This window comes from Tenrec ecaudatus, chromosome 13 (assembly GCF_050624435.1).
Source record: "Tenrec ecaudatus isolate mTenEca1 chromosome 13, mTenEca1.hap1, whole genome shotgun sequence".
NCBI classification, from domain to species: domain Eukaryota; kingdom Metazoa; phylum Chordata; class Mammalia; order Afrosoricida; family Tenrecidae; genus Tenrec; species Tenrec ecaudatus.
The window spans coordinates 39,273,076-39,345,164 of record NC_134542.1 but is presented as its reverse complement, the minus strand read 5'-3'; the positions used below and the strand labels follow the sequence as shown (position 1 = coordinate 39,345,164).

Below are 72,089 nucleotides of genomic sequence, written 5' to 3'. Positions count from 1 at the left end.
CTACTAGTATAAAGAAGAAAACTTAGAAGTTTCAGTATGAGGGGATGAGAGGCAATCAGTAAATATAATGTATAGCGGTTGTTGTGTTGTTAGATGAAGTCAGCTCTGACTCATCATGTGACTCTGTGGACAAGAGAGCAAACAGGGCCCATCCTGCTCCATGCTCTTACCTGCTGCTCTGTTTTGAGTCCATTGTTGCAGCCACTGTGTCAACTCATCTCTCTGAGCACCTTTCTCTTTTTCACGGATCCTCCACTCTGTCAATCATGATGTCTTTCTTCGGGGATTGGTCCCTTCTGATAACCTGTCCAAGCTGGTGAGCGGATGAGAGCAAGTCCTCGTATTCTCACTTCTGTGGAACATGCCAGCGGTGCTTCCTCCAAGGCAGAGCTGTCCATTCCTGTGGCCGTCGGTGGCATATTCAGTATTCTTCGCCAACAACACAGTTCAAATCCGTCGATTCTTCTTTGGTGTTCTTATTCGTTGGCCAGCTTGCGCCTGCCTATGAAGTGATTTAAAACTCCGTGGCTCCGATCAGGAGTGCCTTCGTCTTCAAAATGCGATCTTTGCTCTTCGATAAGTTAAGAGGTCTTTTTAAATACATTCGCAGCACAATGTTTTGCAAAATATTGTTTGGATTTCTCGACCACCGCTGGGTGTTGATCAGGAATCCAAGTACAATTGAATCTTTGACAGCTTCCATCTTTTCTCCATTCACGATGACGCTGCTTGTCAGTTCAGTTGTGAGGAGGCTGTTTTATGTGGAGGTGCGACCCACACTGTCATCTTTGATTTGCAGCACAAAGCGCTTTCCTTACTGCAAGCGACTTGCGTCAATGGGGTTCTGCAGAGTGCTAATGAGCCTTCCTCCACTCTTGATGCTACATTCCTCTTCATGTAGTCCAGCTTCTGGGATTATTTTCTCAGCAAAGAGATTGAATAAGTATAGTGAAAAAAATGCAGCCCTGACGCAATTAAAAATGAGCAAAGGACACGCACAGACAGTCCACCAAAGGTGACACCCAAATGGGCGACAAATGTATGAAGAAATGTTCATGATCACTGTCATCCAGGAGATGCAAATCAAAATAACAATGAGATGGCACCTTACATCGACAACGACAGCCAAGTACCAAAATTAAAAACAAACAGAAAATAAACCATTCTGGAGCGGTATGGGGAGATTGGATGTCCTATATACTGTTGATAGGACTATAAATATGTACAGTTACTGTGCAAAGCAGCATGGCATCCCTTCAAACAACTGGGAATAGAAGCTCTGTGCACTCTAGCAATCCCTCTGCTGGGTACACATCCTAAAGAAGTAAAAGTCATAACACGAACAGATATATACAGACCCACGTTCATTGGGGCACCGTCGCCAATAGCAAGAAGATAAAGACAAGTTCAATGTCATCAGGAGAATAATGGATAAAGAAACTCAGGTACAGAACACAGTGTGATCACCAAGAAACCAATGATAAAACCACAAAGCCCCTCAAGGCATGGCCACAGACCTGGAGAACATTATGCTGAGTGAAATGAGCCAATTATAAAGGGGAAATACATGAGACCACTGATATAACAAGGGGGGAAAGATAATGACTTTCACACCAGAGGGCACAGACTTTGGAGATTGCTGGGGATGCGGGGGGGTTGGGGGGTGAGATAGAGCAATGAGCCAAATGACTGTGAACTAGGGTGCAACGGAAGTCCATGAGAGAGAAATCAAGGAGCAGGTGAAGGGTGAACTATTGGAGGGCCCGATTAGTAGTCAAAGCCAGTGGATACAAAATTGTTTATCTGAAATGCAAACCACAACCTAATTTACAAAATTAAAAAATAGTTAAAATAAAACACTGCAGCCTTGGAAACATCAAGAGGTAGTTCTAATCTGTCCTACAGAGTTGCTATGATTCAGGACAGGCTCAGTGGCACCAATCTCTTTTTTTTTTTTTTCCCTTTAGATTCTCACTGTACTGTCAAATGTCATTTTTTAAAAATTTTCTTCATGGATTTACTGGTGGATTCGGGGAGCATGCCCATAAACACAATGCTCTTTAAATGCTTCTGGAATCAACCAAGGGTCAGACTAGAGTCCAGGCTAGCCACTAGACCTTGGGAAAATGATGAAATGAGACTTTTCCGCTCTCTGCACGGACCTAAATTCCTTCTTCCTACAATAGAGAGTCTTTGGTCTAATACCACACTTGTGTATATGCAATGAACTTCTCCAATTACCTGCAAGTACCTCTATGTCCAAAATTCTTTTGTTGTTATTTATTCATTTATTAAATCATTTTATTGGGGGCTCATACAGTTCTGATCATAACCCATATATACATCGTGTCAAACACATGTGTACATTTGTTGTCATCATCATTCTCAAAACATTTTCTTTCTACTTAAGCTCTTGATATCAGCTTATTTTTCCCCTCCCTCCTCAACCCTCCCTTCCTCATGAACCCTTGATAATGTATAAATTATTATTTTTTCATGTCATTACACTGATCGATGTCTCCTTTCACCCACTTTTCTGTTGTCTGTCCCCCTGGGAGAGGATTATATGCAGATCATTGTGATTGGTTCCCCCTTTCTCCCCAACCTTCTCCTTCCCCTCCTAGTATCGCTATTCTCATTATTGGTCCTAAGGGGGGGGGGTATCTGTCCTAGATTCCCTGTGTTTCCAGCTCTTATCTGTACCCATGTACATGCTCTAGTCTAGCCGGATTTGTGTGGTAGAATTGGGGCCGTGATGGTGGGGGGAGCATGAAAGAACTAGAGGAAAGTTGTGTGTTCCATCAGTGCTACACTGCACCCTGACAGGCTTGTTTCTTCCTTGTGACCCTTCTGTAAGGGGATGTCCAATTGTCTACATGATGTGATGCTTGAAGACAGAAATAATACACATGGTTAAAAAAAGTAAGTAGGTGATATGTGAACGAAAGACAAATCACCTAAAATTAAGTAGGTGACATGTGAGAAAAGGACAAATCATCTAGAATATAATTCTTTTCTGTTAAGACTTCATTTGACATTCAGTTCTGAACCAAACCCTATGAAATTAGTACAAATTTCCTGGAAACAGACTGGGACGATAATGAATTTACAAGAGAAGCAACTGAAAGAAACATAAAACATCTGTAGATGCTCCTCCCCAGTTACAAAACAAAACAAAAGTCACTCTACACAAAGCAGGGCCAGAGGTAGTAAGTATTCCCAAGTTCCCTGCAGGACTCTGGCCAACAGGCCATCCCCATGCAGCTCTCTTCAAATCCAATCCTGATTTCACCATAATGACAATTAAGTCTCCAAGGCAACTTTTGACATAGAAAAACTCATAGAAAAAGAAAAGGGTTCAGTAGTAAAATAAATGGGTGTCACATACTTATTTTGAAAGGAGACTCCAAATGGCTATTAGATTGATACACCCCCACCCCACACATATGGCAATGACATCAAAAACTCACAATCACTTAGGCCCAGTCCTAAGACCAGTTGTAATGTGAATCTGCTAGAGAAGTCGGGGGGGGGGGGGGGGAAGCCTGCACTGCATTAAACTTTTATTTCTTTCTAGAGACATTATTTTAGCAGATACTCATTATACGTTACTTCACTTCATTATGGTGTGTTTTTTTTTTCCTTCTCCCTGCAGGGATAGTTCAAAGTTGAGTGCCAAAGCTTTACAGAAAGAAGCCAGATGATGCGGCCCAACGCCACAATCCACACCTGCAATCAGCCGGTGGGAGATCACTTCTCCACGCCCGGACGGACGCTCGAAGGAGTCAGCAGCCTGGTGCACTCAGGCAACTCAGGTGGAAATACTGTAGACATTTCATTGACAGTAAAGGTTCCCTGAAAACGTTATGAATGATAAGCAAACAAACAATAACCATGGAAGACAAGCACGTTGCCTTCAGTTCTGATTTATGCACTCCGTAGGGTTTCCAAAGCTAAGACTTTCACAAGCAAATCACACCTTTCTTCAGAGGGCTCTCTCGCTCTCTCTCTCTCTCTCTCTCTCTCTCTCTCTCTCTCTCTCTCTCTCTCTCTCTCTCTCTCCCTCTCTTTCGCTCTCTCTCGCTCTCTCTCGCTCTCGCGCGCGCGCACACACACACACACACACACACACACACACACACACAGCCATAGAGTCGATGCTGACTCATAGGGACCCTAAAGGACAGAGTAGAGCTGCTCCTGTACATTCCCCACACTGTAATTCTTTACAAAAGTAGAAAGCCCCATCTTTCGCTTGCTGACCTTGTGGGTCCCAGCCCAACACAAAACCACTATGCCACCAGATCTCCAGTAGAGGAGGCTCTAGGTAAGTTCAAACATGCAAACTTTCATTTAATCTGAGCTTTTCAACTGCTGGTGCCACCCAGGGACTGCAAATGAGAACAGCGGGATTCCCCATAGTGCATGCTGTGAGTGCTGAGAGTGCTGACGGGAAGCGCTGGAGTGCTGACCACAAGGTTAGTGGTTTAAAACCAGCTGTCCCACGAGAGACAGCAGAGTCTATCTGCTCCTGGAAAGAATTACAGCCTCAGGAACCCTCTAGGAGCTTGTTATAAGCAGGCGCTGATTGGATGGCGGTGAGTTTTGATCTGAGTGCATGTTATTAGAAATTTTTGAGACCTGGCAATTTTTTATGTATTTAAAAGAACTAGGTAACTGCTCTTCTTCATGTATTTAAAAGTACTACTACTTTATGTATTTAAAAGAACTAGGTAATGAGTAACTACTCTTCGCAATAGCAGGCTGGAGATATATATATATATATATATATATATATATATATATATATATATATATATATATATATATATATATATATATATATATATATATAGTGTGTGTGTGTACGCACGCGCGCCTTGGGGCCAGAGCAATTATTTCTGTGGCTCAATGGCCCCAAAGGTCTCAATTTCCTGCCGCATTTACCTTTCCATTGTAGGAACTCCTAGCTGCCTATGTGAATTCAACCAGAGGGTGGCAGGCATTTCCTACGCTGACTTTTCCCAGCAGACAATCTAGCCTTTGTCAGTTAATAGTACTAATATTTGTGCAATAGTGGGTTTTCGTGTTGGCATGCTAACCACAGAGTCAGCAGTTTGAACCCACCAGCCACTTCATGGAAGAAAGGTGAGGCTTTCTGCTCCAGTCAAAATTTACTGTCTCAGAATCCATATTGTCGCAGTCCAGTCATGCTGCATTTTACCCTCTTAAAAAACATCAGCATGTAAGAACTGTGGAATCTGACTGACATAACAGCTCACATTCTGGCGTCACCACTTACAGTCATGTGGGTCTGTGGGTGTAATTTAACATCAGTTATGGCTCAACCTATTGATTAGGGATAAGAAAATATCACATTTTTGACCTGTACTGGTACAAGATGCTCAATCTAATATGTTATATACAAAGCACTCAATACAAATTTTTCTATCGTGGTATTTACCAAAGAATAACGGATCCTTTGACCTGACTGATCCCAAAAGATATCTGTCACACACTTATTAAGCATATCAGACACAACAGCGGGCCAGGCACGACGTGAATAGAGATAAGGGGTTTGCCTTGTCTTTCCTTCCACACACCAAGTGCATGTGTTCTTTCTACCTGGTCTCTGCTCACACAGAATGCTCCCACGTCCCCGTCTCAGTTTTATACAGCCACATACCTCTCATCTGAAAACGTTTCCACGCACTGGTTGCACTGTCGACTCCCACCAAGAGAAAGCCAATTCCCTGGGGGCATGGCTTTAGCCTTCCTCATAGTTCTGTCTCTTAGAACACACTCACATAGAAGAAATAAGCTCTGAAATATCAACCGCTTCTTATCTGCCAGGTAATATCCAGAAATAACAGAAGGTTGGAACCACCTCAAAATCAATGTTTCCTCCAAATTTCAAATCACCTCAAATATAAAGGTTGCCATTAACTTCATCGTAAATGAACTAAATAGTAATTTCATTATTTTCACCCAGTGTTGAATGAATATAGTGTATTACCTTTACAAGCTTTAGTATTTTTTGGTATTCCAAAATATTAACCATCGAAGTATAATTTTATAAGTGTATAAATACTGTAGTATGTTAGTGTTTTAACAATAATTCCTATAAATACCTGAACACAAATTTGCATCAGATATTTCAACTACCATTTGAAAGATGAACACAAAATTTAGATGATATCAAATGTTAACATTCATAGCATAGATGACATTAAACTTATCATTTACTGAACAATTCGGATAATCGTAGGTTTTAATTCGTATCTTCGATCTATTTTGTAAACTCTGGAGAGTCGATCTTATTACATCATGATCATGTGGTATAAATGAAATATAAATATTGAAGGGTTGAAATTTTTATAAAACAGGAAATCCCTGGTGGAAATCCCTCCTTCAAGGAGGGAGCCCTCCGTGTTAACCTTGAGCTTGAAAACAACAACAGAGCGCTTGAGGAATGTGTGTCCCTGATCGGCCAGTGCTCTCTCTCACTGTGTCCTTTCTTTCACTTGCCGAACCTGCAAGTTCTCAGGGGGAAGCGCCAGCTGTGTGACACTCCATCCCACTGACTTCTCTTTAGTTCACGTTTATTGGGAGTTTCTTAAGGAAGTTAACCAGTCTCAACAAGTCAAGAGCACAGGACAGTAGTGACACTGCCCTTTTGTCCACCATGGTGTCTCTTCTCAGGATGTCAGTTGGTATCTCTGGTCCTCAGCCTCTCAGCCACGTAACCCCCCTGCCGTTGCCCTGTCTGGGCAAATGTTCTTCCCAGTCCCCCTTTGGTGCTTAATGAAGGCTGAGGGGTGATGCATTTTGCTTGGTGGAAAAAATGCAGCCCTCTTGATTTTGTTCTTAGAGATAGGCTTTACATTCTAGAAATGGTACAAGCAGTCTGGAGAAATCTGCCATGTCTCTCAGATATTTAGATACTTAAAACGATACAACATAACACATACAAGCAATTATGATTTTAACAATTTTTAAAGAATTAATTTTTTTACTTTTATTTTTTGGCTTTCTTTTTAAAAGCTTGGATAAGTTTGACATGTGAAATGAAAACAATGACTATCCTAGGATAATTCAAGAAAAAGCAAAATTTCACCTGAATTATTTCAAATGGTTGTTCTCAAGTACGACTTTCCTATGTATGATATAAAATAATGAGCATAAAAAACCAGCTATAGTAAACTATACATGGCCATTGCTCTCTAATGATGCCGTAACAGAAATACCACAAGTAGAGATGAAACTTATTCTCTCACAGTTTAAGAGGCTGGAAGCCCAAATTCAGTTCCAAGAGAAGGTTTTGATGCCAGCTCTGAGTTTCAACAGTTAGGGTCCAGTGTCCCTTAGAGATCTCCATGTGTCCTGGCATCCATCTTCCCCTGGTCCAGTCCCTCATTCTCTGCTAGCTTCTCTCTCCTCTTATTTCTTTGAAGATAAAAGGTGATCTAGGCCACACACCAGGACACTGAAACCCTCGGATCAGAGCAAATCACATCAGGGCAGATAATTACATCATGGCATAACTGCCAACCCACTGAAAATAGTGGTACAATCCAGTTGACACACATTTGGGGGGAGGGGAAGGGGGGGACACAATTCAATCCACGACACACATAATCATCAGCAGCCTTACGTTCAACTTAAGCATATACCTTCAGCAAACATTGGAATCAAAATGCATAACTCACAAGTTGTATGCTGTTTAAAGTTGACTTTATTGAATTACAATTAAAATAATATTGACCTTGCAGATTTTGAGTGCACTTGGCTTTAACTTTAAACAATCAACTGCAAGTCAGTCATTCCTTCAAGTCAATGTCCAGATTGTAATGGATAATTGATTATTCCAAATCACATCCTCATAAGCTGATTATCTGCGATGGGCACAGTCCCCGGCTGCTAAAGTTGGGATCGATGGCAAATTTGCTCACAGCACAAAATGTGCTCATGCAGGGCTTCCTTTGGGTTAAGTACCATTCTTTAAAAAAAGTCAACTTCCACCAAAATGTTTTTCTTGCATGGAAAACAGTAATAAATATTTCATAGCCTTTAAATTGCCTGACCCTTTACAAAGTAAGCTTTTAAAGTGCTTTAAGCACAGAGAAGCTTCAGGTGTAAACTCTGAAGTCTGAGTGTTAAAAATAACGCCCGTCCTTTCCAGCCCCTCTTGGGACTATTAAATGTTCTGTATCAAAAGTCAAACATAAAAGAGTTATTTACATTTTACATTATTAGATACTAGAAATACAACCACAATGATAGCAATAAACCCTTATTGATATGGAGTATGTATGTATGCCAACAAGCTGCAGCAATCATTTCTAATGAGGAATAGAAATTGAATAATTTTAAAGGATAGTCTTCCCATTCCATCTTCAATGTTCGTTAGCAGTAGTGGAGGTTAAATCTTGTTTAAATAGGAATGAACTTCAATACACAAGATGAATGAATCAAATTATAGTTCAGGTGACGTTCTCAAGATAAATATGTATTTACTCTAAACGGGATGCTGCATATTCTACGGTCTGGGGAAGAGTACCTGAAATCCCAGGCTTTTGAGAACGTTAGTTCTTTTTTATTTACCAAAAAAAAAAAAAAGTCAAACACCCCAAATGCTATTTTTAAATCAAAGAAATCTGTTCTGAATCTCATTTTACTACTTAATAGAACAGCTGAAAAATGACTTAAAGATGTAGCCATATGGTGTGAAAATGCAGAATCAAGGGAAGAATAAGATACTGTAAACACGTACAAAGTCCTAAAAGGAGGCAACTCTGAGCCCAGTTAATGAGAAGCTGATGAGGGAGACTTGTATTGATTACATTTGAGGACACTGACTCACACTGGTGGTTTCGAAAACAATTCTGCATCGCAAGTGGTTGAGAGATCCAGCTGACGTCTTGGTCCCTCCACCTAGAGTTGTTTGCACAGAGAGGCTCCTTGGAATAAACGACGTAATCCGCCAGCGCAGCTCCGTTAATTGAATGAAGCAGGGGCAGAAAAGCTCCAGTCTGGTAGCTCCCCAACAGATCCTGGCATCAGTTCTGCTCGACGGGGTTTAAAGGTGGATCATGGGGGCTTCTGAAGGCAGCCTGAATTTAAGAGTGAAGGAAACAGGAAGAGGCACGAGGAACTCAAACTATCACGTCTTCCTGCTGCTGGTTCTGTGAACTCAACGCAGTATCTGCCTCCTGGAGCCCTTTTAGGTCTGCCTTCATGAGGAATGTAGGCGTCTCCGCCCGCTTCTCCCAACCTCACCTATAAAGGGAGTCAAAGGTTCTCTGGAAATTCCAAGCAGTTTCTTCCTTTAACTGTACATACACGCATCTCAACATCACATCGCAGACCATCCATTCAGTCCACTGAGGATTACACTGCCCATGAGCCAAAGAGCTGTCTAGTTCAGATTCTGACCCAAAGGTTACCTGTATACTAATTTATTCATAAGAGATTTTCTGAGACCAGGTATTAGGATTGCCAAGGTAAGTAAATAGTGTCGTGTCTCAACCAGTTGACAGTACTCTGGAGAAAACAGGTTTGCCTACATAATATCTAATTAGAGAATTAAATGCCCTGGCCAAGACATGTAGTTTACAGGGAGGACTTCCAAATGGGAATTCTGTCTTTGTTTCTCTCCTCCACTTCTTTCTTATGTATTTATTTATCCTGTTAAATCCGCCTTTTGGGGGACGGTTCTCTCTCACCATCCCCCTCCTCATCCTGTTTCCACTCCCATCCCTGCTTCTGCGTAGTGATCGAAGTCGTCTATTGCCGTGTAAACCACATTTCTTGTTTTTCCTTTTAACAATGGTGATGCTAAATATTTATCTTTGTAAGATTGAGAGGGTTTGGTAAGCACAATGTTCCCAGGTTTTGCCCATGTCTTGCAGCATTTAAGAGCGTGGTCAGAGTTTTCTTAATTGATACATAAAATTCCACAGTAAAAATTATTATGGTGGAGTTATGGTTCACCCGTATCCTCAGAGGGACTGTAGAGGTAACTTCTCAGGAAGCATGGGGATCCTTTTGAGGCATTTCCTTCCATCCTTTTGGGGGTCCCATGGGGCCACTCTCACCGCCTGTTCCTCTGATTTCTAGTGCGTGGGTGGCGGGAGGGACTGGAGCGGGGCAGCTCTGAAATTGACGGTGAACAGAACAAGGAACGTAAGGCTCTGTCCCTTGGGTCTTTCCAACCACTTGGTGACAAGACAACAATAAAGGCGGAAGAATGCTAACCATCTCAGGGTTTGCTTACACATTAACAACTGGCGACGGCCCCTCAACTAGACACGATCCCACAGTCAAATGAGGCAGCAGCTGTGGCAGTTGGGAAAACCACAAGTGAAATGCTGAAAGCCCCACGTGGCACCCACAGCGCTTCCTTACAAAGAGGTGACATCCTCGTCAGTGAGGAGTGCTGAAAGCACTGGGCCTGGCGAAAAGATGGGAAGATGGGTGAGCATCGTGTGACCAAGAAAGACATGGGGAATTTGCAACACCAGCCTGCGCTGCGCCCCACCCAGAGCTCGGGCCTGCCTTGGGCCCCTGCTCCCTCCGCCCGGAGAACTTGGCCGCATTCCAAGGCAGCGCCCACACTGAAAGTAAACAAAGACTGCCATGCATCGTATTTTTCAACAACTGGTTTCTTTTCTTAGCTGCAAAGAAAAACGGGGCAATCATACAACTGATTTTTTAACATTTTTATATATTTTCTTCTTAGTGTCAAAATAAACTAAAAAGGAAAATGGGGTGGGGGGCAATGGTAAGAAAAGGAAAAGATACACAAACTTTCAGAGCTCAATCAGCCAAATACTGCCGCTTCTACCGACACCACACTGAGAAACGCGTCGCTCTCGAGCCCAACCCCGAGAGCCAATTGCCTGGTGCTCCTGTAAGATGTGACTACTTAGGGAGAGTCCAATCGGCTCCCACTGTTCACTCCGCTGCGTATTTACTTTAATCAAAGTGACATTTCCCAGACGGTGTCATCCAGAAACCCTCATCTGAACTGAGGAGCAGAGAACTCAGCTGTACATTCCAGGGGAAATTGAATACAGGTGGCCCCCATTTTAAGATGACTCCATTTATGAAAACATAGCGCCGTGAAGCAGATGTGTTAATGCACGAATGGCTGCGCCCCCTGTGCGCGTGCCCAGCAGTGCCCACGAAGGTGTGAACGGGGGCATGAGAGCGGCAACTCGTTAGTAACAGATGAGGGAAGGGTCTGGCCATCGGCCCCGTCAAGATTACAGCCTAAAAAAGCAGACGGGGCGGTTACGTTCTTACCCCATGGGTCAAAACAGACATCTAACAACAACACAGCAGCACTGATGGTGCAGTGGGTGAAGTGTTGGGTTGATGGTTCAAATCCAGCAACTGCTCCTGGGGAGAAAGTTGAATTTGCTAGCTCCTGTAAAAAGTACAGTCTTTGGAACTCTGAGAAGCAGTTCTATTCTGTCCCAGGGGGCTTCTATGGGTCACTCTGGGTCAGAATGAACTGAGGACAGTGGGTTAGGGCGTCTTATCAACAGAAGAGCCACGGTGCAGCGGAGCAGTCCTCCAAGGCCTGACTGCTAACCCAAGGGCCGTGCAAGCGAAGATGCGCAGTCTGCTTCCACAGAGATGACCGACCGCCTTGGGAACCTTATGGGGCAGCTCTCCTCTGTCCAACTGGGGGTTATCATTCGTCAGGACCACGGCAGTGCTTTCAAGCATTACCGTCAGCACGGTCTTAGCATTCTCAGAGTGTTAATTCCGAGTCCCAAGAACGTGTCTGAGGTTTCCAAGCTGTTCTCCTTGGAGGATGAAGAAAAGCAAGACTGTGACTGGAGCCCCAAGCTGCTCTAAGGCGTCTCTGCGGACCAGTCTCCAACAGGAAGGACTTACGGAGGGTCCGCACCGAACCCCTAGTCTGTAAAGGAAACAGGCAGCATCCCGCCCCGTGGAGGCTAAACTGGACCGAGGACACTCGCTTTATTAATATTAAATAATTAACAATTCGATGGGTCACTGTACTTAATTGTGATATCGACTATGAAAGACAGGCACCGTGGAAGCATGCGACAAGGGCTCTGATTTACCCCTGTGGGCTTAGAAGTCTTTCCCGGGAAGTGACATCACCATTGCCCCAGGAAGTGCAGGGCAGTGGGTACAAACACAAACTTCAGAATCGGGCAGTCCTTGAGTGAGACTTGGGCCTCCAGTTTACCAGACACGTGGCTTCCCGGACATTACTGAACTACTCTAGGCCTCCTGTAAAGGGGGATTAATAGTAACCTTAGAGAGATGTTCTGGGGACTGCATAAGATGACACGTGAAGCCACTCCTTGGCATGTGCCCAGCATGTGGGACAGAGCCAGGTTTCATAAAGCTTCCCAAGAATGTCAGGGTCATCTTTAGGGAAAAAACATTCAAAATTTGATCTGTAAGTGAACTTAGAATGACAAAACAAGGCAAACAATGTATACATTTTTAAAGTAGGGAAGTATGGCTGCGTGCTATTCAAAGGAGACCGACTGGTCACTGCCCATAAATATAAAGCAAATGCATTAAATATATAATGTATATACATATATAATATATATACATAAATATAAAGCAAATGCCTTCTTTCTTGTAGCCGATTGGGTAAGATCCTGCTGTGAACTATTTACTGGGGAGTCATAGGGCATGTAACTTCCCACACAGAGGTTGTCTCTTGCTCACTGTAATACAGACCTCTTTCCAGTAACACGAGGATGCTGATCAAAACCAGCTCGTACAGCTGGCGTCCCCAAAGAAAAGGCCTGATGCATCTCTAACCACACACACCTACACAGCCACATATAGACCTGCGCAGGAGAGGGCTTCTCTGGGATGAGCTGTGTGCCATGACCAGCAGGAAGGGCTTCCCGCAGACTCGCGTCTGACGCTGGGCACCCGTGGGCACAGCTACACCCACACCTCCGTAATCCTCCGGCTCTGCTTCCTGTGACACAATGTACGCGGAGGGTGAGAGGTGCCTTCCTGGAAGAGCTGCCAATAATCTGACGGTACATGGAAACAAAGCAAGAAAAAGCAACAACAACCAAACCCACTGCTTGAGAGGTGATTCTGACTCTAGTCAACTTACAGCATAGGAGAGAATGGCTCAGTAGGATTTCCAAGGCTATAAATCTTTTTTTAATCACTTTATTGGGAGCTCGTACAGTTCTTATCACAATCCATACATACATCCATTGTGTCAAGCACATTTGTACATTTGCTGCCATCATCATTCTCAAAACATTTGCTTTCTACTTGAGCCCTTAGTATCAGCTCATTTTCTCCCTCCCTCCCAATTCCCCTCCCTCATGAACCCTTCATAATTCATAATTATTTTGTCATATCTTATACTGTCTGACATCTCCCTTCACCCACTTTTCTGTTGTCTATCCCCCAGGGAGGAGATTATATGTAGATTCATGTAATTGGTTCCCCCTTTCTACCCTACCTTCCCTCCACTCTCCAGGTATCATCACTCTCACGACTGATCCTGAAGGGGTCATCTGTCCTGGATTCCCTGTGTTTCCAGTTGCTATCTGTACCAATGTACATCCTTTGGTCTAGCCAGATTTGTAAGGTAGAATTGGGAACATGATAGTGGGGGGGGGGGAGTAAGCATTTAAGAACTAGAGGAAAATTGTATGTTTCATTGTTGCTACCCTGCACCCTGACTGGCTCTTCCCCTCCTCCCCCCACCAACCCTTCAGTAAGGGAGTATCAAGTTGCCTACAGATGAGCTTTGAGTCTCCACTCTGACTCACCCTCATTTACAATGACATGATTTTTTGTTCTTTGATGCCTGATACCTGATCCCTTTGACACCTTGTGGCCACACAGGCTGGTGTGCTTCTTCCATGTGGGCTTTGTTGCTTCTGAACTAGATGGCCGCTTGTTTATCTTCAAGCCTTTAAAATCCCAGATGCTCTATCTTTTGATAGCCGGGCACCATAAGCTTTCTTCACATTTGCTTATGAATACATTTGTCTTCAGTGATCATATTGGGAGGGTGGGCACCCACTGATATGATTTTTTGTTCTTTGATGTGACACCTGGTCCCTTATACACCTCGTGGTCACACAGGCTGGTGTGCTTCTTCTATGTGGGCTTTGTTGCCTCTGAGCTAGATGGCTGCTTGTTTATCTGCAAGTTTTTAAGACCCCAGATGCTATATATTTTGATAGCCGAGCACCATCAGCTTTCTTCACCACATTTGCTTATGCACACATTTGTCTTCAGCGATTGTGTGGGGAATGTGTGCATCATGGAATGCCAATTTAAAGAACAACATGTTCTTGCATTGAGTAAGGACTTGAGTGGAGGTTCAATGTCCAACTGCTTCCTTAATACTAAACCTATAAATATATTCACGTAGATCTATTTCCCTACCACTCTATATATATTTACATATGTACATGCCTATATTTAAACCTCTATAAATACCCCTATGTCTCCTAGTTCTTTCCTCTATTTCCTTTTACTTTCCTCTTGTCCCACTATCATGCTCAGCCTTCATTTGGGTTTCAGTAATTTCTCTCGGTTACATTGCCCTTGCTGAATCCCTACCAGGCCTCTCACACCCTCCTTGCCACTAATTTTGGATCACTTGTTGCTCCCCTGTCCCTGGGTTGGTCAACACCACCTCCTTACCCCTGCCTCTCCCTCACCCATGTCCCCCCAGAACCATCGATCCCGTTGTTTTCTCCTCCAGACTGTTCATCCAGCCTATCTTATTCAGATAGATCTGTAGAGATAATAATATGCACCAAAATACAGGGCATAGCAAGACAGGAGAGAAGTGAGAACACAGAGATGACAACAAAAAAGAAAACCAATGACCTATAAAAGAATAAATTAAATAAAAGAAAAATTTTAAAAAGAAAAACTGTAAATAGATCAAGGTCTGATTTTTGAACTCTAGGCATGTCCTCCAGTCAGGTCCGATGGGGTGCTACGCTCTGGCCCCAGAGTCTGTCCTTTGTACTCCCTTGGGAGCTCCCTGCTCTGCTGCCCCCCCCCCCCACCGTTGCTCTGATGCACGCCTTTCGTGTTTGCCTAGGTGTCGAGGGAAGGCTATAAATTGGTATGACTTGAGGGCACCCAACAACAACAGCACCATTTTGACAAGGGCAGAAAGCCTCATCTTCCTCCCAAGGAGCTACTGGGAGCTTTGAACTGAGGACCCTGCAGTTCCCAGCCCTGTGTATAACCCACTATGACACCAGGGCTCCTACTAGATACAGCAAAGTCTATACAACACATAAATATCTCCAAGTCTAAGTTACCCACCATTCAACTCCCTCGTAATTGAATCGTCAAAATACCCATCCTACTAGTACTCCGAGAACCAGAGACTTCATCATGGGGGCGGCCGAGCTTGAGAAAAATGTACTTCCTCTAGTTAAAAACATCCAGAATTTCACCAGGGTGACATGCACAGCACTGGACCCCCAGAGCCCACAGGCCTCTTGTAGGCGGGTCACATGCTCACGATCACCACTGTGACCATTGCAGTACGTCTAGGTTAAAGTGGAAAGAGACATCCATTTCAGTCAACTGAGGCTAAGAGACCTTGCCTTTGCAAATTTTACACTAGCATATGGCATTTAGGCATATCCCTGGGCCTGTCCCAAGCTTTGCAAGGGCTTCCTGCCAGTGAGGACGTGTGCATTTTAAGTCTGATTAATATCATGATAAAATCATGATAAATGATATTAATGGTAAATATATGGTAAAGAAAACAGATGCTCAGTAAATTGTTGTGAATGAAGGTCTTTCTTCAAGCAGTTTACAGTAGAGCCAAAGAGGCAAACAACACAGGACTAAATGGGTCATACCACAAAACTGTAAGTGCATATAATATGAAGATGTGAATTCAAAGTAAATTAACTGAATGTGCCCATGTGGATAGACTACCATGTGTTATTGGGGAGTGGATGCACAAGCCCAGACCCTTTCTGGTCATACCTACCGTTTGGGCACCATCTGGTGGCCATTTTCCTCTGGCTTAAAGCTGGAGGAGAACCATTCTGGTCCTCTGGTTGACAGGCTTTTAGGACAAAACAAAACCCACAGCCAGTCCCTCCAGGACAGGGTTAAAGTACTCCTGTGGGTTTCTGAGACAGTAACACTTTGTGGGAAGGGAAAGATTAGTCTTTTTCCTGTGAAGCGATTGGTGGCTTTGAACCACAGACCTTTAAGTCGGCAGCCCAATGTGTAATCCACTATGCCAGCAGGGCTCCTTCTTTCAGGACAGTGAGAGTGATTCAGGAATCTCCAGATCATGTGGAGCACATTTTGTGGCTCATTCCAGGGCAACACAGCTGAAAGAAATCTGGCGATACTAGACCCAGCATTCACACCCTCAGTTAATGAGCCTGGGTTGTGTCTGACAACAGAGTGCTCGGTTCTTCAAGATCTCCCCGCATGGAAAGAAATGGCATAAGACGCAGTGTAGGTTAATGGTGTAAAAGACATATCTAGGAAGACATATTTTTTCTTTTTCATTTGACTAAAATTTATTCTGGTACAAGCTAATCCATATACATATTTCAACATGTCACATAAAATTTGAGAATAATTTTGTGATTCAGCTTTCAGATCAGTAAAATTCAGCTAGCATTTTTCTTTCCTTAAATAGTTTTATTGACATATAGTTCACATATCATACACCGCCATAGTTAAATCGTATTAAAAGGTTGTAGAATCATGACTACAATCAGTCCTAAATATTTCCTTCCTTCTTGTGTTCATCATTAGCTCCTCATTTCCCTTCATTCTCCCCTCCCATGCCCTCAATAAGCCATTTATCCGCTTACTGTCTTATTAGACTTACCCAGCCTGGATTTCATATACTGGAAAACATACACACAAAAAAAGAATTCACAAGAATTCTTTAAAAGACCAACAACAACAAAATCAACCAGAGAAGTAAACCTCAGCCAAGGAAAAGAGTGAGTTATTAAAAACTAGAACAAATCTCAAATGGTTGAAAGGGAGATCAAAGCATCAGGTGTGACATTTTAACCTACTTGCATGATTGAGGTTATGACGCTCTGTCTGAGATCAAAGCTATTCACACTCTTCCAACCACATTGACTCGCCAGACGCTCAGTCCCCGTAAGGATTCTGCATGAGGCTCCTGGGCTCCACTCTCATGGATGGCCTTCTGCAAATTGGATGTACATCATTTAAGCTCTGATATTTTCGCCTTCAGATTTGGATGTTATTATTTACCATCCTTGGATCACACAAGCTGGTGTGCTTCTAAATGACATTTTAAATTAGGAAAGGGTGCAGAAGTCTGAGAGAGTGATCTCAGGCCTGGAAGACATCTCATGTTCTGGAGGTGAGCCATCCTATAAAACAACCTCAAAGGAGAGGTAGAGTGGCCCACAGGATGTCACATTTCTAAACATATTTTTAAAGTTTAATCATATTTAATAGTTCGAAGATGAAAAGAATGGGACCAATAGTTCCAGGAAGATATAGAAGAAGGGGAGGTAGGCAGAAGAGGGGGGGGGGGAACCAACCCAGGGACAAGAGAACAGCAAGTGAACTAGAATCAATGGAGAAAAGGGCATAGGACGCCTAGTGGGGCTTAATCGAGGGCAATATAGCAGCAAGGAATTACTAAACCCGAATGAAAGCCAAACATGATGGTGGGACAAGAAGAAAGTAAAAGGAAATCGAGGAAAAAAACCAAGAGGCAAAGGACATTTATAGAGGTCTAAATTCAGGTATATATATATGTAAATATATATAATGAGAGGGGAATAGAACTATGAACTCATATCTATATGTTTAAGAATTAAGGTTGCAGATGGAAATTGGGCATCAACTCAAGTACTCCCTCAACACAAGAACATTTTGTTCTAACAATCCAGCATTCTGTGGTGCTCACCTTTCTGACATTATCGCTGAAGATAAGATGGGTGCATAAGCAAATGTGGTGAAGAAAGCTGATGGTGCCCGGCTCTCAAAAGATATAGTGTCTGGGGTCTTAAGGACGTAAAGACAAACAAGCAGTCATCTAGTTGAGAAGCAACAATGCCCATGTGGAAGAAGCACACCAGCCTGTGTGAACATGAGGATCAGGCATCTAAGACTCAGAACCTAAGGTGAATTGCGGGGGGGTGGGGGAGGCGGGAATGGAGTAGAAACCCAATGCCCACCTGCAGACAATTGGACATCCCCCTACAGAGGGGTCACGGGGAAGAAATGAGGCAGTCAGGGTACAGTATAACACCGATGAAACACAACTTTTCTCTAGTTCTTTGGTGCTTCCTTCCCCCCACTATCATGACCTCAATTTGACCGAGATACCAGGAAGATTAGGGGAGGATGGGGGAAGAAACAGGAAATCAATCACAAGGATCAACCTATAACCCCTCTCAGGGGGACGAACAACAGAAAAGTAAGTGAGGGGCGACGGAGGAAGATGTAAGATATGAAAACAATAATCTATAACTTATCAAGAGTTCGTGAGGGAGGGAGGGAGGGTGGGCAAGGGAGGGGGAGAAATGGGGAGATAATATCAGGGGCTCAGATTAGAAAAGAATGCTTTGAAAATGATGATGGCGGCATAGGTGCAAATATGCTTGACAACTGGATGAATGTATGGATTGTGATAAGAGATGTATGAGCTCCCAATAAAAGTAAATTTTTTAAAAAGCTGATTGGGTTTCCAAGGAGAGGCCTGGAGTCCTGAGGATGCTCTTCCAAAAGCTTTGCTTAGCATCAAGGTGGTGGCATAAACCACGGGACAGACTAGAACGGGGGTCCTGGTGGCTCCAGACCAGGGAGTGTAGTCCCCTATCCCAGAGGGTGATGTTGTGAAAACCTGTCATGCATGAAACGCAGCAGTAGAGTGCCTGACACTTGCTTGGCACTCAATAAGGGATCGCTACAAGTAATGATTCTGAAAGCATTCATGCAAGACTTCCTTTCCTCTGTCTTGCGGTTCTATCTCCCTTTTGTCTTTGGTCCACATGGAGCAGACTCCATGAAGAAGAAATATCACGGTGGGGTCCATAGAGAGGAATGTCCACCAACTAAGATCTCTTACACTTACAGGAGACAATGGTGCTGTTGACAGGGTCGTCAAGTCCACTCTGACTCCTCATGGCCCTGTGTACCATGATGTGATCCACCCTTAACCCAATCAACACTCAGATCCCTTACTAGTTAAAAGAACAGCAGGAATGTCCAGGGAAGCATAGCATTCACAAATAAGAAAAACCGTGAGAAAATAAAATGGTAATGAGCCGATAAGGAGCATCCTCACCCATGGGCTGTTTTCATTAGGGCTTATGTTCAAAACCCGAACCAAACTTGCTCCCATCGAGTGAATTCTGACTCAGAGCCAACCAGCAGGACAGGGTAGAACTGCCCCCATGGGTTTCCCATACTGTAACTCTTTACAGTAGAAAGCTGCATCTTTCTCCTCAGAATTACATTTACGGGGATGATTTTTGCCCCCTTTCTGTTTATTTCTCTCAGGGTCCAGTCAGAAAACCAGACCTCAGTAGGTATTTCAAGAGATCATTTAATATCACAAAGTGATCCACAGGGTTGGAGGGCTGAAAACACAAGAGGAGAATGTGGTGTCACAGGTATCCGTGGAAGAAACCTCGAGCCCCTGGGCTGAAGGGAAGGGAAGCGGCTGGCTAGCACTCTGAGCACATCCTCGAGGGGATGGCCCTGCCCAGCTATGCTCGTTCCTCTGAGGGGCACACAGAGGTCAGTTGTGAAAGTCTCCAAAGCAAATTGAGGACTGGAGCCAGAGTGACTATCAGGTTGGTGTTACCAGAAAGGGGGCGCAAACAGGAAGGAGCCGATCCCTCTCCCTCCTCCAGGCCTGCGGCTTCCCACAAAGGAAAACAAAGCCAAATTCTCACTTTTCCATTCTGTGCTGCTTCTGTACTGACACCTATCACACACGGAGCCACCTAACCCCCAGACACTTAGGTCAGGTCTCAGACTTCTGAGTGTGCACTAGATCTCAGACACCAGCCCAAGTGTGGACTCCCATCAGGCCTGACCTGCAGGCGACAGATTTGGGATTTTCCCACCATCCTTCCAGGACACCTGCTACCAGCGCAGTGGTCCCCAGCCCCTCACCTCTGACCTGCTGGCTCCCAGTAATCTCTCCACTTCATTAATTTATAGGCCAACCAACAGAACACACAGAAAGCCCTGTACTTAGGATTATCGCTTCATTTTTTCAAGAAAGGGGGGTGGTTACCAATTAGAAGCAGCACACAGCAGAAGCACATGGGTAAGACTGGGTACAACTCCCCAGGGGGGGCTGCCATGCCCACAAAGGGCCACCCCGCCCTCTCTGTGCTTCCACACCTTTCACAGACCAAGGCGTCGTGATGCTTCCAGGGCAGGTGTTCCTGGGACTGGATTACGTAATCATGATGGAGTGACTAGCCCAGCAGCTCCAAGGTCAGCTGATATCACCAAGTAACTACAAGATTGAGGTCACAGGTGTGTCTTTTTGGCCCTACTCAGGAGCCACCTATTAGACTAATGTCTTAGGAGTTGTCTAAAGCCCTCATCGAAGATACTCATCATTACGATTTCTGGAGAAATCACAAGGTCTTAGAAATTCTCTCTCAGGTACCAAGTTCTTTAGGCAAAGTTTGTTTTAAACTCCACACGCCCCATGGTCGACTCCAATAGGGAATGGGGTGGCAAAGCAGAATGTGGTTTGCAGAGAATGGAACGATGGAGGAGTTGTAGGGCTGAAGTCAATAGGGTGGGAACAGACTCACGGACATTTTAGATAGAAACTTCATCAGGGTTTAAGGCCTATCGCACGTGTGTTCACATCCTAACTCACAATCAGTGAATGTGCTTCCAAGACCTTGAAAAAGGGATCACAGAAGCAGCAGAGCAGCGAGGGGTCAACCTGACTTCACCCAGAGCCGGGCTCACAGCGGCATTTTTCTTACAGCTTCAAGAAGCTTTCGAAGAGATCGCTCAATGGGGTCCTCATTGTTCTTACCTATGAAAAACGGGCTCCTCCAAAGCCAAGTGCAGGCTCGCTTAAAACAATAAGCGGTTCTCACCCCTCGAGCACAACAGACTGCGGGAGCATGGTCTGGATGCGTATCAAACAAGTTCCTGGGCTGGTCTCTGAAGTTTCTGGGCAAGTACAAACAGCCGAGTCAAATAAAGGCTTGTTAAAAGCAAGGCCATGGAGCACGTACCCTGTCAGGGAGATCCTCGTAGTCACACAGAGTAAACAGTAACATGAGAATATTTATACTAAACAAGACTGTATATCAAGCCTGCTCGGGCTCAGCCAGAGGGAAGGATAAATTCCTTGCAGATCTCTCACAGAGTGGTCCTTTGTCGACCACGGACGCCACTTCCAAGACAGTACAAACCATCCACAGAGCAGGCTTTTCATTATATCAAAGAAGGAAAGCATCACCCCCCGATTTTGTTTTCTTTTACAGTTCTACTTCACCTAACTCCCCCAGCCACCCTGACGGTGCAGGCGCTTTAATTTAGGATGATTGAAGCCCAAGTTTAAGCCAGAAACAAGAAAGAGAGCGAGCCGTCTCCCTTGTAAGAAGCAGAGAAGCCGGACGTTGAAAGCTGGGTTGAGCAAAGCACTGAAGAAGAGATAAAATGCCAGATCCATTTGTCCATCTCGGCCCTGTCGTCTGCACAACTGGCATCCGGTATGAGCAAAAGGACCAGGCAGGAGAGGGAAGTTCAGTGAGCTATGGAGCCATGTGCACACAATGTCCACTTCATGCTCAGGTGGGGAGTGGGGGGACACACATAAAAAAACTACTGAAACACTGTTTGCACAAACTGTCGGGTTGCCTCCAAGAGACTAATATGAGACAAGTTAATATGAGACAGGTATGTGTTACTTCATTTTGCCAGTCTCTCCTGGTTTTACACTTTGTGCTTAAAGTTCAATCTCATGGAATGATGGTGGCATTGGTTTGTAACTCACCCTCCTGCTTCTTCTCCACCACAACCCCTGCACAGAGAGAGAGAGTGGTGCTGTATCCATTCACTTGAAAACCTTCAGCAACTTACAGCTGGTTCCGAAAGATCTTATAACGAACCACAGTGGAGCACAGTTAGAGGACTGAAAATCTGAAGAAAAGGGATACTAGAAAATGAGAGAGAAGAAAGTGTGCTGGTCTAGGCATTTGCAAAATTACAACCAAAAAAGGGTAAATCTGTATCTTAAATAGAGAGCTAGATTGAAGTCCAAATTCAAACGGTTCCACTTTAAACCCAGTAAGTAAACTTCATTGTGCTGGAGTCCATTACGGTGGATTAAGGAGGGGGGGGTGTCTTATCTGTCTATAAGCATAGATCTTAGATATTTGAAATTATACATATTAGATATTAGAAATTTTCCAACATTCTATTTAGAACTAAGGACTGGGATTCTTTTAGTCCGGAGTTTGCTGTTAAATAAGCCTTGCTCAAAGCCAGGTGTCTGGGAAATGGTGCTCTAAACATGAAGAGGTTAGTTCAGGTAACTAGCAAGTAAATCCACACTTCCAACACCTCCACATGACTCAATGGCAGCATCTGTTTGGGCAGCATCTGGTGCTCCAAACTGAAGCAAAGTGCTAGAATGGCTCTGGAAAGAGTACTGACAGAACTTCTCATGTTGATGCTACAGTCTGCAAAGTACTCCCACTTGATCCTCCAGCAAAGAGCCCTCAGTTGGGATAGAAACTACTTTCCTTGTTTCTAAATAGTGGAACTATGGTTACAAGGAAGGGTAGTCGTGAGCAAGGACCAGAAGTGAAGCCCTTAGAGGCTTAGACTGATTGTCCAGTGCCCTACCCATGGTCCATCCACATGGTCTCCACCAGACCAAGGGCAGGGAAGAACTATATGCTCCTTTCCTCCCACAAACTCAGAAACGGACCCCTCAGGTCTCACAGGACAGTGTACTTTTCTCTCTTCACCACTGGAACTAAAATTCCTTAGGTCAGAAAACAATATCTAGCCCAGCATGTTTCCATTTGTGTTGTACTTACATTGTCTACAAAAAGACAACCACCACAAAACCACAATTCTGGAACAAAATAAATACAGTTAGATTCAAGAGTCAAATGTAAATTTAAAAAATTCTAAGCTGTATCACTAGATCCTATAAAGAGACTGTGTGTGCTCTAGTGTGAATGTATTTTAAGGAATTAAAAGACAAGGATATCTATGGGGAAATGCATTTTCCTTGATTCATGAACAGAAAACATCCTGTACTAAAGCAATACGAATACGAAGAGTGGACACACCCCCAGCAGCATTGAGACCCTTCTTTAAGTTGACAAAGAGGCTACACATCCCCCCCCCAATAAAACACCTCCCGGAGGGGTGACGGGTGCCTTTCCTTCGCTGCTCAAAGGTAATGGATCCCCTCAGCATTCACATTGCCCAGTTACGTTCAAAAAGCATAAACATAACGTGCTGGAGTTATGCCCCAAGACACCATTCTATTTCTCAATTTGAACTTTGACAAATGGGACAAATCTGGCTTTTGATGCTATCGCCAGAATGAACAGTAGGCCATCCTAAAACTGGCAAAGCACGAAAGGCCAAATGTGCTTGAAATGAGGGCTTTTATTTGATCATTCTCCCCACCTCGAAGTCACTTGGTACTTGATTTTCAATCATTCACAATTTAAAAGAAGGAGTATGCAAAGGGAAAAAGAGAATGGATACAGAATTTGGGACTAGTGCGCCCTTAAAACCAAATAAATCAAATCCTCTTTTATAGTCATAATCATAGAAAGCTATTTTATTGAACAGATTCTGGAGGTCTTCCGATACCTGACACACAGCAGGTGCTCACAGACTTATCGACGATTGGAGAGAGCAGAGGCCAGTTGGATAATCGATAAGGACTTGCTATTAACTAGAACATGTTTCCAATTTCCCAGTCAACAACCAAAACCAAGGTCTTTGTATCTGTCCCTCTGCTTCATTGCATTGAAATAAAATTTTGTAAAGACTGATAGTTGTCTTTAAAGTTTCAATGAAGCCTTAGATTGGACTACATGAAAACACCTCCCCGTTTCTTCCAGAATTCCCCAATGCCCCCGCTGATGGCATATTCGGCACAGTTCTTGCATTCTTGGGGTGTGAACCCAACTAACGCCTGACCAATGGTCGCAATTCCCCGGTCACTTGCCAACTTTTTAATTTGCGCTTCTATATATGGAGGAGACGTGTACGAAAACCGGCTCCCAAGGACGTGGTAAGCCAGGGATTGAAAGTTTTCTGATGTTTCTCCAGCTTCTTGTTCTTCAAAACTCTCTACATTGCAAGCAATTTCAATTTTCCCATCATGGGGGAAAGCCATTGCTTGGACTCCCTTCAATCCACTTGCACTTGAGCCTCGGATGCCACTGGCAATCTCTCTTCCTGTAGTCAAGTCCTGAGAGTCTATGGTAACGTTGCAGTTCATCACGTAAGGGCTGGCACCAACACCTAAATCATCAGAAAATAAGTGAGTCAGCCAAGCAGGGAAAATGTCTCATCTTGAAGGTTTTACTATTCGATCAAAAAGCGTCTCCTTTAGTTCATTTGACTTCAAGAAGAATATATTCAGAGTGGACAGTCGTTCATATTCACGCCACTGCCTTCAAGTTGATTCTGGCTCAGCGTGAACCGCTCAGACAGGGCAGAACTGCCTGCCCGTGGGTTTCTGAGACTGCAACTCTGCAGAAGAAGGTCTTTCCCTTGGAGCAGCTCTTGGCTTCAAACGGTTGACTGGGGTTAGCACCCCAATGCCTAACCACTGTGTTTGCCATTAGGGAATGCTAAACCCAACTCGCCAGGGGCTGTCGCTTCACCTCCCTGGGCTGGCTGCTGTCAGGAAAACAGAAGGCAGGTTCGGGAAGGGGGGAGGAGTAGGAACCCTGTGCATTGCTGGGGGGGACGCAGAATGCGGCTGTCACTAGAACACAGACAGACCTCCGAAAGGTAAACAAAGAACTCCATGAGCCCGGAGACCCGTGGGAAAACTCCCTACCTTTCAATGCCATTTTTCCATGAACTTTTTGAAGCCCCCTCATACACCCAGGGACACAAAAATGGACACTGTACATCAATGGCTACCGCAGCAGGATCCACAATAGACAAATGGTGGAAACGAGTATCCGTCAACAGATAAATGGATGGAGAAAAGGTGGCAGCTACATGCAGTGGAGCATTTTTCAGCTACAACGAAACTAAATTGTGATACATGCTACAGCATAGATTAACCTTGAAAACATGCTGAGTGACGTGGGTCAGATAAAAAAGGGCAAATACTGCTATCACCCCACTTAGATAAAGTACCTGGATAGGCAAGCGCATAGAGACAGACACGTGTGCGCGCTTGAATGGAATGGGAGCTAGTGCGGAAGGAGTACTGCGTTTCTGCTTAGAGGGTTGAGAAACTTTTGGAAGCAGACGGTAATGCTTACACAACGAGATGAATGCAATTAATACCACTAAAAAGTGGTTAAAATGCTTGGATTTTTGTTAAATCTATTTCACGCCAATGTTTTCTTAATGCAAATATTTATCTTTTTTAAAACTTTCTAAAGATACTAGAAAATTTTCTAAGTTTTAGAAAATAATAGAGCTGAGTACACAATCGATCATTTACTCTAAAAATATCCATCTCCGACAGGCATTCCTTTGTAGACCAGTATGGAAGGGTCCAGGCTTCCGCAAAACGAGCACAGAAAGCAGAGCGCCCTTAAGAAGGGGAGAGCCACAGCTGCTCTGGGCCTGGGCCTGTCCTTCACCGCAAGGCCCGCTCTGCAGACACTGGAACTCTGCGCCAAGCCGAGGCGGCAGAGGCTGCCTATTGCGCTCTGTACCCACCCTCGACACAAACACCCATCAATACTGAGTTAGGTGACAATAGGTTACACGGAGCGTCCACATCAAACACCTGTGGAATTGGGAAGGGCAAAGGGACACCTGGCTCTCTCCTGTTGATGTGGGTTCGCAGGGTCTGAGGGGCTTCGTAACAATAAACCACCACCCCTTCTTTTATGCAAGTTGTTGGAGGCACCTCTTTCTTCCATGTCCAGCTTCCCAAGCTTCCTCCGGACCACCACTAACCCCCTGGAGCTGGAGGAGCTGGGGCAGCCCAGAGCTCAGGAGTTCAGGCCTGCCTTTCCCTGCCTCTGGGATGGCGCAGCTCATGTAACCCAACCAGCGCTGCACTAATTATAGGTTATAAGATGAACAACTTGGTTAAATTAGCAGTGCTAAAGAGAAAAGGCTTCGGTTTGCAATTTCCTTATTTTGGGAGGCCCTTAGGTGGGGCTTTCTACTCCCATAAAGAATTAGTCTCAGAAACTCACGAGCACGGTTCTCCCCTGTCCTACAGGGTCGCTAGGAGTCGGCAAGGACTCGGCAGTGAGTTGGCTGTTTCCATTCTTAAGAGCATAGTTGACTGCGGGGTCTTTGGGGGTAAAGGACTGCGGCCGTCTCCCGCACGTAACGATGCCCTGGCTTCTTTTAAAGGGTGGACTATCACTGCCGTGCTAGTCCTCTTGCTACTTCCAAACGCACGGCTCATGTTGCCAGTACCCATTAGAGCAAGGACCTTTTGGGGGGTTCACGTCCCTTGGGATCACTGTGGTTTGGGGGCTTTGTTGCCAAGCCTGGCTACTCTCACGCTAATAGACGTTTCGCAGAAAAGCAGTACATGGAAACCGCATTTCATCTTTTCCCCCACACATGCACATAATGAAACATTTCAACTCTCGAGGTTGGGCCTCTTCCTACTGGGAATTCTGCAGGAATGAATCAGATTACAGTATTTCTCCACAATGCTGCTATCATAAAAATTAAATCTCCTAGCAGTCAATACATCTCTCTGCCATCATCTCATATACCAGTCACTTACTCTAGCCATCTCTGAGCAGCAGATCTCTTTGGCCATTTCACAGAGCACAACTGCAGCGTTGGCGTCAATGCTAATGGCGTCATTTGTTGGTAGAAAAACCCAGGGTGGCTTCTTGCCTCCACGCTGCTTTACCAGGTGATGCGACAAGCAACCCACTGCCTAGAAGGCTGATTCTCACAGGCTACGCTTCTCTGATTCCAGACGTGGCAACGTCTTTATCACTGAGCCAACAGAATAAAACCACAGACACACCCGGGGTTATGGTCAGCTCTGCTATTCATTCAAAATACCCATCAGGTCTCGTGGGCCTTGTTAGTCCATAATTCTGATGTGCTCACTGAGCGCTAGATAATCACATGTAATTTATCAGTTTGAAGGAGCAGGTCACTTTCAACTGAAGTCCCTCCGTTTGCTCCCAGCGTCCCTGTCCCTACGACCACGAGTAGGGTACTTCGTCCCTAAATGGGCACCAAACCCACTGCCGTCGAGTCGATTCTGACTCACAGTGACCCTATAGGGTTCCTGAGGCTGTCCACCTTTATGGAAGCCAACAGCCTCGCCTTTCTCCAGGACAGCAGCTGGTGGGGTTGAGCCTCCACCCTTCAGGTCAGCAGTCCCATGCCTTCCACAGTGCTACCTGAGTGTCCCACCCAGCAGGTTCCAAGACGCCCGTTACTCGCACATGCCCAGTGACTTTCCCCCTTTGTAGTATATGTTTCAAAGTTGATCATTCCTGAAAATAAATGAACTAATTGCCTAAGAAAAATTATTAAAGGTAAACTAGCTTAGCTGCTAAACCCTGAGGACAGTAGTGTCACGAGGGATTGACATGTCCCAACACTAGTAAATTAAAATAGACCCTATTTTCAGACCTTAAAAATCATACTTCCAAGTAATTATTTCTCAGAAAAATAAATTTGAAAGGCAGGAATAACTTTTTCTCCTACTCTTTAAAATACAATATGAGGTAACCACTTAAAAAAAAACGGACAGAAACCATCAGTTTTTCATTTATGCCCTTAGCTTTAGGTGGGTGTCTCAAATTCTTCTATTGAACATTTCCCTATGGTTATATTTTGTTGTGTTGCTATATTTTGTTCAAGCAGCAAATAAACAGAGACAGCTAATGAAACTAAAAAGTTCCCAGCCTGGGTACTAACTACTGCCTCCCTGAGAGCTGATTAGGCCAGGACCCATTTCTATCTTCAGAATGGAAAGAAAAGCAAACCACTTTCTCTGTCAAAATTCATGATTTTCCAATTTCCTCCATTTAATCTTTCTAAGTCCAGCACCAGTCTGGTGATCTAATTGCAATGGAGCAAATTCTACATTCAAAGCCAGCAATCCCATTGACAATATTCAAATGTTGAATTTGATTTTTTATGCTAATTTCAACCTACTAAGGATTTTTAAATAAGAGAGATAATTAATCCCAGCAAATTGTACTGCTAGCTAAATGTCATATAATTAAAGTAATTCCTTTTTTTTTCTTTTGCTCTAAGATTAGAAACCTGATGTGAAAGTTTGTTTCTCAGTTTGTGATTTCGCTCCGCTCCTGCCTCCCGCAGATTGGCACTTGGCGCCCCTTACTGCAGGGCTGGAATTCCAATTTTATTCCAACACAACTGTCACAACGCCCTGAAGCAAGCGAAAAACAGGGGAGGGTGTGCGGGGGAGACCGTTGCTATGATTTCACTTTCCATGTGTTCTTTAATGAAAATTTTATCATTCTAAATATTGGTGTTTATTCTTCGTTAAATACTTTTTTTAATCCCAAAGAAAAAGAAACTGAGACTTAGTTGCTATTATTTCACAGGGAAATATCGCAGGCCTGATGTTCGCCTAACAATTCTGCTCTGTTTCTCGTGTGGCGGCGCTGTATTTATCATATACTGTGCGGCTGCTGATTCAGGGGCTGCAGAGACCTTATGGTGAACTGATAGAGATGTAAACTCTTTATGCCAGATTGTTTAAGCAGAAAAAAACCAAATGCACTTAATTAACATCTGATGTGTAGCTTTTGCAAACACAAACGCAATATTTGTGTTTGAGCACTGGCAGTAATGACTGTGAACTCCGCTATTAGTGTCTGGTTTAAAGATGCTTGTGGTAGGGCTGCGTCTGGAAGAACACAAATAAAAAGCTGCATGCAGACACAACAATAGTGAAGAGCCCATTAGAAAAATGAAAGAGCAGCTCTCGGAGGAAAGCAGTCCCCCCTTCAGATCTAAATTATCCTCAAAAAATAGTTCCAGGCACCATCGTTTTCAATAAATCAAAGGTGAAAAGATTCTATATATTTTTCTCTGCAGAGAGTTTCGTTTTACAGGGTCAGCACACGCATAAGGGTCGGCTTCAGAAGTCCTATTTATTATATTATGTTCCTCTGTTGTGGCTTCTCTCTCTCTCTCTCTCTCTCTCTCTCTCTCTCTCTCTCTCTCTCTCTCTCTCTCTCTCTCTCATCCCTAAAGAAAGAGCTTCACATCTATGGACATTGCAGTTTGGAGCAATAGCAACTCTCTCATCAAATATTTTTCTTACTGAAAACCTGCTGAGGACCAAAGGATGGTTTTTATACTGAGTATGAAAACATGCAGAAGATGAAATTTCCTTCATAGCCCTAGAGCAGCGGTTCTCAACCTAGGCATCGAATGACCCTTTCACAGGGGTTGCCCAATTCACAACAGTAGCAAAATTATAGTTATGAAGTAGCAACACAAATAATTATATGGTTGGGGGGTCACCACAATATGAGAAACTGCATTTGATATAGTTAAGGTTTATTGTGCCAACCTGGCTGATAAACACATGTGGGATTAATGGAAGGTTGGAGAGATAAATGGCTTGGTGAGCCTTGCCTTTCTAGTTCTCGGTTCTCTTGCTTTCTGATGGTCAGACCGGGGTGCAACTGCCTTAGCTAGTTCCCTGCTTCAGTTGGCAAGGCTCACTTCCTGTGAGACATCCCTGAGGAGAAGCCACATGGACCTACCCCGATGCAATGCTGGGTGCTGAAGCAGCTGTGTGGAGACCCCTGCCAGCACTGAGATGCTGACACGCTCACTGATTCATCTTTCCTCCTAGAGTCAGCATCATAGTGTGTGTTTTGTGAGATCGAGGAGGACTTTTTGGATTGGTGTGGGACTTACGGGCTTGGACAGCACTGGGTTGAGATGCTTTCTTAATGTACACTTACACTTTATATAAAACTCTCTCTTACACATATGAGTTTCTGTGAATTTGTTTCCCTAGTTTACCCAGACTATCACAGTATTAAAGGGTCACGGCATTAGGAAGGTTGAGAACCACTGGTTTAAGATATAGATGATAGATAGATAGATATAGATGCATAGATAGATAGATATAGATAGATAGATAGCATTTATTTACAGACCTAAACATATCAACTATTACTGCTTTGCCCTCACTTATGTTCCCCACAAGCTAACTGCAAACTTTTCTAAGGAAACTTGGCACAAAAGGTCTAGTGTGTTTGGCACAGGCTGCAGGTGCCACTCATTTCTGAGCTCATGCCTCCCCTCCCCCACCCACCTCTTGTGTTTAAAATAGTCTTTTGGAACTTCCGAACAGAAACCTGCTCCTTTACAGATTCTGCTTCCTCTCCACTAAATGAATTTGTCACGGGAGGTAGGCCATAAGCATTAAGTGGGTAGCATCAGTCACTTCTTTTTCGGTCCTTTTTTCCGGAAGAGAAATAAAGAGAGCAACAATGTTTTGAGGCTTTTGTCTGGATTGGGGGCGGGGTGGGGGGTATGTTGAGAAACGCTGATGGAACCACCTCCCCAAATGATGGAGACATAAATCAGGGGAGAATCGCGACTGCTGGGAACCAAATTTGTTGAAAAATTAGATGAATATCATCCCGACCCTAATGACATCTGTACCCAAGACATCCCTTCAGAAAGTAAAACTATTTTACTCCTTTTTACATAAATATGTTATTTTTAAAGGAGAGCTCATATACAGTTAAATTAACCTAAGATTTTCGTTGACTGTGTTCTTAACTTATGATTACAGTCTGGTTTGTGGAATATTAGAAACTATTCCTTCACCCACTTCCCCAGTGACTGTTCCTCTTTGAAAACATCTGATTTTCCTTCTCCTCACACCTGCTTTGAACCTATTAATGAGGTGTCGTTCTTGGCGAGGCCGCTCTGAGGCTCTGGTGGCAGACGCTCTGCCCGACCATGGCAGCTCCCATAATTTTCATGATTCTTGGACAAACTAGGTTGTCAGGAGACATTACTTGTCAGGAGACACTAGTGGAAAAGACATATGGGGTTATGTTGTACTTTCCTTCTTCTCCTATAGAAAAATACTGTGAACTTTGCATCAAAGTCCATCTAAATGAATGCATTCAAACCCAGCTTTTACAAAAGGGAACGCTCTAAATCCTAATAATTACCTTCCAGGAGGAAGATGGGATATAATCCCAAGATCAATTTAGATAGATTATGTAAATAAGTCAGAAGCTGTAAGAATATTAAAACATCTTCCTGGTCTAAATGATATAGCTAACTAGATGATACATTGATAGATAGATGATAGATAGATAGATAGATAGATAGATAGATAGATAGATAGATAGACAGACAGGCAGGAAGAACAGGATAAGTAAAAAAGTATTGCAACAAAATCATAGACACTTTTCTTAAATCCAAGTATCAGAAGGTGGACTCAGTGTTTGTCACTATATCCTCAATCTGGGTAAACATCCTCCTGAAGGCAGAACTTCCCTTCCTCTAGTCCAGTGGTTCTCCACCTTCCTCAGGCCATGATCCTTTAATACAGTTCCTCATGTTGTGGTGACCCACAACCATAAAATTTTTGTTGCTACTTCAAAACTGTAATTTTTCTACTGTTATGAATCAGGCAACCCCTGTGAAAGGGTTGTTCGACACCCCTCCAAAGGGGTCGCCACCCACAGGTTGAGAACCACTGCTCTAATCCTTCCTTGAGGAACCCTGGTGGTGTCGCGGATGGGTCACAAGTTGGGCAGCGAACAGGAAGATCTGCAGTTCAAAATCACCAGCTGCTCCAGTGTTGAAAGATGAGGCTCGGTACTCCCGTAATGAGGTACTGTCCTGGAAACCCCCGGGACAGCCCCACCCTATAGGACAGGGCTGCTATGAGTCAGGCTGGACTCCGTGACAATGAGAGAGTTTGCATTGAACCTTCCCTAAAAAATGCTGCATTCTCTGATTGACATCAGTGTTCCCATCCCCCACCTGGGAATCGCTGGAACAATCCAGGGGGACTATAGTATAAAAGTTTATAATTGCCAGGGGGAGGGTGCTTTTCTGAAAAGGGAGTGGTAAGCCAAATAAGTTTGGGAGCCTATGATTTACACCATGTCCAAACGGGCTCGAATCGTGTTCTGAGTTTTGGAAACAAAAGGAAGAGGTAAGGGGTATGATCGGGGCTATAGGGCTTGTAGGGTACAAAGTCCCACAGGCAGCCCTTGAAGAATGAGCAGGAGCAGTGTTGTGGGAGGCGGGGCGGGGGGGAGCCCCTCAGTGCAACTTCCCAGGCCTTTTTCTCATCAATGCAGGTTTCAATTTTCTTAAAACGCCTTCCAAATAAGCCTCTGTGGTTGTCCTGTGTCCTTCAGGAAACTGATCCCGACTATTCCATGTCACTGCTGCTGCTGCTGGGTGCTGTCACATCAGTCCCCGCTTGTGGCGGCCCGGGCACGACATCCTCACAATGGTGGCTAGGCTCTAACCCGCTGCTGCAGCCACTGGGGCAATCCCAGGGCTTCCTCTTTTTTTCCTGACCTTCTACTTTACCCACCTGATGTCCTTTTCCAGAAACGTATCTCCTGACACACATCCAGTGTATATGAGACAAAGCCTCTCTATGCCCGATTCTCAGGAGCAGTGTGGCTGTTCTTTGGCCGTCCCTAGTAGTTTCAACACTCTTCACCAGTGCCATCCATCATTGAAAGCATCGATTCTTTGGGGTCTTCCTGATATTCACTGACCAACTTCCACATGCATATGAGGCAACTGACAATATCATGGCTTGGGTCAGGTGCACCTTAGTCCTCGATAGACATGCTTGCTTTTTAGCACTTTAACGAGGTCTTGGGCAGCAGTTTTGTCCAATGCAATACGTCTTTTGATTTCTTGATGTTGCCTCCGTGAGCACTGACTGTGGTCCAAGCAAATGAAATCCTTCATAACGTCAATCTTTTCTTCATGATGTTGTCTATCGGTCCAGGTGTGCGGACTTTGGTTTTCTTTACATTGAGTGCAATCCATACTTAAGGATGGAGTCTTTAATTTTTATCAGCAAGGGTTTGAAGTCATGCATATGTCCCAAATTGTCCATCAGCCTCCCTCCAAGCCCGATGCCCCTTTCTCCTTTCTATAGTCCAGCTTCGCAGGTGATCTTCTCAGTCAGTAATCAGAATGATGCATTTGGTGAATGGATACATCTTCCCTGATTTTAAACCACTCGGAGTTCCCTTCTTCTGTTTGAATGTTTGCTTCTGGGTCGGTATAGAGGCTCCACGTGAGAACAAGGAAGTGTTCTGAAATTCCCATTCTTCTCAATGCTCTCCTTCGAGGGTTTTTGTTGTGTTTTTGTTTAATCTCCCCAGTAGCCACCATAACCTTCGGAGCAACCTCTCAGCCTAGAATGTAATGGCCCCGTTGGTCTCAGATGCCAGTTTTGTTTTTGTTTTCGGGCCTTGATTCCAACACTGCCTGCATCATGAGGTATACTTCAGGTGACCTCATGGGGGATCGCAACCACGCCAGGGTCCTTGTACCACTCAGTTTTCTTTCTTCTGCACCACCGATCACTTTCTATCATAGTACATAAATCAGCTATTTATTCACCTGATCTTTATTATCGAACTCCTTACCATCACCCACTAAAATATAAACTCTGTAAGTATCCAGACATCCTGTCTTGCCTCCTGATGACAGGGTGTGGCACAGGCTGTGATTGTTGTGAGGTGCCGGTACACCAGAAGGCCACACTGCCAAATCCTGCCCCTCCTCCCAGTTGTTGTCATGTTCGAGCCCATTGCTGCAGCCACTGGGCCAGTCTACCTTGCCAAGGGCCTCTCTTTTCCGCTGCCCCTCTATTTATGCTATGCTCTCTTCCAGGACTGGTCTCTCCTGATAACATGACAAGGTCTCATAATCTTTGCTTCCACAGAGCCTTCTGTCTGTTACTTCCTCCTAGACAGAACTGCTTGTTCGTTTGGCAGTCCGTGGTACTCTCATTGTTCTTTGCCAGCGCCGTGGTGCAAACGCATCAGCTCTTCCTCAGTTTTTTTTCTCATGAAATGCCCAACTTTCACAGGCATTTGAGGCAAATGAAAATACCATGGCTTGGATCAGGTACATCTGATTCCTCAAAGTAGCATCTTTATTTTTCAATATTTTAAAGAGATCTTGTGCAGCAGATTTACTCAATGCAATATGTCATTTGAAGTCTTAACTGCTGATTCCAAGAGCATTGATTATGGATCCAAGCAAGATGAAATCCTTGACAATGTCAATATTTTCTCCATTTATCATGATGGTACATACTGGTCCAGTTGTGAGATTCTGTTTTCTTTACATTAAATTGTAACTCATACTTAAGGCTGTAACTCTTGATCTTCATCAGCAAGTGTTTCAAGTCCTTCTCTTGTCAGCAAGCAAGGTTGTGGTACCTGCATATTCCAGGTGGTTACTAAACTGTCCTCCGAGCCTGATATCACATTCTTCTTCGTATAATCCAGCTCCTCTGACTACTTGCTCAGTATACAACTGAATAAGTATGGTGAGAGGACACAACCCTGACACACACCTTCCTTGATTTTAAACCAGGCAGTGTTCCCTCGTTCTGTTTGCACAATTGCCTCTTGATCCATGTACAGGTTCTGCATGAGCACAATGAAGTCTTGTGGAATTCCCATTCTTCTCAAGATTGCCCCTCGTTTGTTAGGATCCACACGGAAGAATGCCTTGGCATAGTCCATAAAACACTAGTAAACATTTTTCTGTGGTTCTCTGCATTCAGTCAAAATCCATCTGAAGTTATCAAAGACATCCCTTGCTCCATGCCCTCTTCTGAATATGGCTACAGTTGTTGCTGAATGATCTCCAGGGAAATTTGACTTACAAGTGTTATCAATGACATTGTTTTTAAAATGTGTCCATTCTGTTGGGTCATCTTTCTTTGGAATGGGTACAAGTATGGATCTCTTCCAGTTTGTTGACCAGGTAGCTGGCCTCACAAAGTCCTTGGCATAGACTAGTGAATGCTTCCAGTATTAAATAAGCTTACTAAAACATTTCAATTGGTGTCCTGTCAATTTCTGGAGCCTTGCTTTTGGCTAGAGCCTTCATTGGCTCTTGTTTTTTTTCTCTTCAATATCGTTGGGTCTTGAGTGTTCACCGTCTTCAGAAATGCTGCCTGTTGACTAGCTCTTCTGGCACAGTGATTCTGTGCATTCTTTCCATCTTCTTTTGATGTTTCCTGTATCATTCAATATTTGGCCCATATACTTCAATATGTTGAAAAATTCAAGACTTTAATTTTTCTTCAGTTTAAGATATGTGAGCGTGTTCTTTTAGGGATTTATAACTCTAGGTCTTTGCACATTTCATTATTTTGCTTTGTCTCTTCAGCTGCCCTTTAAATTTTTCTGTTAGTAGGTGCTTCATAAGTATCTACTAAGTAGGTACTTAATAAGTAAATGCCTGGCACATGGTAAGTACTTAATAAGTATGTGTTGTTAGTTGATTAGCTACATTATATTGTGTTTTCCATGTTTCTAAAAATTCTTCCCAAACTCCATGCTTAACTGATTGATAATGGTCTTTACCTTTGCTATGTTAGACTTAAATCATTCCCAAATCCAAATATTGACCACTTGCCCTGTTTCCAATGTTTGTCATTATAAATAATACCATAAGCATACTGTACGTATGTCTTTTCTTATTTCCTTAGGTCTTATCACTAGAAGTAAGATTTCTGAAAGGCAGTTATAGGTATTGTTAGTGCTTTGGAAACATATCACAAATTCATTTCCAAAAAGTCAAAACCAACATATACTACCATTAGCAGGAAGAGTACATATAACTCTATCTTCATCAGTACTTAATATTATCTTTAAATATTTTGGTACTAATTTTGACACCTTAAAATTTTTACTAAGAAGCTGTATATTTTGACAAACTTCTCTATGTAAATCACAGACCTTATGGGGGAAAAATAGAGAACCAAAAACCCCAAATGTACTGCCATTGAGTCAATTCCAACTCATCGCAGCCCAACTGGACAGGGTAGAACTTCCCCTGCGGGTTTCCAAGACTGTAACTCTCTCTCCATTGGAGAGGCTTTGATCTGCTGACCTTGCAGTTAATTGGTAGCCCAACACATAACCACTACATTGCCAGGGGTCCCTTAAAAATAAAGAAGAAATAAGAAATCCAGTAGTGCCTGTTTTGAATCAAATAACATAAACTATGCATCATCATTATTCCAATAATAATAAGAAGATGATCTCAGCCACAGGCAACCATAGATTAGATTGGGAATCAATGTCCACTTTGGTTTAAACAGTTACAAAGTAAATGGTACTTAAGAGAGGAAGTGTGACTTGAACAGTTAAAACACTGTCAGTGGATCCCCTTCTCTGATGTACACTGGACCTGACCGAGCATGGTTTAATGTGTGACCCCTACAGACAGCATCTGAGCAGGAGGGAATAAAGGTTCAATAAACTGCACCAGGACAGTGGAGTGCAGGTAGGGGGGTGGCATTGGGAGGAGGGCACCACTGTCTTTTCCTAAGGTTAGTCCTGCTGGAGCAGCAGCCAAAGACGAAGGTTGGTGAGAGACAGGGAAAGGCAGAAGCCTCCCTTCTCGTATCATTGGCTCTCTCTGTTCTAGAGACCGGCTGTCTAGAAAACTTTTCCCAAGGATGCCCAGAGAAGTGACGTGCTACTGAAAATATCAACTTGCCCATACTTGATGTAAAGTACTGAAATCCTCTCCTACTGCTAAAAAGCAACCGCTATCTAAGTCCCCAGAGAAGTCCTAATGGTGTAGTGGTTATTCATCGGCTTCTAGCTAACCTCAAGGTGAGAAGTTTAAAACTACTAGCAGCTCTTCAGGAGAAAGAGGAGACTTTCTACTCCCATATAGGGTTACAGTCTCGGAATCCCACAGGGGCAGTTCTACTCTGTCCTATAGGGTCAATCTGAGTCAGGATCGACTCCGCAGTGAGTGAATATCCAAGACACCTAGTCCAGGACACACATCATTCGCAGCCACCCCCCAGCAACAAAAAGTTACCATGTGACCCAGCAGGGGGCCTCTGGGTCCTGCCCAGGAGCCACAGCCATGTATAACTCCAATATCATCCTGGGGACCCTCTGACAGGGGGCCCTAGCCTAGCTGCCCACCTTCTGAGGGCCTGGGTGAGAGCAGAGACTGAGCAGAGACCCTCACCAGATTCCAGGAAGAGCCATGGTCCCAACCCTCCATGCATTGCAAGGGGGCAACTAAACAAGAGCCCCAGGATTCTGGTCTCAAGAACAAAACAAAGAATCAAAGTCATGGGCCAAACCTGTTAGACCACATCTTCTCGCAGGTGCGGCACCTAAGTCAGGTTTCAGAGCACTGAAGTCCCTCCTGGTGAACCATCCCAGCTGCTTTCTTCTCTGGACAAGGCTGCGCTTCTCAGGCAGGTCAGCTTCCCCAAACAGAAACACGCTGCTGCCAGGTACACTGAGCACCAAGTTCTCTGCAATGCCTAAAGGTCAAACAGAAGGAAGCTGTAACACATTCCACTGAAAACCAGGCCCACGTCAAGAAAGTGAACAGCGAGACGGGGGCAGGCCGGCAAGGTCCGGGCTGGAAATGGGGCTCGTTGGCCAGATTTTGCTTCCTGTGCACGGGGAGCCTGGTGCCCGAGAAAAACCAGCAGCCTGAACACTTCGTAGCCTGTGCTCCCAGATGTGTCTTCTGCCCAAGACTCCTTGCACCTCTTCAGGCCAAAGATGAGCCCTGGGATCTGTTTGATTCTCTCACTAGGAGAAAGTGAACGCTTTTCGAAAAGCAGGCAACTGGAGTTGGAGCAAGAAACCTTAAGGCTTCCTCCTGAGCAAGGGCCAACCTGACATAAGCTCTTCCACGATGACCAAGAAGCTTGACTATGACCTGCAGACCATTGACAACAAAGCAGAATCCACCCTCGCCAACTTTACGAAGTACCTCGCAGGCTTCCAAGGTTTCAGGAATGCACTGAGCCAGGCCATGCAGGTGGAAGAGCAAGCCAGCAAACAGATCCGCAAGATATCGCCCCAGTGATGACTGCAAATAAATCTTTAAATAATGGAAGTCTCCCAAAAACTTTTTGAAGCCCCCTTGTGTACCTATCACACAACTTTTGCCCGTTCAATTATTTACAGGTTTAAGCCTTATTGACAGCAATTAAAAGAATATGTTTGCAAGAGTACCATTCCATGATCCATGTGGTTTTTCCATCCCCACTACCCTCCACCCCCCACTTTCTGTATACTGACCCCAGTAACCACTAATCAACTTTGATATCTACAAAAAAAAGAAAGAAAGTGAACAGCTTTGCACAAATCAACAAACTAAAGTTGACGGATGATTAGTTTTGCCTTAAAGTATTGCCCAAAGGGAAGCAGGTCCTTTGTCAAACCAGTTGCCAAATTTGTTTCTATTTCATGGTGATTCTACTTCATGGTGGCCTGTGAGGGTTGGGGTGGAATGATACACCAGAGGATTTTCAATGATTAGATGTTGGAAGTAGGTCCCCGGCAAGCCTTTCTTCCACCACACCTGCCCCGTGACAGACTCAGACTTCTGGTCTTCTATTGAGTAGCCAAGTACATTAACTTTTAAACCACCCAAGGTCTCTCATCTTTATACCAGGAGGCTGGCATTTGCAACTCATTTCAGATTTGACAAGAAAACTTTACCATTAAGACTGATAGACTGGGTAACTTCCATTGATGAGCAATTTTCTGATACCCCAACTTGTACTTAAGAGCCCTGGTGATGCTGTAGGTAAGGTGTTGGGGCAGCCGTCTGCTCCCACACAGACTCACAGGCTCGGAGACTGGCACAGGACCTCTAGAGTCGGAACCAACTCAGTGGCAGTGGGCTTTCTCACGTGTATTGACTGCTAAGGCGCAGGAAAAGGTAGTAGCTACTACCCACATGTGCTATTCACATCTAAGTGAATTAAAATGAAAAATGCCGTCTTCAGTTTCACTAGGACACTTTTTCAAGCGCTCCTGTGCCTTCAAATCAGTTCCCACTCAGCCCAACCTGCCCGTCACAGAGTGAAACGCCTCCCGGTCCTGAGTCAGGCCCCGTCGTTTACTACGGCAAAGCCCTTGTTGCAGCCTCTGTGTCCAGCTCACTTGCTGGCAGTCTGCTTCTTTTTTCACTGTACCAAGCGAGGCGTCCTTTCCAGGGACTGGTCTCTCCAGATAACATGCCCAAGGTATGCGAGAGACAAGAACACACCATCCCTGCTCCCAAGGAGCGCTCCGCTGTGCTTCCTCCAAGACAGACCGAGCTGTGCTGCAGGCAGGCAGTCCCTCGGCCTTCAGTACCCTTCACCAGAATTCTAGCGCATCGATTCCCCCGAGGTCTTGCTGACTCCTTGTCCGTCGTTCATATGCGTAGGAGGCCACTGAAAATACTATAGTTTAGGTCTGAAATCAAGCTCACCTTAGGCCTCAAAGTGACAGCCGTGGCTCTTCTGATCCTTTAAAGTGGTCTTGGACAGGTTTGTCCACCACAATGTTATTGGACTAGTGTCCTCCACACCCGCCAATTGATGTTGAACACGTCTATCATCGTATCAAGGTCTACTGGACATCATGGACCAGGAATTCTTTGCTGTTTGTTGCCCCCGAGTTGAATCCGGTGCTGGCCAACTGCAGGTGTGTGGAATAGAACTGTGCCGTAGTTTCTGAGAGCTGCTTTTGAGGCAGATCGCTAGAGCTGGTTTCTGAAGTGTCTCTGGGTGTGTTTGAACTGCCAAGCTTTTGGCTAGCACTCAAGCACTTAATTATTTGTACCACCTAGGGACACAGCTAGATGTTCTGTAAATAAGTCTAATCATATTGAAACATAAAACCAAATATATTGCCATCTAGTTGGTTCCAACTCACAGCATCCCTCTAAGACAGGAGGAGAACTGCCCCATGGGATTTTTCAAAGCTGTGATCTTCGTGGAAGTGGACTGTCATATAGATCCATCTCCCAAAGAGCAGTTGATAGGTTTGAACTGCTGACCTTTCGGCTAGCAGTCAAACTCTTTAATGACTGCACCAGTAGGCTTCCTGAAAAGCAGGTGAATGGAGGTCATTCTGGAGGGAAGCTCATGCTTCATCCTTCTTTGTTCTTCACATCTGGGTCCCCTGTGCATGACCTTATCTTTCCAAAGCAGAGTAGAAAACGTCTTTCCCTTTCTTAATACGTAACTGCTTTAGAGAACCTCGGCTATGGCTGTGGTCTTTACTGTAAACCCCAGCAGTCCTGGTGGCATAGTGGTCACACGTTAGGCTGCCAACTACCAGGTTGGCAGTTCAAAACCACTAGCTACCCTGAGGAAATATGTGGTCAGCATGGATTCAATAGAAAGGAGGTTTTGTGTGTTGGTTGACTGGAGACCCCTCGTGGCATCGTAGGTTATGTCTTGGGCTGCAAACTGCAAGCTTAGCGGTCGGAAACCACCAGCCGCTCTGCAGGAGAAAGATGAGGCTTTCGACACCTGTCAAGAGTTACAGCCTCGGGAGCATGAAGAGGATTGCAATGAAGGGTATGAAACAGAATGTGGATAAATGGCTTACTGTAAAATTAATGGCCAGCTTTATGAACCTTTCCTCAATTCACAATAAAAAGGTAAATAAATAAATCTATATGACACCTCACAAAAAGATAAGCAAATTCACATAGCGAAAGCAGAGCTTTAATATTAAAGTCATTCATTCGATTAAAGGTCTTGGGCACCTGTGAAAAATATAATAATGTTTAGCAGTTGGCTAAGATCTCCCCGTCAGGGTGGAATGAGGACAGCAGGGCCTTGGGGCAGGGGGAGGAGCAGGTAGAAGAAAGAGGAGTCCTTTCAAAAAAGGGCAGGTGTCACACCACCTTTTATGCTCAGACCTCTCCAATTTTATTTTCCCCGATTAGCCTTATCTTTTCCCAACCGTGATTGACACTTTGGCTGCAGCAGGGACCCAGAGTACAAACTGTGATGCCTAAACACCTTGCCTACTAAGCACGGTGGCATGTTTGGCTCTGCCCAACTCATCACCGATCCAGGTCAACCTCTCCGTTGGGAACGAAGGTTCCAGCATACTGTATGAGTTTGTAAAGCGAATACCACCTGCTGAGGAGAATTCGAGGGCTGTTTCCACCAGGGGAAGCAGTAGCGTTACTGTGCTGGAGAACCCCAGCTGCCAGCAGTTGGGAGGGTGAAGGGCAAAGGACTGTGGCATGTGGGAAACAGCACATGCTTTGGAGGCTGCCTTGTGTGGGTGGAACACCAGCTCTGTAGCTTAACCACTATTTGGAGTCGTGCTCAATTTACTTGACCTCTCTGAGTCTCAATTTCTCATCTGTAAAGTGGAGTAGGAAAACATATATATATATATAATATTTTTTTATATATTATATAAAACATCATACACACACACACACATATATAGTCTCTAAAACACCAATACCTTACCCAGAATTTGTCGATTAAAAGAAAGAAAAAGAAACTTTTTATCTTGCCTTTCCAACATGAACTGTCTTATTGAGTAGTCAGCCCAGATGAATAAAGAGGAAAAAAATTTTAAGTAGAAAAAAGCCAGCTAATAAATGTAGATTAAGACAGAATAAGAATATCACTATTTTGTAGATCCTAAGAAAATAATTTCTATTTGGGGCTTCACTCAATTGGGGACTCGACAGTGACGGACAAAGGCAGTTACCCTGTGCATCACCAGAAGGGAGCCGTCCAGACACGGCAGTCAGCTGACGCAACCGACCAGGAGCCCCGGTGACGCAGTGGTTACGGACTCGGCAGTTAAGGGAAAGGCCTGCAGTTGGAGCCCACCAACCCCTCCACAGGAAGGAGACGTGATCGCCAGCGCCTCCAAAAGTCCCAGCCTTGGACACGCCATGGGTGGTTCTAATCTGTCCTAGACAGTAGAGATATTAAGTCCAAATGAGGATGGGTTTAGTTTTAGCTTTGATACAATGTAGCATGAAGCACATAGTCTTTGATGAATTCTTCTGGGCTGGAGAGGGAACTGAACCTCAACCAACTCTGTCCTACAGGGTCACCATGAGTCAGAATCAACTCATTGGCTTCTTGGTTTTTTGGCTCCTTTGGGGAGTATTGAGGCCTAAAAGAGACACCGACATCCAGGCCTCACTCCAGGCTCGTCGCTCCAGCAGAATCGCTTTGCTGCTTCCCACATCGCGCTGCTGACATCAACTCCTGGCCGCCCACAGGATGCTCAATCACGGATTTGTTTTCCAAAGAGAAACACAAAAACACAAAAATCTAAAATCGAAACTGGGTGCTAGGCATGACGTCTTACAAGCACCCTCTAGTTTTACTATCACTCTCTTAAAATATTCACGCTTCTTCTTTAGTTGATGTTTATATGTACATATTTTTTAATGAGATAGAAAAAAATCCCTATCAGAAGCCATAAAAAAATCTCTCAGATGGTAAAACAGCCTGATTTTTTTTCACCTAAGTTCATACAAATACTTAAAATAAACCTGGCCAATGAATCACACAACAGTCCTTTCAAAAAGAGCAACATCTGAAAACACAGCAGAGCAGCACGCCGCTGCACTGCTTCTAATTACATGCACACTCGGAAAAAGTCCGGGGAGTTTGCTCTGTTGAAGGGAACAGTGGAAATTTCTCTTTGCAATGCAACATTATTTTAAAGATAAAGCATTTCTTTTCCAATGTCTTCATTAAACCGAGCTGTTAAGAATTGTCTCCTGACCATCCACAAAGAGTACAAAGCTACCCAGTATTCACCCCAGATGCTCGGCTTTGAAGTGTGAGGCTGCGACCATCCCACTAGACTCTGACACCACCATCAAAGCCATCTCATTACGCCCCGCGCTGTGAGTTAAGGCGCGGGGCGGTAACCGCTCCAACACAAACACTGCATTAACAAAGCAACCGCAATGGGGAGGGGACTTGAAGAAATTTTTACCATATGTACACATGCACGAGATACAAAAATGTATGGTGCTAAAACATCATTGAGAAGTGCATTAAACATGCTGACTCGAGTTGGATGTTATTCTAAGGGGCTGGAAAAAATACAATGCAGCTGATCTTTACGATGAAAGAACAGAAACATTAGGCTGAAAAAACGAGATCAAGCGCAATTCCTAAATTGCATTTCCACTGACATGTTCTGTTGACGTTTGTTCCGTAAAGTAGCAGAAAGCACGTTAAGGGGAAAGCAAAGCTCCATGCCACATCGCCGGATGCTACCGTTTACCATCACCATTTTATTTCGCAACGGCAACTAAGCTTGCAAATAATGATATGCTGACAACAGTATCTAAGTTTCAAAAGAAGTAATCTCATTTGTATTTACTAGTTCTCCTTGTAACACTAGCATGGCAGGACAAAGTAAAATGCAAAGGGACACAGAAGTTGACCTCTTCTGAAAAAGAAGGAGCCTTTCTGGGGCCGGGGTTACACACGGGGCTGCCGAGCACAGGTCAGCACTCTGAACCCGCGGCTGCTGTGCGGGAGAAAGACGAGACCACATGCTCCCCGAGAAGCCCACGGGGACAGTTCTACTCTGTCCTGCATGGCCGCGATGAATCGGCATGGACTTGATGGTGGCAAGTTTGTTGGTTTTATTCGGTTTTGGTTTGGTATTATGAAGAGGAGGTGTAAAAAGAGTAATTTGATTCATTTCAGCATAACAATTAATCAATAACACTTTTAAAATATCTGTACCTAACAATTCCATTGCTTTGTATACTCTAGAGAAATTCTTGCATGTGTACATCAGGAAGCTGATCCAAGAATGCTCACTGCAATGTTATTAGTATGAGGAACAATGAGAAATAATCTGAATGTCTACAAATACGACAATAGGTAAAATGTGATCGATCCCTACCACGATAACTACACAGAGGTCAAATGGTCTAAAACTATCTGTACTTCTAGGGTGAGAGTTTCATGACATCTTGCTGAAAGGAAAAGTCTGATTGCTTTTATATTATAAACATAAGCAGTTCTATATTGGATGTATATGTATATATGCAAGTAAGAAAGCCTAGGGGGATTCTGGATTAGAACCAATTTTACTCCCACAAGAGTCTTGGAAGCCCACAGGGGCAGTTCTATTTTGTCCTGTAAGGTCATTATGAGTCAGAATCAACTCAGTGGCAATGAGTTTTGTCCGTAAGTATGTTCCTATCATAACTTGCCTGGGGCAGGTCAAGGGTCTAGAAATAGGGCAGGTGGTGAGAGGTTAACTTGAATGTTCTTTGTTCAGCTTGAGATTTTGAAAGAGTGCACTAGTAAAAAGTTTTAGGTAGTGTCTAATAAACAGTTATGAGGAATCTTATGCTTAGTTCCTATCTTGATAGAAAAATATGAATATGTTTCTTAATTTTCTATTTTCCAGCTATAAAATGGGAAGAAAAGATACATCCTCTATCCTAATTATAGATACCTTATACTAATGTTTTCCACAAACTCTTAATATACTACACAGTTATATGGATATATATGTGTTGGGGTGTATGCATATGTATGTAAGAAAGTAAGTTAAAACATATTTGCACAGTTTGTACGTGCATGGGCTGGTTTGTTTTTAAGGCATATTAAAACATGTCTCTGCAGTCAATGAATGGCTGCATACTGCACACAGTTATCTCAGTAACACATTTGTTTTAGTCTCACTAGAACCAAAATCAAACCAAACTCACTGCCATCAAGTAGATCCTGACACCTGGCGGCCCCACGGGACAACGTAGAACGGTGCCAGTGGGCTTCTGAGACTACAATTCTTTACGGGCTCAGAAAGCCTCGTGGTTCTTGCGTGAAGCAAATGGAGGTTTCAAGCAGCTGACCTTGCAGTCAGAAGCTCAGGGTGTAATCCACTAGGCCACATGGCTCCCAGTCTTAGTATTGTTAAAATAAAGGGTCCAATCAAAATAGTGACTCCCAAGGGATCTGCAGGGCCAGTTCAAGTCCAGGCAGGAAGGTCAGTTCAGAAGGTTACGACCACTGTGTCAAGGAATCCCCTGGGGATAATCTTGTAGATGCTCTCCAAGGACACAAGATCATCACAGGGGCTTATCAGAAAGAAGTCTGAAGAAAAGTGGACACTGCATCGGTGAGGAAAAGGGATGAAAAGGTGCACTGGGGGATTTTCCCTCTCACAACGATGTCCCTGCTCATTCTTCTGCACACGTGGCAAGGGCCGTCCTCCTCGAATCTCACCCTACATCACTGATCTTGCCCCTCCGGACTTCTTCCCAAACTCAAAGAACATTGAGTCTCTCCCAAGAATGCCCACACTGCCCTGTTGATGGAAATCGAAACAGTGCTGACTCAAAGAGCCCGGAATACTTTGGGGAAGGGAGGGAGAGGTGGAAAGAGTACCATCAGTGGTGGAGACCTAGATGGAGGCTATGTCGAGAAACAATACCATCACCTTTTGATATTTTTGTTCCATGAAGGTTTCTATGATTTTAGAGTGACAGTTATGACTTACAGATATACTTCTATCTGAGTCACGTTATTCCTTTGCAGGGCATAAATAAATAGGTTTACCTCTTGGTGTAGCCAACATATCACTCACTTGGAGACCGGCACTTTCCTAGGCGATTCTCTTAGCACATTCTAAACCATATTGTATTCTGCCCTGCGGTGCTCTTTAATTATTTCAGGTACAAATTTGACAGCCCAGTCTTCCTGTTGGAATCATGTTGTTGTTGTTGTTAGGTGCCATTGAGTGAGTTACAACCCAAACGACCCTATGTAGCACAATACAAAACACAGCACAGTCCTGCGCCATACTCCCAATTGTCCCCATTCCTGAGCCCATTGTTGTCACCACTGTGTCAATCACTGGGGCCTTCCTCTCCTTCATTGTCCCTCCACTGGACCAAGCATGATGTCCCTCTCTCGGGACTGCCCGCTCCTCACAACACGCCCAAAGTCTGTGAAATGAAGCCTCGCCAGCCCTGCCTCCAATACTTCCAAGCCAGATTTGGCGGCAGTCCATGGAACTGTCAGCAATCTCCAGCCCCACAGTTCAAGTCTGTCCATTCTTCTTCGGACTTCTTTATTCAATGTCCAACTTTCTCATCATGGATACGAGGTGCCTGAAAATACCATGGCTTGGTCAGGTGCACCTTAGTCCTCAAAGTAACAGCCTTGCCTTTCAATACTTTAAACAAGGTCTTGTGCAGCAGATTCACCTCACCTCATGCAATACGTCCTTTAATCTCTTGACTGCTGCTTCCATGAGCATTGCTTATGCATCCAAGCAAGATGAAATCCTTAACGACTTCATTCTTTTCTCTATATCATAATAACAGGATGATAAATGAGAATATAAAAGGCACTCGAGTACTTTTTAGATGTTCACAAATGCCTTTTCATTTTTCTTTCTAGTATTCTCTGAACTAGGAACTAAGCATCATTTACAGATGAAAAATAAAGAAACTGTTTGGTATAAAAGTGAGAAGTTTAGGGCTGAAAGAACATCAGCGAGCTCCTGCTGGAGTGGTTTTCTGACATCTTGTCCAGCAAACCCTTTGGCAAAGGCACCTCGTCTGCAGTGGTGATCTATGGCACAGAGAATGGCATCTACAGCTTTCTCAGCATCCAGGAGGGTCGCCTCATGTCCACCTGCTCAGCCTGTGCTTCAATAAGGCCATGGAGTCTCTGAAAATAAGGACTGTCATCTATGGGTTCTGTTGTGAACAAGGTCATTTTGGGCCAGAACTGATTCGATGGCACTAACCGTAACATCTACTGGTGGAGGCTGAGTTTTAGAGGCCTGACCTAATCATTATGTCTCATAACTGTCACTATACGGTGGTAATCTTTCCCCCACTTTGTACATAATAAAACATTTTAAGCTGATAAAAAAGTTGTTTTTTTCCCTTAACAGTTGACAAATAAATAACAGGCTTTGGATTTGAATTCAGATTTCCTTGGCTGCAAAATTCTTATTTCCTCACTTACCATTTAGCTTCCCTGTCTAGCTACTCAATGTGATATCGCTGGCTATTTCATGCTGATCAGACACTCGTGAGCAGATAAACAGAGAAATGTAAACAGTAGGTGGAGTTTGTAATAAACCTATCCTTCCACCTTTTCTCTCTCTCTCTCTTTCATAAAAACCCCTCCCTCTCTTTCAGTGGGCTAATGACAAGCTGGGGCTTTCCACACGGAGTAGTTCAAATGAGAAGTGGCGGAGTCTTGGGGCTGGCCAGGCATCCTTGTTCTAGACAATGCATCAGTGATACAAAAAGAGTCTTCGATCTAAAGCCTACGCAACCCAGCAACTAACATCTAGCTAGGCTTCCCAACTCATCGTATTTAAGAAATGTTATTGTTCGGTGCCATCAAGCTGGTTCTGACCCATAGCAACCTTACGCCCAACAGAATGAACACTACCTGGTTGGGAAACAGCAGAACCGAACACAGGGTTTCGATGAGACAGTCTGGTTTGCTTGTCCATGTTCTGCTCCCACCCACTTTCCTAGCAACTGGCCACCTGCAATGCTCGGGTAGCTCACAGCAGTCTCAAACCTGGCTGAGGCCTCTCCATCAAAGACCCACCTCCCCCTTCTTCCACTCTCCTATGAGGAAAACGAGGTTCCTGCCCACTCCTGATGTCTCCTCCCACAGTTCCACTGTGTCATTCTGCTGACCTGGCTCCATCCCAATATTTATTCACAGACTGATGAGTTTTAGAGACAAACTCGCATCTCCTTCTCCCTCCCTCTGCTCTTCTTCCTCGCTTTCACCAGGAAACACACCTTCCAGTACCCTTCTCCTTGCCACAAAGCTTGCAGATGCAGGCCTGTGGGGTTCAATAGGACCCATGACTGCCTGAGAATGTGCTCTAATTCTCTGGTTGGGGAAGTTTGGCCACCAATATTAGCTTTCTCAGCAATAATGGTACTATCTCCCTTTCTCATCTGTGTAATGGGTTCAAAATGTGAATGGGACAGAGCATGCCACTTACAATCTCCTCCTGTTAAGTCTACCCAAGCCTTCTTCCTTCTTTCTCTCCTCTGTCAAATCCTACAGCTGTAACGTGACCCTGTGGCCCACGTTCCTCTTTGGATTGGCAAAAGGTCGTCAACATTTGACTGCTTTTTCCTTACTCCCATTAGAACCACCCTCCACCCCTACCTCAAGAGCACAAGACTCAAGCCTGGCCAGGAGGCCATCACACACACACACACACACACACACACACAATGGGGAGGGCCACTGACAACAAGGGCTATCTCTAGGCATTAGTTTACCATCTCGCTTTGGGTAATTAAAAGTAGAGAATGAATTCTTTAATATATATGACTCTAGTGGCCATAAAGTAAGTGCTCATTCTTTCCATTATGATGATGTCATAATTACTATGGAAATAAATAACATAAGCATACGTTGGTCTTTTTCTTTTCATCGCTTGCTCCAAGTCTCTCAAGAAGCACATTCTTACTTTTCCAGGAGAGGTGAAGTGAAAGATTGGTGGACATGGCAGGGTGAAGGAAGACTTGAACTTAGGTACTTAACCTCAACGTCACTAGTGTCACTGGGCCACTCAGTCACTGCTTTCTACACTCAGTGGCCTTAATACTGGGAGTCCATGTAAACACTAGGAGAACGGAGAAAGAAGGAAAAGGTGTTCAGGAGAAGCATCCTGAAACTCGGGAGTCTGAGAGCAAGGAGCTAGTACCAGATGCGATGCGGTCATCTGGTGTACAGCCTCTGTTGCTCCACCGTTTCGGAAGCCCCACCAGCAGCCATGGAGAATATCAGTCTCTGGGTGATATGAGATATCTGCTAAAAACCAGGCAGCCTGAAGTCCCTAAACATCGAGGAGCCAGGATTGCCACTGCTGCTATGGCCGCAGTGAAGGCCTAACGGTTTCCATAGTGTTCCCTTGCATGAAGCAGTGGTCAGGAAAGGGTCACCCAGTGTTCTGTGAGGAATCTTATATTGGATTTCTAGACCAGGCTTCCCTAGTTAAGTAAATATTCATTATAAGCGCATTCATTCTTCCTACTTCTTCCCATTAACAGAGTCTTAAAGGACATCGATGTCAATATATCCAACAGCCTCTATTCAACACACATCAAGTGTGAAACAGGGGAGGAAGAGAAGCCAATGCCAAGACGTATTGCCCGTATGGTCATCACTATTGGAATCAACTCGATGGCAGTTGAGTATGGGCAAGCAGACATGCGCCTCAGAATTGTCCACCGCGGAGACATAGGAGCTCAGGCCCTCCTTGGCCAAGGGTTGGCCCATGGGTCTTACCTTGCTCACATGTAGGCAACAGCCAAAGTAAGTGAAATGAGTGCAGCTTTTTCAGGAGGGTTAGGTCCACCCATAACTGCTGGTCGTGGAAGATTAGGCTAGCATGGGTCAGTCTCCATCTGGCCTTTCTTTCCGCATTCGAACCTGCTCTTCGGTGGTAAGTATACAATGTGGTTGCATGTAGCAAACCTGTAGCAATACGCGATTGTCAGCAAGCTGATAACTCTACCTCGGAGTAAAACTATACTCAAATAACATGACACCAATCTTAATATATTAAGTCCTTTCTCAAGGCAGGGCCCCTTGCCTTTTCACCTTTTATGTGGTGGAAGTATCTTATAGTTTTTCTACATTCTATATATGCCCTAAAACAATGTTAAACACACTGGTGAAAAAGCAACCATTGTTCTCACGTCATGGGAGTAAGGGTAGTGCTGATAGTGGAGAAAATGACATCCGAACCCAAGTCTTATCTCAAATACTAATCTAAACCAAACTAAGACTATTTTATGAAAAAAAATTTCCATAGCAACCAGAGGCACAGAGAAGTCTTGAAGTGAAAAGTTGTTCTGGGTTTGCCAGATCAATTCATGTTTTGACAATCTGTAATAAGGTAATCAAAGGGGTCTCAAGACTGCCACCAAATGTTGACACTGTGTGAATCTACCCTGGCGCGTGTTCTCCAAGACCTAAAAGTACTTGAGAAAACATCTCCAAGGCTGATGACTGCTAATCAAATCCATTAATGGGTTACATATTTTTAGAAAAGCCAGAAAAGTCACTGTGTGGGTGTCAGTTCTTTAGTCAATTCTCCCTTGGCTAGGACGTCCTCATCCCAGCCCTCTTAATAATAGCCTCAGTGATCAAGGACATAAACAAACGTTTCCCTGCCGCTGAATGAACGCATAGGTGTGGATGGCCTCGCCTTTAAAGTTGGCTGTGAACCTGCCCAGCCAACACTGCCACAGAAGCAAGGTTCGGCCATCAGCGTCCACGGAGAAGAACGGCCAAGAAAACTCGATGACGCCAGTGTGTCTTTTAACAGTGTGGTGATTGCTTCAACAGCACTAGGGTTTGTTGCTGCTATTGATTTGGTTTTAGGACCCTGCGGAAGTGGTGGTTCAATGGAAAAAATCCTGGCCTTCCATGTAGGTGAGTCGGGTTCAATTAACTCCCAGGCAATGTGCCTCAAGTGCTACAGCAACCAGTGTTGTTAGGAACAGGGCTCAGCAAAGCTTCCAGACTGAGAGACTAGGAATGATGCCTGTACCCTGCTTCTGAAAAACCAGCCAGGAAAAAACCCTATGGGTCATAGTCTGACCTTGCCATGAATGGGGGTGCCAAGGGTTAGTGGCAGATTTCGTGGCAGCTCACGTTGTCAGCCCACTGTCACTGGCAAATCACTGGAACGCGCCTGGGTACATTTTGCTCTGATCTTTCCCTTTCATCTTACTCAGTCCTTCTCGTGACGCTTTATTGTAAACAGGGTCATCCTGTTCACTCTGTATGTGGAACAAATAACCAGAAAAGCTGGATTATAATACAAAGAATAGGGCATCAGGATTGGAGGAAGGCTTATTAACAACCTACGATATGCAAATGACACAGCTTGCTTGGTGAGAGTCAAGTACTTGCTTGAATTACTTGCTGTGAAGATCAAGAGTGGTGGGCCTTCGTGTGGAGGACAGCTCGCTGTAAAGAAGCCCAAGCTCCTCAAAACAGGACCAACAGGTAGCACTAAAGGTGTCAAGGATTCCGTCTTGCTTGGGTCACAATCAAGGCTCATGGAAGCCGCAGTAAAGACATCAAACAACGCACTGCATTGGGCAAATCTACTGAACAAGAGCTCTTTGAATTGCTGAAAAGCAAACGTGTCACTCGAAGAACTAAAGTACAGCTGTAAGGCTGACCTTAGATGATCTTCCATCATCTCAGATGTGTGTGGAAACTGGACAATGAATATGGAAGACTGAAGAAGAATTTATGCATTTAAATGATGGTACTGGCAAAGAATGTGGACTACCAAAAAATAAACAAATCTGTCTTGGAAGAAATACAACCAGAATTCTCCTTGGAAACAAGGGTGAGGAGACTCTGTCTCACATGCTTAGACATGTTATCAGGAGAGATGAGTCGTTGGACATGAAAATCATGCTCGATGAAGTTAAAGGTTGGTGGGCTCAAGGAAGAGACCATGGCTGCAACAAGGGGCTCGAACACAATGATTGTGAGGATGGCTCAGGATCTGGCAGTGTTCCGTTCTGTTGGGCTATGAATTAGAACTGACCCGGGGCACCTGACTGACTACAACAGCAGACTGAGAGGAGAAAAGATTCGGCAGTGTTTGTATGCTGGAGTGGGGTATGGTAAAAGAAAGTGAAACTCACTTTCTGCAGTGAGAAGTGGCTAGATAATTGCTGAAACAGACACATTTAGAAGTACCAATATAAGCTTGATGTTGAGCTATACGGAGCTAGGAGATAGAGCCTAAGAAACAACGTAGAAAAGTGCTTGGCTCTGGGGAGAAATTCATGGAAGCATAAATATGGTGACTGGAGGGTGGAGGAATTCTGTAGGTAATTGATTTTAAAGCACAAACCTCATTATTTTCATTTTACCTGCACACATAAATCACTCTTAAAAAGCAAAATAAAGAAGACAGCTATCGCGGGAAAAGTGGGAAGACGAAAGATGGAAGGAATAAAGGGAAGGAGAAGAAAAAGTATAGACATAACAGAGGAAAAACAAGACACATGGCCTACTAGATTAAATGTGGGGTTTTGTATAAAATGGAAAACAAGAGATGAAAGTCTGTATTTTGTTAGGGTCCCTTGAGTTAGTTCCTACCCACAGCGCTACTGTGCACGATGGGAAGAGACGTGGCCGTGACTGCACCATCGTCACGGTTGCACCTGTGCCTGCGCCCACCCACTTTCAAGGAGCATTCTGGGTGGACTTCCGGCCGTCAGATTTGCTTGTTCTTCTGGCAGTCCGCGGTACAGCCAACAGCCGTCATCAACACCATCCTTCAGCCATCGATGACTCTCCAGTTTTCACACACATCTGATGCATCTGAAAACGCCATGGCTTGGATCGGGAACGCCTTAGCTTTCCCAGTGACATTTTGCTCTTCAACACTTGAAGACGATCTTGTGTTTGCAACAGACTTGCCCGATGCAACACGTTGATTTCTTGGCATCAATCTGTTCTCTGTTTATCATGATTCTGTTTCTGAGTGCAATTATGAGGATTTTTGTTTTCTTGACACTGATTTGTAACCCATACTAAAAAATGCTTGATCTTCACTACCAAGTACCCTAAGTCTTCCTTGCTTTCGGCAAGCAAGTTTGTGTCATCTGCATGTTCCAGGTTGTTCATGGGCATTTCTCCGATCCTAATTCCATGTTCTTCCTCATTTAGTCCAGCTTCTACATGGCCTTGCTCAGCACACACACTGAATAAGCATGATGAACAGTTACAACTCCGTCCACATTTTTCCTTTGAACTTTGTTCTGTGGGAATGATGACTCTCTCTTGGTTTGTGTACAGGTTTATCAGGAGAACAATGAAAAGTTCTGCCATTTTCATTTATCCAAAGAATGCTGTAGTCCACACAGGTGGGTGCCTTTGCGTAGTCAAAGAATCACAAGGAAACATCTTCCTGGAGCTCTTGCTCTCAGCCAAGATCCGCCTGATGCCAGCAATGAGATCACTCATTCCGTGTCCTCTCGGAATCTCACTTGATTGTCTGGCTGTAATTGTCTTTTAATTACTTTAAACAGAAGTTTATGTTAAAGTAATAATAGTGATATCTTTAGATAATTTCCACATTCAATTGGGTAGCCTTTCTGGGAATGGACATAAATGTGGATCTCTTCCAATTGGTTGGTCAGGTAGTCTTCTACCAAATTTCTTGGCCAAGACTAACAAGCACTTCAGTGCTGCATCAGTATTCTGAAACACAAAAGTGCAGCTCAGACTTCTTCTTTCAGTATATAGACCAGCTCTCGCTCTGTCCTAAGCTCTAAATGTATATCCGCGTGGCAGCAATACAAAATGTAGTCATGCTCTTTCCAAAAAGTCTCCTTTCTTCCTGTTTTCCCTCTCAGTACTTTGCCCCCCAAATCCCAAACATCCTATCACCTATCTCCAATGTCTCCAGGCCACTGTTAAAAATTAAATTACATCTCCCCCAAAGGTCTGAAGTATGAAACCAAAACGTGTACATGTTTGTCAACAGGCTTTTGGAATGGAGGAGAGGCCCCTAAGCTCCTGGAAGAGGTATCCGTACACCAACAGAAGAGAACAGACACCGAAGGAGCACGCCGGGTGAAGAGGGAAGCATGCGTCAACGTGACATATCAAGAAGCCAAGGAATGTCAGGAACCACTGGAAGCTGGAAGGAGGCAGCGGAGGATCTTCGCCTTCAGAGAGAATAAGGCCCTGCGGACAGCCGGATTTAAGGACTTGGACTCCCCAGGTCTGGGAGATCATCAATGGTACTGTTAGAAGGTGCCCAGCTTGGGGAGCCCTGAGTAACTGCTGTAGCCACCATGGCCTTTCCTCCTGCCCTGCCTGCCTTTCATCCATCTTTCTCCTGTGGCCAGATCTTTCCAAAATTCAAGTCCAACCACACCATTGCCTGCTGTAAACTCCTCAATGCCTCCCCACTGCCTGTAGGACAGACTTTAAGGCCTTTCATCTGGTGGATAAAACTTCAGAACCTGGCCTCTGGTTACCTCTAGAGCTGCAATCTTCATCATTGGCACGAACGCCTTTCCCACATCACTCCATCCTAGGTCTGCGTTCTGCCAGCCTCAGCAAAGCCTCTGCGGAGCCTCAGGTCCTCTCCCCTCTGCTCCTCTGCATGCTGTCCTCTTTATTTGCTCTAGGAGTCCTAAACGAAAATGCTACACAAAATCGTGTCTGTGTGTGCACGTGCATGTGTATAAACACGTACATATAAGCCTAGAAATAATTTTGTTAATATTTATGTGTCCCCTGAACACCAATGATGGAGTTCAGTTGACTAATCCCCTCCTCCAGGCAGGAGGTATTTCTTCCATGCCTCTCCTAGAAGAAGGGCCAGCTGCAATCAGGTCCACTGCTCCCAGCAAGGCTGGATTCCCGCTTGGACGTCCATGTTGATAGACTGGAAGGCTTCCAAACAGGCAGCAAGAACAGAACTGCTTTAAAAATGTAACGCTGTAAAAAACAATCGTTACATTTTCTAGTTGCACCTAAATCCAGAACTGTACCAGGTCAGCAGCTTGAAACCACTAGCCCTTCGGGAGGGGAAAGATGAGGTTTTCTATTTCCAGAAAGACTTACAGTCTCAGAAATCCACACAACCAGGTCTACTCCGCCTTATTGGGTTGCTTTGAGTCAGAATTGACTCAGTGGTAGTTAATTTGCTTTTGCTTTGGACCCTTCACACATAAGCAAGCTTATAGCTGAAGCCAAAAATATCATTCGGAAATTTTACATACATGAACAAACAAGGGGCTTCAAACAGTTAGGGGGGGGGGCGCAGGATTTCAATGACTGAGTTGAATCACAATGTAGATGAACTGTTGAATGTAAAACTATGATCTGCTCTGTAAAACTTCACCTCATTTACAATAAAAAGTCTCAAAATAAGAAAGTTTGTGGACAAATGGAAATAAAAGATCATGGGATTTCCCCACATTCATAAATCAATACTGATCTATCCAGAATGTCCTCTATTGCTCCTTCCAGAAAGTTACTGAAATTCTGTATCGAGGCTGCCTTCCTTGGGAGGGGTCTGTCCTAGTGAAAACATCCCTTTCCTCTTCTGAGCCCAGCGGGGTCCTCGGAGCGGAATAGCTGTGCCTCGTAAGAATGTGTGAGCATGCTGTTACAAAAGAAAAAAAACCTTAAAAAATTGGATGATATTAGATGAACAGCTGTGTAGAAAAGGGGGATGTAAAAATAAAAACTGCATGTTGGAGCATCAAAATAGTAACCATGTACAGTATATGACTGTTTTTAATCAGATGAAGATTGAAGCTATTACATTTCAAATCAAATGTTATAAATTAGTTCAAGAATGCAGCTGAGCTCTCATTTAATTAGAAATGTCCATGTTTAAATCATGAGGTACAGTAGCTGCCAATGAAGCAAAAGGGCACGGGAAGGGAGACGGACTGGGTCCAGAGCCCCCGACTCCCAACCGTCTTCTACACAAGGGCGAACATCTGGGCTAGACTTGTCCTGATGTAATGAAGAACTCCATGTACTAGCTAATTTGAGATTTAATGTAATTGTCCATAATTGTTTTGAAGACAATTAAAATCATTATTCTGGTCTGGACCACTCTGCACTCTTCATTTTTGTGTGAAACAGTTTCTCCCAGGCTAAATTTTAACTCTTCCTTGCATCAAAAGGAAGTGAATCAGAGGCCAAGATTTCCCTGGGAAACAACGCTCCAACTGTCAGGTCGCATTAAAACGGAGCACAAGCCATGAGTGTTCCTTTGGAAGTGAGTCTCATTTCCTATTGCTCGTGCTCCGTGTAGCTCAGCGAACGTCCAGATCCGCATCCCCAGTGGTAGACAATTCATTATGAAATAGAAGTGAGGCAGCAGCATGGGGAGTTCTGAGGTCATCCGGAGCAGAATGCAATTATCCTGCAGCAGACGCCCCCGAAGGACAATTAACCACGCCGCTGCTGGACAGTCCCCGCAAAAGGCGCGCCCCTCTCCCAAGTGGCCGCATTCGAACACACCTCAAGTGACAAGAGCCCAAATTTTCCAAATTAAAGTTACCCCCGGGGCTGAAGTCAAGCATGTGACAGTTTGGCTCTCCAGAAAATCTCAGCGCAAGTGGTACATAGGAAGGAAAGGGGGAGGGAAAAAGAAGCAGAGAAAAAGGGTAGGAGGTAACATGTAAGTGGCTTTTCAGCCTCATCATTAGGCCTGCTCGCGAAAATGGGATCCAGATGGGCAGAGCGCACCACGGCCGGCCCTGCAAGGCTGAGCGACTCGTGAGAACACTGCTGCGGCCTCGCTGCCCACTGCTACCCTGTAGGGGACCACATCAGCGACTGGGGGCGCGCCGGGGGTTGCCACGTCCCTCGCGTTTTGTGGTACATGATGCTGTGGGGCAGAAAGCCGAAGGATGAGTTCTCCGGACACCGCGTGCCACTGCCACGCGTAAGAGCTGACCGTCGATAAGATTCCTCAAGGTCCACTCTCCCACGGAGCCAGGAGTGAGTATCCGCTCGCGCGCTGTTCTGCTTTGTAAAAGCGTTTACATTAAGGAACAACCCACAAGCCCAAGCGGTCTCTTACTTCTGGCCACAGAGCCACACTCTTCCACTGCGACCCCAGAGAGAGGGTAAATTGGGATCAGGTCCACCGCTCCGAGGCAAGGATGGATCCCGTCCTGCGCCTCCATGTTGATAGACCGGAAGGCTTCCCCACAGGCAGCAAGAACAGAACTTCCTGAAAAATGTAACATTGAAAAAAAAAAAGTAACATTGTACAAGGTTAATCCGTGCCATGATTGTAATCTGTGTATAAGATTCTTTTCTCATTCAAAATGATGACAAATAAAACGCATCAACTGCACTTTCCCGAGTGTCATAAAATGTCAAATTTCTTCCAGGTTTTTCTTCCCAAAATGGAGGAGTTATGCACTGTTTATACAGTCTTTAACAACGTTGTGTTTCTTAGGCAAGTCACTTTAAATTTATCGAGGTAATCTGATAAAAACCATTGTTACTTTCAAAATATTTTATTAGGTACTGTATTAAAATACCTACCCAGCATGAATTTTAAAAGTGTAAATATTTATTTTGGTTTTACTCGTGTTCAGCAATTAGATTTTCCATTGAATTATTTATTCAGATCTGCACAAGCATTTGAATATCATAAACATCTAAGAGTTTATATTATTAGCCCGAGCGCGGTGAGATGAGATTTTGGCAACAGAGGTTAACCGCAACGACGACAACGGTTTTTGTCTAGTTTTATGGTTAACATTCAAAAGAATCTGTCTGTGTTTGCTTGGCGTTATCAGCCAGAGCTGTACTTTCAAAGCAAATACACCTTTTCAGAGAAGTTAACATGCTACGTGAAAATAAAATTTACTTGAAATTATTTAAAATCTCTTACTAGGCAATACTACAATGATACTTGTCTTTCTTTTAAACAACTATAATTCTTCTAGTTCAAATCATCCTGCTAAACCTTAAAACTCCCCCCACCCCAGCCCTGCGACGAGACATGCAGCCCATCCCACGCCACTAACTCAAGATTTTGAGCTCCTAACCCCAAAACACAGCCAGCCATTCACCCTGTTTGTTTCCATGGCAATTTAGAAATTAAATTAAGACGGAATCTAATTGCTTTTATTGCTTTAAAACGTAACACTTGAGGATGCTTTTTCCCCACTACCAAGTATGAGGAGCCTTTTAAAGTTCATGGAAAATGCATATTAAGAAAAAACTCTACATGACTTTTTTTTCCTTTTTGCTCCAAAATCATTCCTCCACATTTGTTTCCCTGTATGAAGAGTATCCAGTTTAAGGCACTCCGCAGCCCAAGAGAGCCGCTTGAAAAGAGTCCTTGTCAATTGATGTATGTATATGTATGAACTGTGAAAAGAATTGTATCAACCCCAATAAATTGTTAAAAAAAAAAAAAAAAAGAAAAGAGTCCTTGTCAGAGCAACAAGAATTCTGCTAAAATCAAAGCTAGGGGAAACATCCAATTTATGGTAACGCTTGGATGACAGAATGGTGAAATAACTGATGCTTTATAAAAAAATATATATGGAGACAATGCCACCAAAATCAGTGGTCTACAAGCAGGAACTGAAGAAGAGGCAAGATGACATGGACGACGAAGCCGATGGCAGCAGATGATCCATATCAATTTTCAAGGAAATAATTAATCTTGTTCATGTCCTAATTGAAGAGACCTGTCGACTAACAGTAGAAGCCATAGTCAACACCAGACACCTTAATCGCTTGGCTTACATAATTTTTTCTGACTGAAAAATATAAGTTGAGTAAACTTCTGGCTGAAATGAGGACTAAAATTGGTGTGCCCAGGTAAGCTGCAGACAAGAGCAATGGAAACTGGGACCCAGTGAGATGAAGATCCTGAAGCGTTTCTTTGAAGAACTGGAACAAGAGATGAAACGTGGCTGTACCAGAACAATCCTGAAAACAAAGCACAACCAAAGCGACAGCCACCAAGAAGTGGAAAAGGGCCAATCAAAACAAAAGGCCTAGTTTGGGAAATGGACTATCCAAGAGCAAAGGTGGTGGCACCCATTGGTGGCACCCATTGGTGCGGAGGGCTACTTAGGGATTTTGCTTGCTAACTCTGTCAAGGGGCAAAGAGTGATATTATTTTCTCATCCTCAGAGCGTTTTGAGAAAATTAGTCAAACCCCTACCAGGAAAGAACCACCTGCGAGTCCTTCTCCACCAGGACAAGCTCCCACGCATTCGTCTCATCAAGTGAAGACATTTTTGTGAGCTTTTCAAAGAGATGACTATTCATCTATCCGATCGTCCTCATTTGGCTCCTTCTGATGTCTTGTTTCCTAACTTCAGCCATCTTTGAAGGGCGCCCGTTTTCCTTCAGTTAATAATGGAAAAACAACTGCATTGACGTGGTTCAGTCCCCCAACCCTCAGTTCTTTAGAGACTAAATGGTTGATTTCATCACTCACAAAGTGTCTTGGTCTTGATGAAACTGATGTTCAAGAAATAATCTTTATATATTTTATATTTATCTTTGGATTCAATTGTCCATGAACTTTTTTATAAGTCCCCTCATATACATGACCATCCTCTGCAAAAGTATCATTTTCGCTCTTGGACATCGGAGTTTACTTTAAAATAAAGAGGAAGCAAGACGTGTGAAATTCACATGTACAGAATAAAGAGGAAATGAAGACTCCCCTGAAATTAAGAGTCAGTCTCTGGGTGGCGCAAACAGCTGAAAGGTTGGAGGTGCAAGATCACCCAGAGGTGCCTCAGAATAAAGACCTGGTAATCTGAACATCATCACCAGGCACGAGATCCCTGTGAGGCACAGTTCTACTCTGACACACACTCAACAGAATCAACTCAACAGTACCTGTTTGTATGTTTTTTCCAGCATGGAAGGAAGGCTTCAGTTTACACAGTAAATCAATCATTAAAGAACCATCATTGAGGGGGTTCCCCTCCCCCCCAAAATGGAATTGTGCTGGGCGGAAAGAAGATTTCATAATATGCATTTTTCCTACTAGGGGAGCATCGAGCAACTTGCTCTGAGTTAGTGCACCCAGTGGTGTCCCTTGGGAAGGTTCTCTCTGGAAACAGTGAATTTGTTTGTAAAAGCAGTTTTGCTTGAACCTCATTTTTTGTGATGGCCAATTTAAGAGAACGTGCAGCTGTGAAATGTTGTTTCCTGCTCGGGAATGGATGAAAATGTCAACTCGTAGTGCATTCGGAGCTCGTTCCACCAGGCCAGAGTCTTCATCAAGCTTTCTATGTAGAGGTGCTGAAAAGATTGCGTAACAGTGTGCCACAAAAAAGACCTGATTTGTGGCAGACAGGGGCAGGGGGTGGGGGGAACTGGTTTTACCACCACAACAATGCACCTGCTCATGCAGCCATCTCAGTGCGCCAGTTTGGGGCTAAAAACAGGATACTGTATGTACTAGAGTATAAGCCGACCCATATAACAGCCGTGACGCCTAATTTTACCACAAAAACTGCATTAAAATGTGTTGAAAAACTCAGCTCACACACAAGTATATACTATACGGTACCTCTCTTGCCCCACGCACCTTACTCACCTGACCTCACTCCATGTGACGTCTTTTTGTTTCTGAGAATGAAGAGGGATATGAAAGGGCAGCGATTTGACGACATCGAGAAGGTGAAAAAAACCGAGGGAGGTGCTGTCAGCCATCCAGATGAGTTTGGAAAATGTTTCCATGAATGGAATTGCAGATTTGACAAATGTATTAAGTATAATAGAGAGGGCTATGAAGGTGATATGGTTGTTGTGTAAAAAATACATATCTTTGAAAAAATTTCAGGGTTGATTTGGTACCCTCTTAAATGTACCTAAAGCCTAACCTTCATCAAAATAGACATATAGGTAGAAATCATAAGCTTACCCAATGTGTCAATGGATGCTGCTATGGTAATGACTGATCTGTTATAATCTAGATCAGAAAATATGTTGAGCACTGATACTTCAGGATGGTTCTTCCCTGTAGAGAAAAAAAAATCACATAATGAACTCCGAATTCCTTCTTGCAAAATTATTTTTTAAAGCTCTCCAATGTGAGCTTGGGCAGTGACACTGGCTGAGCAGGCCCGTTTCTTGGGACGCCTTCCTCTGTAAGCAAGACCCCTCCGCTCAACACCAGCTAGCCTTCCCAGACTCCAGCAGACACTTTCTCTTGGACTTCACACGGAGTTTGCCAAATGAAGTTGCCAAATTTCCCTTTGTCAGTCTGAGATGGTGGCCTTTCGTCCATTAACAAATCATATTACTCTAAATTCCATTTCACATTCATCTCATCTCCTAGATCCTCTCCATTTTCCCTTTCCACACCCAGAAACCAAAATGTCTGGGTCAAAATCAGATTCCCTGGATAGGGAAAGGTATCCAACTGCTAACTGAAAAGTTGGAGGTTCAAGTTCACCCAGAGGTGCCTAAGAAGAGAGGTCTGGCAATCTACTTCTGGGAAGAAAAAAAAAACGGGCCCTTTGAAACACAACTCTACTCTTGACCCACATGGATTGCTGTCAGTCAGAATCAAATCATGTGGTGATGGTGACAGATCAAAATCTGACATCAGGAAGAGCACACAGACAGAAAGGGACGAAATAGTCACCGGCATCGAATCTATTCTGACTCATAGTGACTATCTAGGGCTCATGAGGCTGCAAACCTTTAAGGGAGCAGACAACCTGCTCTTTTTCCTGTGGCAGGTTTGAACCGCTGGCCTTGCGATTAGAAGCCCAACACCCAACTGACAGTGTCACCAGAGCTCCTCCTGAGAAGCACCAGGTTAGGCCAATTAGTACCTACAGAAGAGGCTTCTGGGATTCACACACCTGTCCATTAGAAAGTTGTTGGACTCCATCGCCTTTTCAGAGGTCACCCATCACCCTCTGGAACAGCGGGGCGCCCCTTCACAGGATCGCCCGATGCATAACAGTAGCAAGATAACAGCTATGTAGTAGCAACAAAAATAATTTTATGGTTGGGGGGGGGGGGTCACCACAACAAGAGGGACTGTATGAAAGCGTCGCGACATGAGGAAGGTTGAGAACCGCTGCTCTAGAATCTAGATGTTAACGACTTCCAGGTGGGGGTGGCTTGTGACTCCCTAATATGTGTAACCCGGAGGAGAAACATCTCCACCCCCTGTGGGGCGGCCACACACGACCCCAAAGTTATTTCTGATGTTTACAAGCCTGATTCAGGCTCCTTAAAAGGTCCCCTTCAGCCTACAAAAGCAAAGTCAAAGTCTAGGACAAAAGTCTTCAGACGTAATGAGACCTTTCGTTTCTCTATTAGACCTGGCCTCCCTGTCCCCTGGCAGCGTCACAATTTATCTTTTCAGAGGGAAGGAAGAATGTGTTCCACTCGGGAACCACGGGGCTCACAACCGCCTACACGATTAATTTTCATCGTGAGAAGATAAACATATGTCACTCACTCCGAGCCAAGCGAGTGTCTCCAGAGCACTGCCCTGACGATGGTCTACGTTTGATAAAGCAGGGTCTTTACCTAAGCCCATGGAGACTGCTCGAAGGGCCCTACATTGCGGCATGAGAAAAAAAATACATATTGTTCGCTTTGTGTTGGTCCCTCCACTCAAAGATAAATGCCTTTCAGATACTTGTAAAACAACACATTCATTTTCTTACCCAGCACTCCCTCACTCTTATTTTTTAGAACGATTAACATGAAACAGAACAAGAGCACACAACCTGTAATTTCATGTCATTTTCCAACATTCTTTAGCTCCTGAACGAAAAGAGATATAATGTGGGGTGGGTTTTTTGCTGTTTTGTTGGGGACCAGGGGGGTGTTGGAGTGGGGAGGTTGTCTCTTTTTTTCATCCTAGATCTTCCTCTGAAGTGCTTTTATTCTCCGTTTCATGTGATTCAATTGAATCAAATGCTGAAAGAATGGAGCACTCTTGCCGGCAATTCCTTAAGCATGCATCTAGGGAGGGATGACCGCTGGCAGGAGGAGCCGTCAGTGTGACTCTCGGAAGAAGTAAATTGTTTGGTATTTGGAATGGAGTATAAAAGCTATAATTCCATTTGAGCTGCTGCCACTCATAAGCTGATAAAAACTGAGTGGAGGCCTGGGCGTCCATCAGCGTATGGCTCCCCTCAAAGTCTCTGCAGTCACTTGCTCAGAGAGACAGGGGACCCACGCCCATTAGGTGCACCGCTTCTGACCAGGGGGAGCCCAAGCTCGCTCTTCCTGCAAAGAGGAGGCAAAGCCACAGCTGTCGACAGATTCCGGGGAGTTTCCTGACCAGTAATGATCAGGATTCCAGTTACTTGAAAGTGCACCTAGTTAGAAAGGGACTAGGGAAAATGCCCTCCTTTCTAGAACTGCAGTAGCCCAGTGAAAAGAGACGAATTAGATGCTACAATACATTAGTGGTCTCCATGCTTTAGGGCCGGGACCTAATGCCCATCTGTTGTCCCGAGCCAGTCGATTAATAAAAAAGAAAGATTTTTATTTAAAAGATTATACATTTGGTAACACATGAGGGGAGAGGGTTGTGTGTAACATACACACAAAAGATATCTCAGAAAGGTATGCCATCCCACGAAGATTTGAACAAGGGATTTTTTAAAAACAGAAATAGTATCTCTTATAGCAAACCTGGGCCCAGGGCGTAAGGAGTCTTGGGCTCTAGTTTCTCCTACTGGATTGCTGACTGATCTTGTGCACATCCACAACTAAAATTGCCTAAAAACATGTATACAGATAACCGAGTAGGAAATATATATATATGTGTATGTGTGTATTTATATATATATAGTCATGATGGCATGGGGCTTTGCTGGCAAGAATGCTTTGGAAAATAGTTGGGATCTGGCAAGTCTATTTTTTATTCAGTGTTGTGTAAAAAGGATACTATATGACTATGCCCATTTGATTAATGATCCAACGGCCCATTAGGGCAAACATTACATCTCCATGTAAACTCATCTTCCTCCGGATCCTGTCAAGCCATGAACCATGTGCACCTCAGAGACTCGCACACAAACGGGGAGCTCTGCACTGCTGAGGGTTTGCAGGCGTTTGGAAATGAGCACAGGGGCACACTGAGTGACTGAGCCAGTCATAGCAGGGTGCTTATGCGGGTGTATCCGGGGGTAGGGAAGGCAAGAAGAGCATTATATGGCCACTCTGCAAAGGACAAGCATCACTATCAAAGCACCGCAAAGGCCATTCCCATTGTGACTTGTTCCTACCATTTTCTTCAAGAAGCGCTGCTTTTGCTATGTTCTCAACAACATGTTTCCTTCTGGCTTCTGAAATGTTTAGTAAACAGGCAGCCAAACGCAGACCCAGTCTGGAGGGAGGCATGGCGATTTCTTCTGGAATAGGAAAAACAAGATTCTCTAGTTCAGTTTTGCTCGTACTCTCATGTCCAGTAGCCATAAAAAAAAGGGCGAGTGAGAGAAAGAGAGAGAGAGACTTTTTGGAAATTCAACAGTAATAATACGAACACTTCGCTATTTCATTTCTAGAGAACACAGTCAGACAAAATCCTGAGATGGACTCAACCAGGAAGCCATGGACAGCTGAACATAGTAACCACTCTAAGACAGTTTGCAAGTTCCTCGCCGAATTCTATCATGGAAATGAAGCTTTTCCACAAAAGCCCGTTCAAATGTTAACCTAAGCAGCCTTCCTTCTTGTCTCCCCTTTCCAGGGTCTGTACTATTTAGCAAATAGGCATGATTCTTTCCTTAACTGAGACTTTCTGGGGAAATGCAGGCAAAAGGAATGAGGGAGATTATGTAATAAACCCATTCTTATAAAAGCTACGTCATGGCCAAAAAGAGTTCTCCACAGGCCATGAAACAGTGTAATGAGGAGGAGAGCGCCAGGTCATAGGGCAGTACTGAAACCAGCACCGTCAGCTACCCTCACACCCCTCACCAAAGAGAAGCAGTGCTGGCCCCCTCGTTAAGAGTGAGTCCACTAAAGCTTTGGTCAAATACAGCAGGTTAATTTTTCAGTTGAAAAATACTTTGTATGGCCCGTGAACAAGGTAATAAATATCCAAATGACCCCTGGGAAGAAAAGGTTCCTACCCCTGGAGGATTAAAAAATAATAAAAAATAAAAGGGACAGAATTGGGTGCTTCCAAAGAGATTGTTTGACTAAGTTTCTCTTGTACTTTGATCCCCTAAATTCCTGCATCTGTTTAACACCTCCTGATACCCTGTACCTTGAACTGAACGCTGACATAGACTCTAATTTAACAGTGATTACTCAAGAGGTCAAAAATGTGACCTATTGTTTTATTGACGTGAGTTTAGAAGCTCAACCTGACATTTTTTAATAGCTCAGGGTGATATATTTTGACTCACTGTTTTCCCATACCTCAAGAGCTATTATAATCTAAAGGAGTTAAAGTTTCTCAAAATAATGATCATTATTTTGATCATTATTCAAGATCATCAATTTGGAGACTCGTTTTTTAATCATTTTATTGGGGGCTGATACAACTCTTATCACAATCCATCCATACATCCATTGTGTCAAGCACATTTGTACATTTGTTCCCATCATCATTCCCAAAACATTTGCTTTCTGCTTGAGCCCTTGGTAGCAGCTCATTTTCCCCCTCCCTCCCTGCTCCCCCCTCCCTTATGAACTCTTGATAATTTATAAATTATTATTTTGCCATCACTTACCCACTCCCTTCACCCACTTTTCTGTTGTCCATACCCCAGGGAGAAGGTTATATGTAGATCCTTGGAACTGGTTCCCCCTTTCCACCCCACCTTCCCTCCACCCTCCCGGTATCACCACTCTCACCACTGGTCCTGAGGGGTTCATCTGTCCTGGATTCCCTGTGTTCTCAGTTCCCATCTGTACCAGCGTACTTAGTTTGGAGCCTCTTATAAATAGTTCGCACAACTAAAAACAAATATCCCGGGAAATTGTCTAAGGAAAAGTTGACAGGGGTCACCTTGTGCCAGGGAATCTTCTCGGGGGTGGGAGTAAACCATGTGCAACTTTGGGACAAAAAGTGGAGTTCATGGCGCTGAGCTAAATAAAAGGTCCTCCGGTGCAAGTCCCGGTGCCCGCAGGACAGAACCCCTGACTTCGGTTTGCGGCTGGTGGTTGGCCTGACCACGTGAACAGGGAGGTGCAGGGCTTCAAGGTGAGTTCAGGCTTGCAGGCAAGTTTTCAGATCACGTGGCTTCAAAATCGAAAACCTCATTAAAAAGATATGGTCATTCGATTTTCCCAGAAATTAATAATGCTGTCATGAAGCAGCTCAGACCTCTGTTTCTACGTAAGCAAAAATAAATAAATAAATCGAATTGCTCCACACCAGGGGTGTGGGCGTCTTCTGGTTTTCATTTGTTTTCCGTGTTTATGTAGCTTAATTGTCTCATCAGGTACTTTCCCAACATAATTATGCTTTTTAACAAATGGTGTTTATGGCAACCCCTCACAGTGCAAAAGAAAGGCTTCGTTTCATCCTCGCATGCCACGTTTGAGTCCCTGTGGACAGCAGCATCACACAAAGCGGGAGTCGGCGGAATCTACCTCCAGCCCACGCGCCCACGCTCGCAGGGCCGTCGAGCTGGGCAGTGGGCAGGGGCCGCGTCTCTGCCCGCCCCCTCCAAGAGCGCCAACACTGCGGTGCGGGTGCCCACAGCGCCTGGCCCGCGGGCCCCTCACTCAGCCGCACTTCCTTCCGGGGAGCGCACCCAACACCTGCCTCCCCGGGAGGCCCAGCAGGCCGAGCGCCCGCCGGGCCGCGGCGCGTCCCCGCTTCACCTGGGTGCGCGCTCCGCATGGGCACTGCGGGCGGGCGGAGTGGCCCCGGGACCGTGGTGCGCGCCGGGCCGGGCCGGGCTGCTCTCCGCGGGCGCGGGCACGTGGGCCGAAGAAGGGCCCCCGAGTAGCGGCCGCAGCCCCTGCTGCTCGCGCGCTCGGCCCCGAGGCCCGCGGGCGCGCAGGCTCCTCCCCGGGGCGCGGGCGGCGGCGTGGCCGCGCAGGCTGGGCCGGCCGCTCGCGGTCCCGCTCGGCGCCGACGTGCGCGCGCCCCGGGGCGGCCGGACGGGAGCGGGCGCGCGCGCAGCCTCCGCTGCGCCCCGGGGCGCCTCCACCCAAAGGACCCGCCGCCTGAACGTCCGCTCCTCCTCCGCGGCTCGGGCCGCACGCGCCCGGGGCCCTGACGCGGCTCGTCTTCTGCACAGAATGGCCTTTCCTTCGCCCTGGTCTTGGGGCGCTCCCCGGTGTTCCGGGTTGCCAGGAGGTGACTTTTTAAGCCGGCAGGGGGATCGCAGGATTAGGTCATTGGTCATTGATCACAGGCCACCAGGGAGCTCCAGCCTGGTTTTGTTCGGAGACCGGAGCCTCAAACCCTCCAGTAAATTCCCCTCCGGGAGAAGCTCTGCCCACTGCCTGGGAGGAAAGGAGCCGGGACCCTCCCCAGGACAGAAACCCCTCGGCTTCACAAGGACAGCGCATTTGGACCAGGCATTAAGCATTTCCCTTTTTCTAGGCCAGTGAACTTCTAGAACATATTTCTCTTAAAAAAAAAAAAAAACTAAGCATCTTTTTTTTCTTTTTGTATTTTTTTAATATAGCAAGGATTAAATGTCACCATTTTGATCCAGTTTACTTCCTGACGTGAAATAATCACTAAATAGCTACTTTGACGGAATAAATTAATTTTAAAATCTTATTTTTTTAATTTTCGAATTACAATTTTTCAAACACAGATTTGAGGAAATTAACATTTATGTGGACATTTGGTTTCGAGCCTAATGTGGCATAAAAATAAGTAACATAATGAGTGTTAAAAAAAATCAGGTTCATGATGCTTCTCACATCATCATCATTGTACTTAGATGTCACAACAGTATTATGTGCGATTATGTCAGATCCAGCCTTCTCCGTCTCAGAGTGTTGGCAGGTAGGAGGGTTGTTGGCAAGAGGAGGGGTGTTAACCTCAGGATTCTGGATCGAATCCAAGGCTGGTAATTACATTCTGCCAGCCAAAATTCATCCCATAATTTTAATTGGATAAATCCTTTCTGGCCTAAGCTACTGCTATGCCTGTCAAACTGTTGCCACATTTCACCCCAGAGCTGTCTGTGTTTGGGTTGCGAGAATCAGTCCCTTTGAGGTTGGCTTATCAGTTTGAACCCTGAAAGGGCTTTGGGGTCCTCTATGGCACTCTATATCTATTTAGGTATTTTTTAAAAACCTGATTCTATATAGAAATAGAACATGTACCCAGGTTAATGGCTAAAGACCAAGATCCACCTAATGCCATCATTGCCAGGATCACTGACTTTCTCTTCTTTCCCTGACTTTCTCTTCTTTCCCTTGGGGGAGCTTCTATTTCCTGTAGTGTTTGCCTCAAAATGCTAAGGGAAAAAAAAGGACAAGTGTCCAGAGTTTCCTTCCATGAGGAGCCAAGGAAGCAACAGCCCTGTATTTCATGATCCCATAATGTGACTATGCAGAGTAGTATGGCGATACCTGGTCTCATGGGACAGCCAAGGGCCTTATGGCTCTAGATGTAGCAACTGCCAGAAGGAGCGCTTTTTCACTCAGGTTCTCTATTCCTCTCTGAAGGTCTCTTACACGGCGGTGGGGAATATTCAATGAGCGAGTATTTCTGAAGGCACCAAGCTCAGAAAAGCTCACCGTGCCGATGCCAACTCACGGCCACCCTAGCCCAGGATCCGGACATTACTCCGCCAACCCTAGTTCCCAGCTTAACCTTACTCCCTTCAAACACAAATGGAGAGAAAATGGGGTCCCCCTGTGCTCTGTGAAGGACACCACCTGCCAGGGCCTCTGTACAGGAAGCCTGGCATTCGCGGGAAAGACATGGCAACAGATGTCATGATGGACCATGGGAAATTCAGCAGTACGATGGAGTGATGACTGTTCCTTCAAGAGCAGAAAGGCACCTTGATGTTAGCGTAGCTCTCCCACTTGTTAACCTACCAGTTCACGGTCTCAAAGCGCGTTGCCTGGTCTAAGACGCCCCGTACAGATCAAGCCTCTCTCCAGCATCCGTTGGAGGGCTTTTCTCTTTTCTCCGGCTAAGTCCATCCTCAAGCCATTCGCTCTTTGTTCCCTATGGGGCTTGCACAGAACCAACCGGACACCACGCACAACTTCCAAGTGTCCTGTCCATCATCCACTGCTGTTCCCCAACAGCCCTATTTGTCCCTCATAGGCATTAGGGACACGTTCTAGAGCCTTCGCTTTCATTTTTGCAGTCGTAGCTTTTGGAGGGGGCTTTCCTGGCCCGTTGGATCTGCCTGAGGCCAGAGGCCGGGTCTGAGGTTGAGCAGGACAGGATTAAGGTGACACACTTGAGATGCTCTCCTTCGGTACACCAGGAAGCTCAGTCAGGTGACATACTTGAAAAATAATCATGAAAAATCTGTGTGTGTGTGTGTGTATATTTGACATATACATATATCAAATTTTATATATATCATAAACTACAGGGCCATTGCTTCCATTGCCTCCCCATGGAAGAAACCTGTGGACCTTTGATCTAGATACCAAATTTGAGAATAAAGATAGCATCCGACCCTGCACTTGCCTGACGCAACCTCACTCTCTTCACTCTAATCCTGGCGCTGCGGCTACCTTCCGTTTTTCTGCCAGCCTGTTTCTGACTGAAGGGTTGGAAGGAAATTACGTTATTCTGCCTGCAAGCATCCTCTCCTCTGGTCTCCAAAATGGGCAACAAAACCAGCAATGTCAAGGGTAGAAATTCACACAGTCTAAGATTAAGAGTGGACACACGCAGGCTAAGATTAAGAGTTTCTAAGGCTTTAAACATGAAACTAAGTTAATTCATCTAAAAAGAAGGCAAACCCTTATTAGAACGAGCAACAGAATCAATTCTAACTACTTACCTGATACATTTCATAATATGGTCATTATAGTATTTCCTCTTACAGGGGGCATTTTGAAATAATGCTTTAATGAGCATTTAAATTAGGACAGTGAATCTGTTTCCTATTTTCTTACGTTAGCGTGTCTAGGAGCATTTCCCTCAGAAATGCTGAGGGCTAATTCCCAATGCCATAGTTTTCCCTACAAAGTTCTCGCCTTCACTGTGTTTTTACAATAGGTAGCATTTCACTGTGGCTTCCTGCCTACTCAAGGGACATGAAAAGTTTTTATTTCTTTTTCTGTACAAGTGAGAACTGAAAATGATAGGGGTTTTTTTTAAGTGGCTTTAGTTGCCATTCTAAGGCAAGTTTAGAAAACAGAATTTTTTTCAAATACTTGTGAGTTTTAAATTACTTATATCATGTGATATTATGAAGTATGTGGTCTATTAGCTATTTTCTGAAATAGCAAATGAGTTTCACAGCTGCCATCTTTCGTTTGGAGTAGAGGAAGCGATGCTATTAACTTATTTTATATGAAGAAACGGAGCTCGTTGTCCAGAAAGAGGTTACAAACTACCAGAAATGAGTCCAGGAGCCATGCTGCACTGAACTCTGTGTAAAATGATCTCTAGCCAGTTTCGTCTTAATGAAAGAGAAGAAGAAAAACCCTCCACATTTCCAGATGAACCGTTTATTTCTCATTTGGTTTTTGAAGTTGATTTCCCGTTAAACAATATGGATTCCCTTCGTGAAAGCAAGCATTTTAAATGGCGCTGTTGCCATAAATGAGAATCACCTTGTTAAGCCTTCTAGTCACTCACAGACGGCTGACTGCTGCAGTTAGCCAAGTGTGAAGCCCCTGGCCCAATCGCTGAATTCGTGCCTTGCCCCTTACACTGCTAGCCTGTACTATGAACCTAGGAGGGCCTGGGCTGTGCTCCCAGCTACTAATCAAAAGGTCAGGACCTTGAATTTGTCCTTGAGGGGCCTCACAAGACAGCTTTAGTCATCTGCTTCCCAAAGGGCAGGCCTTCACACCCTGTGCCACAGTTCTGTTCTGCCAGGCACAGGACTCACAACAGCAAGACAGTGAGTGAAATCCTCCAGTGTCTCCAAAACCGCTTTTGTTTTCTTGCAGAATAAGCAACTGCGAAAATCAACTGTGAATTGTGGCTGAAAATTTGTTTTAATAGATGGGACTACATTAAGCCTTTGCAAAACTTAAAAATCACAAAGCATAGTTTGAATGTTGTCTCCAACATTTTCCCTTAAGTAAAATGAGTGCTTATTGTGCTTATTGAGGGTTTATCAATAAATATTTCCTTAAAAATTCTAACCAGCGGGTAGTGACCCAACATGACACCTTTGTGACAGGCCAGGAGTGGCCAGTCCCATATGCTCCATTCTCCTGTGTTTCTCTTGTTGACTGTCCTATTTGCATGCAAATTAATGATGATTGACATGGGGATCCGAGACCCTGAGCAGAGTGGCCTGTGTCACAGCCTCGTCAGAGGGTGGTGGAGCCATGGCTCCATGGCTCCTGCTCTTGGACAGACCTCCAAGCTCTGCCTGCAGGACATGTTGTTCCAAACCGAAGGCTTTTTCTGCCTCATTTGTCTTTTACTTAGTGTTTGAAGAGATTCGACTTTTATTTTTTTCTGAATGTACCTTTTCATGTCCTTTAAATAGAGAATGTCTAATTTCTTAGGATGTGGGAAAGGAGAATTTTTAACAGCCATGGTTTTAATCTTTTCCTGATCCTGCCCTGTGCTTCTTCCTTGTTATTCAAATCTCCTGGCTTACAGGTCTACGTTTGTGGAGAGAGATTTGAAAATGAAAATGTACAGAATGGACTCTAGAGGCCATCTCCTTGAAACTCTTTGCCGAAGTGATATCTGACTTGGGAACCCAACCACAGTAGACAGGGAGCAGGGTTTTGGATGGAACTTGGGGGTAAGGGGGCTAGCCCCAGGAGGGGGTCCTAGCAGTCCTGCACTCACTGCCCGCTCAGGTACCTTGGAAAGCACCTTGTCTCTGAAAACCGCTTTGGTGGGACTTGAAACCCTTCTTCATCGCATCTTATCTTGAAGATTTACCCTCACCCTTGAAATGAGGTTCATGATGTGGTCTCCAAATGCAAGAACTGGGGAGCGTCCCACATGGCTTAAAATTACTGAATGGTTTTCTTAATCATTTATCCAAAGGAAAATAAATAGGAAGAGAGCTCTAAACTTGAGATGATCCGCCAAAGACTTTAATTGATACTTGAGGTAACGTGGTACAGAAATCAAAAGGCTGAAGCTTTGAGGGAAGGGAGAAAGAAAGGTTCAAGAAGATGCCATCAAATACAGCGGACAATTACAGTTCAGACAACAGGCCCGGATGAAGGAGTGTGGTGAGTGTGTCATTAAGCACTTTGG

General features: G+C 44.5%; 1 protein-coding gene across 2 annotated transcripts; it reads right to left on the bottom strand.

Annotated features, from left to right (window-relative positions):
• Positions 1–18,139: 18,139 nt before the first annotated feature.
• Positions 18,140–66,724, bottom strand: FTCDNL1 (formiminotransferase cyclodeaminase N-terminal like). 2 transcript variants are annotated; one of them, XM_075529271.1, is made up of 6 exons: positions 66,569–66,724; positions 64,015–64,140; positions 60,672–60,767; positions 56,835–56,987; positions 37,547–37,732; positions 18,140–24,528 (listed from the first exon to the last, which is right to left on the bottom strand). In XM_075529271.1, the coding sequence occupies exons 1-6, from the start codon at positions 66,585–66,587 to the stop codon at positions 24,092–24,094; spliced, it is 1,017 nt and encodes a 338-aa protein (XP_075385386.1). In that variant the 5' UTR covers positions 66,588–66,724; the 3' UTR covers positions 18,140–24,091. The 2 variants fall into 2 exon arrangements, with proteins under 2 accessions (XP_075385386.1, XP_075385387.1); XM_075529272.1 differs by lacking the exon at positions 66,569–66,724 and adding an exon at positions 65,594–66,533.
• Between the last annotated feature and the right edge of the window lie 5,365 nt (positions 66,725–72,089).

Excerpts from the sequence above, each read along its gene's own strand:
- FTCDNL1 (XM_075529271.1), bottom strand. Across the intron at positions 60,768-64,014 it reads AGCGCTTCTTGAAGAAAATG|GGAAGAACCATCCTGAAGTA; the intron begins GTAGGAACAAGT and ends TTTTCTCTACAG. Across the intron at positions 37,733-56,834 it reads GTGTGGCTCTGTGGCCAGAA|GCATTGCAGAGAACTTGGTG; the intron begins GTAAGAGACCGC and ends TTTGACCTTTAG.